The 72,089-nt window shown below is 41.7% G+C and overlaps 1 long non-coding RNA gene across 1 annotated transcript; it reads left to right on the top strand.

Moving 5' to 3' along the window:
• Positions 1–23,046: 23,046 nt before the first annotated feature.
• Positions 23,047–58,815, top strand: LOC140190920 (uncharacterized). Its single transcript, XR_011883717.1, has 3 exons — positions 23,047–23,180; positions 58,425–58,469; positions 58,744–58,815. It is a non-coding gene; the product is annotated as an uncharacterized lncRNA (long non-coding RNA).
• The last annotated feature ends 13,274 nt before the right edge of the window (positions 58,816–72,089 follow it).

The following is a 72,089-nucleotide window of genomic DNA, read 5'->3' as shown; positions in this document are numbered from 1 at the left end:
AGATGGAGGGGTGGTGTTCTTGATGACAAATGCTGCTTTCCTACGACAGCATTCCTTGTAGATGTGCTCAATGGTGGGGAGGGTTTTACTCATGATGGACTGGGCTGATTCCACTATGTTTTGTAGGAATTTCCATTCAAGGGCATTGGCGTTTCCATACCAGGTCGTGATGCAACTAGGCAGTATACTTTCCATCACACATCTAAAGAAGCTTGTCGAAATGTCATGCCGAGTCTTCACAAACTTCTAAGTAGTGGCAGTGCTGTGCATTTTCCGTAATGACACTTACGTGCTGGGCCCAGGTCAAGTCCTCTGAAGTGATATCACTGAGGAATTTGACATTGCTGACCCTCTCCATGTCTGATCACCCATTGAAGACTTACGCATAGATGCACAAAATGCTGGAGGACCTTACAGGCCAGGCAGCATCTATGGAAAAAAGTACAGTCGACGTTTCAGGCTGAGACTCATGGACACTTGGTTTCCTCCTCGTGAAGTCAATAATCAGCTCCTTGGTTTTGCTGACGTTGAGAGAAAAAGTGGTTGCTGTGGCACAACTCAGCCAAATTTTCAGTCTCCCTCCTATATGCTGATTCATCACCACCTTTGATTCGGCCAGTGACAATGGTGTCATCAGCAAACTTAAGTATGGCGTTGCAGCTGTGCTTTGCCTCACGGTCATTAAGTGCAAAGCGAGTACAATAGGGGACCAAGCACACAGCTATGTGTTGCACCTGTGCTGATGGAGATTGTGGAGATGTTGTTGCCAATCTGAACTGACCGAGCTCTGCAAGCGACGAAATCAAATACCCTGTTACACAAGGAGGTATTGAGGCCAACGTCATGAAGCTTATTGATTAGTTTTGAGGGGATGATGGCATTGAATGACAATCCGTAGTCAATGAAGAGCATCCTGATGTATGCAGATTCACTGTCCAGATGTTCCAGGGTCCAGTGAAGAGCCAATGAAATGGCAATAGACAATAGACAATAGGAGCAGGAGTTGGCCATTCGGCCCTTCGAGCCAGCACTACCATTCACTGTGATCATGGCTGATCATCCACAATTAGTACCCCGTTCCTGCCTTCTCCCCATGTCCCTTGACTCCGCTATCATTAAGAGCTCTATCTAACTCTTTCTTGAAAGCATCCAGAGAATTGGCCTCCACTGCCTTCTGAGGCAGAGCATTCCACAGCTCCACAACTCTCTGGGTGAAAAAGTTTTTCCTCATCTCCGTTCTAAATGGCCTACCCCTTATTCTCAAATTGTGGCCTCTGCTTCTGGACTCCCCCAACGTCAGGAACATGTTTCCTGCCTCAAGCATGTCTAATCCCTTAATAATCTTATATGTTTCAATCAGATCCCCTCTCATCCTTCTAAATTCCAGTGTATACAAGCCCAGTCGCTTCAATCTTTCGACATATGACAGTCCCGCCATCCCAGGAATTAACCTCATGAACCTCCACAGCACTCCCTCAATAGCAAGAATGTCCTTCCTCAAATTTGGAGACCAAAACTGTACACAATACTCCAGGCGTGGTCTCACGAGGGCCCTGTACAACTGCAGAAGGACCTCTTTGCTCTTATACTCAACTCCCCTTGTTATGATGGCATCTGGTGTTGACCTGTTGTGACGGTAAGCAAATTGGACCTAAGTACTTTTCCAGGCAGGGGTTGATATGTTCCAACACCAGCCTCTCAAAACACTTAATTAAAGTGGATGTAAGCGCTACTGGATGATAGTCATTGAAGCAGGTTACTGCGGTTTTCTTAGGCACCAGTATAATTGAAACCTGCTTGAAGCAGGTAGGTACCTCAGACTGTCAAAATGAGATGTTAAAGATGAGCAAGTTGATCAGTGCTGGTTTTCAGTACTCAGCCAAATAATCTGTTTTAGCACCTCGCTTAGCAACTGAGTTACCACGTCCCCTTGGGTAGGGACTGAAGAAATTGGTTCCCATTTCAACTATGACTCTACTTTGAAAATTGATTCCACGGTTCTTGACACCCTTAGTCAGGCAAAGTTTCCTGCCTGCTTCTACCCTGTGAAGCCCTGTTAAAAGCTTGCACATTTTTATGAGTCACCTCTGATTCTTCTGAACCCAAGAGTCCCAGTATGCCAAATCTCTCTTCATAAGACCATTGGTCTGGGTCAACAAGGGATGCTGCATCTCAGCTGCCTACGTGATAAGCAAGTCAGGGCAGTACGATACAGAGAGCAAGGTTTCCTGCTGCATGGCAACGAGGCTATGTGTGCGGGAACGTTTCAGTTACTAAAGGCTGATTTTTGTGCATACGGGCTATGCCATAGCCTATGTTGTAGGCCTGATTTATACTTGTGCGTACGGGCTACACCGTAGCCAGTATGCGCAGTTGTATCTGCATGGCTCTGCAATTCACCTCCAAAATGTGAGTTGGTGGTGGGGTTTCTTTGCCATTGTGTTGAGTTTCTTCGTGAGAGACATGGACGAGGAAACGCATTTCAAATATTTTTGGATGTTGGCTGGTAGATTTGACGATCTGGTTCATCGTCTCCAACCATTTATTTCACATCAGTGTACAGGCATGACGGAGAAAAACAACCGGAAATGCATAGGAGGAAATGCGATGCTACCAAGCGGACCAATCACAGTTGTTGTGGTCTGCATCGCTGCGACGCGTGAGTTACATTTTTGGGGAGGTGCACGTCACCCTATGGCATAGGGTATGCAGTACCTACGGTGAACATTTGATGCACAAGTACAAATCAGCCTTAAACAGTTGCACACCGTTGCAGCTTAGAGGGAACAGTGCCTCCGACTCAAAGAGATTAGGTGTCTCTCAAGGATTAAGGTGCACAATCAAGGTAATCTCTTCACTAGTAATGCTGAGGGAATTACTGAGTTACACCTTCTGGATGAGACATTGAACTGATGTTCCTTCTTCGATGAAGTGAGGTTTCTCTCCCCACCATTTATCTCATTGCTGTCTGAGACCTTTATGGATATTCGCTGCTGTATCAGTCCACCAAAAAATGATGGGATGTCACAATAATGCTTCAAGCTGAAAAAATGCATCAGGTTTGCAATGCTGAGTTCTTCCAGCATATTATTTGTTGCTCTAGATTCCAGCATCTATAGTCTCTTGTGTCTCCTTGATATCAGTAAAATGTGTGGATAAAATGGCCATTCTGAAGCCATGGCCTTCAGAACAGGGAGAAAAAACACGGTGAGAGAATTGAAGTGGGATTGCTTCAGTGAAGCATTGCAATGTCCTGTTGATGTGGACACTATCACTGGTTCTTTTTTTTTAATAATCCTATATCAGTAGAGCTGGAGGCATGTTTCAAAGACCAAAAATGCTGAATTGAGAATAAGAAGTTTCCAAATACAATATGATGCATTAAGTGGCAATGGAAACATTTGCAATTTGGTATTTAATATTGGACGGATAAAGAAGGCAGGTCAATAGTACCAGGTTCTTTCAGAATTTTATCCAGGTGTTACAGTATACGACTATAACAACTGGTAGAGAGTTCGATGGTTTGTATCGTGGGTATAACTATTTCACTCTACCTCTATTGGATGTATTTAAAGCTGAGGCTGATAGGCTTTTGATTAATATGGGCATCAAAGGTTATGGGGAGTATGCAAGAAAATGGGGTAGAGAAGGAAAATAAATCACCTATGATCAAATGCCAGAGCAGAGCAATCTCGATGGAATGGCCTAATTCTGCTCCTACATCTTATTGCCTTATGGTGATTGGCACTGTATTAGCATAACGAATAGAACTGTTTCACTGTGGACTGGAACCATTCATGTGGCTCAGAACTTCATGCATAACCTACTCCCACAAGGGCAATGCGCACACTCCACTCAGTGTCCAGAACCATATTGGGAAAAAGAGACACTTAAGCTCTCAAACGACGGCTCTGTTGTCTGGACAACACTGAGAGGAAATCTGCAGAGCTCAAAAGACTGCGATTCACAGCAGCCTGCTGCATTTTACACAAGCTTCTAATTCTGAGGGACCAAGCAGCTTCAGGCCAGGACCAGAGAGAAAGCAATTCTGGATTTAGTGTTGTGCAATGAACCAGATTTGACCAGGGACCTCGAGGTAAAGGAGCCATTAGGAGGTAGTGACCATAATATGATAAGTTTTAATCTACAATTTGAGAGGAAGAAGGGAAACTCGGGAGTGTCAGTATTACAGTTGAACAAAGGGAACTATGGTGCTATGAGGGAGGAGCTGGCCAAAGTTCAATGGAACAATACCCTAGCAGGGATGACAGTGGAACAGCAATGGCAAGTGATTCTGGAAATAACGTGTAAGGTGCAGGATCAGTTTGTTCCAAAGAGGAAGAAAGATCCTAAGGGGAGTAAGGGGAGGCCGTGGCTGACAAGGGAAGTAATGGACAGCATAAAAATAAAAGAGAAGTATAACATAGCAAAGATGAGTGGGAAGCCGGAGGATTGGGAATCTTTTAAAGAGCAACAGAAGGTAACTAAAAAGGCAATATGTGGAGAAAAAATGAGGTACGAAGGTAAACTAGCCAAGAATATAAAGGAGGATAGTAAAAGCTTCTTTAGGTATGTGAAAAGGAAAAAAATAGTTAAGACAAAAATTGGGCCCTTGAAGACAGAAGCGGGTGATTTATTATGGGGAACAAGGAAATGGCAGACGAGTTGAACAGGTACTTTGGATCTGTCTTCACTAGGGAAGACACAAACAATCTCCCAGATGTAATAGTGGCCAAAAGACCTAGGATAATGGATGAATTGAAAGAAATTTATATTAGGCAGGAAATGGTGTTGGATAGGCTGTTGGGTCTGAAGGCTGATAAGTCCCCGGGACCTGATGGTCTGCATCCCAGGGTACTTAAGGAGGTGGCTTTAGAAATCATGGATGCATTGGTAATCATATTCCAATGCTCTATCGATTCAGGATCAGTTCCTGTGGATTGGAGGGTGGCTAATGTTGTCCCTTTCTTCAAGAAGGGAGGAAGAGAGAAAACAAGGAATTATAGACCGGTTAGCCTGACATCGGTGGTGGGAAAGATGCTGGAGTCAATTATAAAAGATGAAATTACGACACATCTGGATAGTAGTAACAGGATTGGTCCAAGTCAGCATGGATTTACGAAGGGGAAATCGTGCTTGACTAATCTTCTGGAATTTTTTGAGGATGTAACTATGAAAATGGACAAGGGAGAGCCAGTGGATGTAGTGTACCTGGACTTTCAGAAAGCCTTTGATAAAGTCCCACATAGGAGATTAGTGGGCAAAATTAGAGCACATGGTATTGGGGGCAGAGTACTGACATGGATTGAAAATTGGCTGGCTGACAGAAAACAAAGAGTAGCGATTAACGGGTCTCTTTCGGAATGGCAGGCGGTGACCAGTGGGGTACCGCAGGGTTTAGTGCTGGGACCGCAGCTGTTTACAATATATATTAATGATTTAGATGAGGGAATTAATAGTAACATTAGCAAATTTGCCGATGACACAAAGCTGGGAGGCAGTGTGAAATGTGAGGAGGGTGTTATGAGAATGCAGGGTGACTTGGACAGGCTGGGTGAGTGGGCAGATGCATGGCAGATGCAGTTTAATGTGGATAAATGTGAGGTTATCCACTTTGGTGGTAAGAACGGGAAGGCAGATTATTGTCTAAATGGAGTCAAGTTAGGGCAAGGGGAAGCACAACGAGATCTAGGTATTCTTGTGCATCAGTCACTGAAAGCAAGCATGCCAGTACAGCAGGCAGTGAAAAAAGCTAATGGCATGCTGGCCTTCATAACAAGGGGAATTGAGTATAAGAGCAAAGAGGTCCTTCTGCAGCTGTACAGGGCCCTGGTGAGACCACACCTGGAGTACTGTGTGCAGTTTTGTTCTCCAAATTTGAGGAAGGACATTCTTGCTATTGAGGGAGTGCAGCATAGGTTCACAAGGTTAATTCCCAGAATGGCGGGACTGTCATATGTCGAAAGATTGGAGCGACTGGGCTTGTATACTCTGGAATTTAGAAGGCTGAGAGGGGATCTTATTGAAACATATAAGATTATTAAAGGATTGGACACGCTGCAGGCAGGAAGCATGTTCCCGCTGATGGGTGAGTCCAGAACCAGAGGCCACAGTTTAAGAATTAGGGGTAGGCCATTTAGAACGGAGTTGAGGAAAAACTTTTTCACCCAGGGAGTGGTGGATATATGGAATGCTCTGCCTCAGAAGGCTGTGGAGGCCAAGTCTCTGGATGCTTTCAAGAAAGAGATGGATAGAGCTCTTAGAGATAGCGGAATCAAAGGTTATGGGGATAAGGCAGGAACTGGATACTGATAGTGGATGATCAGCCATGATCACAGTGAATGGTGGTGCTGGCTCGAAGGGTCGAATGGCCTACTCCTGCACCTATTATCTATTGTCTATTGTCTAAAATGGATGAAGGGGAATGGAAGAAGGAAAGTAGAAATTGTTTTCCAAAATAAAAGCAGAAAATGCTGAAAAATAAACTCAGCTGGCTAGGCATCATCTGTGGAAGGAGTCAACTTTTCAGGTCTGAGAACCTTCATTGGACCCTTCATCGTTTTCAGATAGATTATGCTTGAACCAACTCATCAGATTAGATATAACCTGAATTTCCTGTTCACCTCTTTACCTTCTCTTAATTGATGGCCTCAGTGAAAGCCCACCAAGTAAGATGACAGTGACCAACCTAGAACAAGTGCCAAATAATTCTCCTTGTGCGTTGTCTATCGTGGTGCTTCTACCTACTGGCTCTTGGTTGGTTGGTCTCTGTCAACCTTCTCTTAATTGATGGCTTCAGCTATTGTGGTCTTAATGTTTACTGTGTTTTTTTTATGCTGCATCAGATACAAAGTAGTAATCATTTCATTCTCCTTTACACCTGTGTTCAGGAGAAAGACAATAAACAAGCTTAGATTAGGTTATGAGAACACTCAGTCCTCTTCTATTGTCATTAAGAAATGCATACATGCATTAAGAAATGATACAATGTTTCTCCTGGGTGATATCACAGAAAACAGGACAAACCAAAGACTAACACTGACAGAACCACATAACTATAACATATAGTTACAACAGTGCAAAGCAATACCATAATTTGATGAAGAACAAACCATGGGCACAGTAAATAAAGTCTCAAAAGTCCTCAAGTCGATCGACTCCCGAGTCCCCGATAGCAGGCGGCAAAAGGGAGAAACTCCCTGCCATAAACCTCAGGTACCGTCAACTTGCCGATGCCTTGGAAGCAGCCGACCACAGCCGACACTGAGTCCATCCGTCCGAAAACTTCGAGCTTCGGACCAGCCTCTCCAATACAGCCTCCCGAGCGCCATCCTCTGCCGAGCACCTTTGACTTCGCCCCGGCCGCTGAAACATGCAAAGCCGAGGATTTCGGGGCCTTCTGCTCCAGAGATTCCGGTTACCACACAGTAGCAGTGGCAGTGAAGCGGGCAGTTCAGAAGTTTTCCAGATGTTCCGCCATACTCTCACGTCCGTCTCCATCAAATCAGAATTGTGCACGGTCCCCTACTTGACAGATAACAGACACCGAAGTGGCCGTGCTTGAATCTTGAATTTGTCACATGTACGTTGAAATGTTCAGTGAAGCCTTCATTTTGCATTAAAAACCAACAAAGTCCAAAGATGGCTGGATAGCCTGAAAATGTCCACATTCTTCCAGCACCGACATAGCAAGCTGACAACTCACTGACCCCAACTCTAACCGTGTGGCTTTGGAATGTGGGAGCACCTGGAAGCAACACACACTTTGATAGGGAGAACATAGAAAATCCTTACATTCAGTAGTGGGATCGGAGATTGCTGGAACTGTAAAGTGATCACGATAACTGCTACTGGACCGCCCTGGTGGTGCAGGCTACTTTTAAGACATGCACGTCTTACAGTTTGCAATGGTGTTATCTGGTGGCAAATTAGGTGGGTGGAAGATTTGAAAGTGGATTCTGAGTTATGACTGACAAAGATTGTTGACAGTTACAGTACATTGTGAGTGTTCTACTTGGAACAGTACCAGAGACTAATGATCCAATGGATATGTCATCCACTGAATGTTGTGTGAGGTCATTGAACCCTGTAATGCTTTATCCTGATGCTTACCCTCTTTATCTCTAACTAATCATCTCCATGATTGTCATTTATCATTGTTTTTTGGAAGACATCGGATAGCCTCCCAGTCCTGGGTGGACTTTGAACCTCCCACTATCCGGCCATTTCACAACAGACTTCATCATATAACTTGAAGGTTGCTGTTGCTGCAGTGAACCTTTTGGAAAGCGTAATTCCTCTACAATAACATCTACCTGCTGCAGTTGCCTAAAAAGTATGAAACCCCGTTTTCCTTAGGCTGCGTACATTTAGGGAATACGCACTCAGGTCCCGCCAAACCGGTGAGATTGGGGCGGTTGTCCCACTCCAAACCCCAGTTTGTGTGTATGCTGTTACAACTCAGTGCCAAGAAATACAAGACAACACACTGTATACGACTAAGGGAATTATATTTATGAATATTAAACTTAACTAAAGGGTTAGTAAAGAGAAGAAAGAAAAAAAAGCAAAAAGGGACCATTATAATTAAACATTCAAATGTGCACAAGTTGGAACTCAGCTCTTCCAAAAGTCATATTCACCAATCCTCAGTAGACCCCTGCTTGCTCCATCGAATCACGGTGCCCGCACTGGGTCGAATCCTGTGACCAGTTCTCTCCAGCGTCTTCTCTCTTCTTCTCCTGCCGAACAAAGACTCCAGCTCACACCGGTGTCAGGCACACACAAAATCCACTCCCTGATTGGATGGCTCACATTCCAAAGCACCCATTATCTCTAACTATAACACAAACCCTGCTTCTACAGAAGGACCATCACGTTAGCAGTGAAACCTTTACCAGTACCTCCGTTACAAGTACCTCCCTTAAAGAACTTCAGACAGCAGACTAATCTGAACTTGTGCCAGTGAAAATTGGCAACATGAAAAGCAATGAAAATTGCCTTGGCTAATGAAATCATTACAATGAGCAGACAGCATAAACTTTGTGCAGGGTCCAATCAGGCTGAATAGGGGAGAGATGGTTGTGCAATGCAAGCCATATTTCAATTTGCAGTTCTCGGTCAGTAGTCTATAGTTGAGTTTTGTCATGTGCACAAATACGTTTATGCACTTTGGAATGAAAAGTTTACTTGCAGCCACATCATGGGCACATAGCATCATAAGTAGCATTCACACAAAAAAAAACACAAAAATTATAAACAATTTTTACAAGAACCAAGTTAGATTTTAAAAAAGTCTATGTTAGTGCCAAATGATCCATTAGTCTTGCCAGACCATGGATCTTCTCCTGGAAAGTCTTCACTCTCCAGGGCGCAGGCCTGGGCAAGGCTGTATGGAAGACCAGCAGTTGCCCATGCTGCAAGTCTCCCCTCTCCACGACACCGATTTTGTCCAAGGGAAGGGCATTAGGACCCATGCAGCTTGGCACCAGTGTTGTCGCAGAGCAATGTGTGATCAAGTGCCTTGCTCAAGGACACAACACGTTCCCTCGGCTGGGGCTCAAACTCTCGACCTTCAGGTCGCTAGTTCAATGCCTTAACCACTTGGCCACATGCCAAGTGATCACAGTGTTGCTAAAGTATAGTTTTTAGGGTTTTGCTGATTGGTTCAAGAATTGAATATTTGAAGAGAAGTAGCTGCTCTTGAACCTGGTGGGGCAAGATTTCAGGTTTCTCTACCTCCTGGCCGATGGTAGCTGTGACAAGGTATCAAGGTAAGGATGTGATCTTCTTTGATGATGGATGTTGTCAACTTGAAGCAGCCCCTCCTATAGATACTACCAATGGAGGAGAAGGAGGTGTGCATAATGTATTGGGGAAGAATCCACTGGTCCCTGCAGCTTCTTGTGTTCTTGTGCATTTGAACTGCCATACTTACGACATAGTCCCAGTTATCCATAAACCGCTGATGTTATTTTGATTATTTTATTATACTTGCCAAGAAGACGTGAAAGACCCTCAGCAGGTCAAGAAATTGATGAAGAAAAATTCTGAAAAAGAAAAAAAATTGTGCTGGTATTGGTCAGGAGAGTGATACTGTGTTGTGTTGATTTACTAAGAAAAATGATTCACAAGTTCATACTTTCGTCATTATTGTTAACAATCTATTTTAAGTTCCTGGATTTAGGAAAATACCATATTTGGCTAGATTTACACCTGGTTTTAAACTAATGAGGTTAGATGTTGTAGCAACTGAAATTTATAAATATAAATCCAAGGACATCAGAGTAAATTGCTAGAAAAAACTGAATGGGCCAAATGATCTCCTCCTCCCATATTCTTATGATCATTATTAGATCCTCAATTGGGTAATAAAAGCAATTGGCAAAAAAGTTGAGCCAAAGTTTCTTTAGTGTTATGAGATTTTAAGTCATGCAAAATTCAGTGCCTTTAATGAAGACTCACCAAGCATTATTACAAGAAACATGCCTTAATGTCACAAACATGAGCATTCTTATTCAGTTTAGTTATGCCATATTCAGAGGCTACCATCAGCATGAAATCAAAAAAGCAAATTAAATTAAATTGTGTCTCGAGTGTGAAACAGAAGACATAAAGCCACAATACACCAGCGGACAAATCAGCAAATATGACCTTGATAGTCTTTAACATAACTTACAAAGCTTAACTTGTTATGATTGGTAAAATTGGTTGACTCTTTATTCCCACATTATTGTCTTGTCTCCCTTTCTCTTCACCATTTACACCTCGGACTTCAACTACTGCACAGAGTCTTGTCATCTTTGGAAGTTTTTGGATGACTCTGCCATAGTTGGATGTATCAGCAAGGGAGATGAGGCCGAGTACAGGGCAACGGTAGGAAACTTTGTCACATGGTGTGAGCAGAATTATCTGCAGCTTAATGTGAAAAAGACTAAGGAGCTGGTAGTAGACCTGAGGAGAGCTAAGGTACCGGTGACCCCTGTTTTCATCCAGGAGGTCAGTGTGGACATGGTGGAGGATTACAAATACCTGGGGATACGTATTGACAATAAACTGGACTGGTCAAAGAACAGTGAGGCTGTCTACAAGAAGGGTCAGAACCATCTCTATTTCCTGAGGAGACTGAGGTCCTTTAACATCCGCCGGATGATGCTGAGAATGTTCTACGAGTCTGTGGTGGCCAGTGCAATCATGTTTGCCGTTGTGTGCTGGGGCAGTAGGCTGAGGGTGGCAGACACCAACAGAATCAACAAACTCATTCGTAAGGCCAGTGATGTTGTGGGGATGGAACTGGACTCTCTCACGGCGGTGTCCGAAAAGAGGATGCTGTCTAAGTTGCATGCCATCTTGGTCAATGTCTCCCATCCACTACATAATGTACTGGGTGGGCACAGGAGTACATTCAGCCAGAGACTCATTCCTTCAAGATGCAGCGCAGAATGTCATAGGAAGTCATTCCTGCCTGTGGCCATCAAACTTTACAACTCCTCCCTTGGAGGGTCAGACGCCCTGTGCCGATAGGCTGGTCCTGGACTTAATTCATAATTTACTAGCATAATTTACATATTACTATTTAACTATTTATGGTTCTATTACTATTTATTATTTATGGTGCAACTGTGACGAAAACCAATTTCCCCCGGGATCAATAAAGTATGACTATGACTATGACTATTGAGAAATTAGCTTTTCATTGAACTTAACGGAGTCCATTCAGAATCAAATGGATTCTAGAAACTGAATGTGCTCGACACAAATATTAAACTTGAATGGTAAGTTCAACGATTGCTCCTGCCATTAAATCATGCTCAAAGGTGTGCAGTTTAGAGAAATGGGCAATTTACCTCATGGTTTTAATGGCGTCACTCTTTCATTGTGGAGAATTTAGCCTATGTATGGTAATTATATCTGGTGCATCTACAGTCAGAAAATCTCTGCATGGTGTGAGCCTAGAGCAGTGGTGTATCACTACACCAGGTAGCAGCACCATCTGAAGGTTATGGCTCTCATCAAGAATTTAGTAATGATAATATTGTAATATGAAACATGAATTTGAAAAATAGGAATGTAATTTTTATTTTTTCATGACTTCTGGGATTGCAGGTACAGAAGAACTCAGACAAGAACATGAGAAATAGAAGCCTGAATAGGCCATTCAGCCCCTTGAACCAGAGATGCTGACTGACCTTGTTTTATTCGAAGTATTAGCTCTTTCTTCCCCTCTGTCCTGACCTAAACTGACTGTTCTATCGGCACTATGGTTGGATGTTATGCCATTCATATTGGAGCAGTAACTTCACTAAAAATAAGTCAAAAGCCACGTTGGGGCATGATAGGTCAACATAGATCTATTTCCTCCACACAGGGAGATAATTTCCTGTTTAATTTTAGTCGTGCACTCAGTTGAGAGAAAAGCAAGTGAACAAGGGAAAGAAGCAGCTAGGGATGAGAGTGCTTCCAAAAGCAAAGAGAGCATTCTGATCTGAATTGACAGCTTGATGTTTCTGCCATTCATCACAAGAGTGGCCAACTGGCTTTGCTGATTTTAGAGTCATGGAGAGAGAACCATAAGAAGTCAGGTACTTGAAATGATCAACAGTCTTCAATGCAGAAAGGAAATGCCACAGAGCCTGCAGCAGGTTGGTGCAGGATTTCAGTCTTGTTGAGACTGGTATTAAGACCAAAGATTTGGCCAACTTGTCTACAATGACTTCAAGGTCAAACCCTGTGAAAATGCCATAAGGCTACATTCATCGGCAAACAGTGCCTCTAAGATTAGGCTCTCAGTGATATTGGTCTTTGTATATACTATCAACTGAGCCTACCACATCAATCTGGCAGGCCTTATATCCAAGAAATGTTCTGGATGTGTCTGTTTAGGCTGTTCATCTGAGCTGAAACAAAAACAAAACCCACAAATGTCTGAAAGCCATGGCAAGGAAAAACACTGGAGAGCAATGAAACACTGCTAGAAACACATGGCATATGCTTTCAATAAGCATCTGCACAGAACGAGACCCAATCACAAAGTGCTGCAGTTCTGTAAGGGAAGAAAAGACTGCCTACTCCCACACTAGATAAGTCAGTGCAGTGTTCTTAACCTCGTTTTCAAAAATCAGTTCACTTTTAACTTAAGTGATGATGAAAGAAACACCAAAACAAGATATGCAAACCCATACGCAAAGTACAACAAAAATAAAATTGCTGAAAGGTTTAGAAATGAAGTATTAATGTTGGAGCTGTCGGAAAGTAAAAGGTCGGTTAATGCTTCAGATCGAGTTGCTTCTTCAATATGTAACAGAGCTGTCGTAGAAAAGCAGCACTTGTCATCAGAGATTGTCACCATCCAGGTCATGCTCTCTTCTCACTGCTGCCATCAGGTAGAAAAAAGAAGAGTTTCAGGATTCGCACCACAAGGTTCAAGAACAGTAACTACCCCTCAACCATCAGGTCTTGAATAGAAGGGGATAGATAACTACACTCACCTGCCCCATCATTGAAATGTTCGCACAACCAAACGTCTCACTTTAAGGACTCTTTATCTCATATCACAATGCTCGGGTCTCTGGCACTGAGTCTGCCTCTGTGGCTCAGAACGGGAGGGGGAATAATGAGGCATACTGTGGTGATAGGGGATTCATTAGCTAAGGGAAGGGGCAAGAGGTTCTGTGGGTGAGAGCGAGATTTCTGGATGGTATGTTGCCTCCCAGGCGCCAGGGTCCAGAATATCTCAAATTGAATCCTTAGCACTCTTAAGTGCGAAGGTGAACAGCCAGAAGTCATGGTCCATGTAGGTACCAATGGCATGGGTAAGACGAGTGAAGAGGTTCTACATAGGGAGTTCAGGGAGTAGGTGCTAAGTTAAAAAGTAGAACCTCCAGGATTGCTACCTGCACCACATGCTAGTGATGCTAGAACTAGGAAGATTATACGGAATAACACATAGCAAAGGGGTTGGTGTATGAGGGAGGGTATGGGATTTTTGGATCATTGGGCTCTCTTCCAGGGAAGGTGGGACCTGTACAGAAGGGCTGGTTTGCAACTAAACTGGAAGAGGACTAATATCCTAATGGAAAGATGATGACATCTGCTCCTGGCTGAAGGCTACGGTTACCTTATAAGGTAACTGGAGAATGCACCCTAACAGGTGTATGTAACAAGTTAATGCTGCACGGTGGAGTTTAAAAGAGAGTTGGAGGGAGGTGGGTACCAGAGTGCCAGAGCAATTAGTGGAGAGGTTGCGGAGGCAGATGTTGGTAAGACCTCAGGCAAAGTCAGGAATCAAATGTTGAGTGTAGTGAGACAAAATCGAAAAGGGAAAATACCGGACTGAAGGTGTTGCATCTGCAATATTTGGAATAAGGTCGTTGGAACTTGCAGCACCATTGCAGATTGGCGGAAATAACAAGTAGGACAGACAAAGGAGACTCGCTTGATGTTGTGCACTTGGATTTTCAGAAGGCCTCTGACAAGGTGCCACACATGAGGCTGTTTAACAAACTACGAGCCCATGGTATTACAGAAATGATAGGAGGCAAAGAGTGGGAATAAAGGGAGTTATTTCTGGCTGGCTGCCAGTGACTAGTGATGTTCCACAAGCGGGGTCTGTGTTGGGACCGATTCTTTTTACGGTATATGTCAACGATTTGGATAATGGAATTGATGGCTTTGTTGCAACGTTTGTGAGTTGGAGGTTGGATGGAACACCAGTCTAGTAATCAGGGAGAGGAAGTTGCAGTAAAAAATGAAAAGTGATCAGAATGTCAGGATGGGGAAGATTGGGTCAAAAAAGGGAAGATCAGGTTGGAGTTTGGAAGAGGAGGGGCAAAGCTTTCAATGAGTAATGCGGATGGGGAGATGGGTATCAGAGAAGTGAATGAGAAGTATTTGAAATGAGATTCAGGAGGGACTTCAAAGATCCCAAAGAAGGGGTTGCATTGGGTAAGTATACTATTTGAAAGAGGACCTATTTATGGTTGGTTCCTAATTCCAGGCATCAAGGTGTGGAACCTCTGAATGCACAAATTTGCCTTAGTACTGTACCAAGGAATGACCTGGATTTCAGAACACTAGATGTGATTGATGGGTGGTCAGGGGACTCAAAAGGATGCTGTCCAAGTTGCATGCCATCTTGGTCAATGTCTCCCATCCACTACATAATGTACTGGGTGGGCACAGGAATACATTCAGCCAGAGACTCATTCCACCAAGATGCAACACTGAGCATCATAGGAAGTCATTCCTGCCTGTGGCCATCAAACTTTACAACTCCTCCCTTGGAGGGTCAGACACCCTGAGCCAATAGGCTGGTCCTGGACTTATTTCATAATTTACTGGCATAATTTACATATTACTATTTAACTATTTATGGTTTTATTACTATTTAATTATTTATGGTGCAACTGTAACGAAAACCAATTTCCCCCGGGATCAATAAAGTATAACTATGCTATGCTATGCTATGCTTAGAAAAGCATCACCCTGTTGGAAGTAATAGCATCAAACCTCAAAGTGAAAGCATTGATTATATTGTAAAAGGTGGCGCAGATAAAATGATTCGATGCACAGAACTGTTCAGGAATATTGTTTCATCCAGAACCACAAGGGATGAATCCTCACTCTCAACAGTAAAAAAATAAAGTTTAGTGGACACATTTGTTCCAAACTGTTCTTGATTGAATTTAGGAGGTGGAAAATGATTGTTCAATCAGGTCTTCTCTATCTCTTATCTCCAACTCCTACTGTGGAAAGAAAATTCTTTACACTCACCTTAATGTGGTTCTCTTTGAAACTCTTGTCTGGCCATTCTGTGCTCCTGGGTCAGAACTGTACAAGTTAACAGGGCTTCTCTCAAACTTGGTGGTGGTGCCTAGAAAAATTAGGGGAGGTAAAAGAAATGTGAAACATCAGAATAGAGAAAAATGTAAATGATCAAAGCATAAGGTGTAATGCTGGAATGATTTGTTATCTGAAATTCCATGTTAAGTTGTAAAGATAGTAATGTGGTAACTCAGAATAGCAGATTCTATTCCCCAGGATCATCACTGGAGGCTTAAGACAGAGAGGTTCACGTGGGAGTGGACTGATCCAAAATTCAGTCGCAGTCTGGGTTATGAGCAGGTCATGCACTTCACTGTAAAAGATAGAAAAGCAATATTTTTAATGGTGTGATGTTGAAAATAGTTGACGTTCAAAGCGATCTAGGGATCTTGTACATGATCATTGAAAGTTAAGATAATATGCTGTGCACACATATTGATTCTAGAACTAAGGAAAGACATATTTACAATGGAGCGAATGTAATGAACATTGATTTGTGAGATGAGGGAACTGTCCTTTAAAAAGAGATTAAGTTTTCTGGGTCCATGTACTGTATCTAGAAGAACAAGAGGGGATTCTATTCAAGCATAAAAACATTCTTATGGTTCTTGCAGAATAGATGGTGCGATGATATTTCCCTTACTTGAACTTCTCACAGATCAGGAGCACAGTTTCAGAATAAGAAATTGTCCATTTGGGACACATGGAGTACAAATTGCTCCCCACAGGGCAGAGTAAATCTTTGGAATTCTCTACTGAAAAAGGATCTGCACTCAATCACTGAGTAGATTCCAGAGAGAGAGAGAGAGAGAGAGAGAGAGTTATTTTTTTTAATTTTGAAGGAATGAAGGGAAATGAGATTTGAGCAGGGAAGTAATACCGAGTTAAGAGATCAGCCATGATCTTATTGAATGGTTGAGGAGAGACATAGAACCAAATGGGCCACTCCTGCTCCTGTTTTTTGTTCATAATTGAAATAGAGAATTAAAGTGAAAAGCAACTAGAAATACAGAGTCAGCCTTGTACAGAAAATTAATACATTGGAGTGCCCACAAGAAGGTTCATTGCAGGTGAAGTTTGCTCAAGTGGTTTAGGCTGGTATAATAAATATTTTCCAATAAAATGGTACCTGACTTGGTCTGAATATCTATCAACCAATTTCTGCAATTTCACTAAACAATGAAAATTTAGCAAAGCCTCGATTACAGTGCAACGAAGTTGTGAACACAACTTTGATGCATTTCTCATTTGCTTGTCAATTAAATCAGGAGTAAAGAGGGAAGAAATGGTCCTGCAGTGATTAAAAAGAAAAAAACAAATGAGGATTTGCCTTTCCAAATAATTTTCACCAGTTTGCAATCAAATTTGTGAAAAGTGTGTTGTATCCGTTACAGTACAAGATTAAATGACAGGTCTTCGCCAAGTGTAGGGACAATGGAATGCCATAGCCTTTCGATTGTCAGTCACAAAACCATCGCAGATGGCAACACTTCCTGCATTTTACAGACACAGTCACATGTGTATGTGGTCTTTGTAATGTCAAACCTGATCCTGGAAGAAAAAAATTGAGCACTACTGGAACAATTCTTGCAAAATTGATGGTCTTGTCAGAATATCTTCTATTTGGGATTTATTTCTAAATTTAGTGAACCAATTATCAGTGATGTCTTCATTAATTTAATATCTCATTCATCCCTTATTTATTTCTGAACTCTCCTCAACTAAATCTCATTCCCGAGCCCTCTAAAGTTAAGAAATGGAAGCTGGGTTTGTATGTCCTGATTATAATTTAATCCTTTAAAGCCTGATATAAATCTGGTGAATTTGTGCTTCCCTCTAAGAATAACATGAATGGTAATACCCAAAAATGAAGATAGTGCCGTATACTTGAGACCAGATGTGAGGAAGGCAGTGGGGGTGCTTTGTTATGTACAACTCAAGCATCACCTCCTCAGCCCTCTTTGATATAATCTTCAACATTTTATTAGCTGTATTTTATTACCTGTATATTAACTTTTTGGTGATTTGTGTACCTGGATGTCTAAATCTTTGCTCCTTTACAAAGGGACGTGGTTGTCCTTTAACCACAAATCAAATGACTCAAAATCAACATTTGCACAGTATCCAGCAAGATTCATGGATGGCAATCAGGAATTGGATTGAACTTTGCCCTGAAGATAGCGAGCAGCAGCTGCTGGCAGTCAGCCACAGTCTTAGAGAGATTGAGCAGCCAGCTGCTGGAGAGTTGGGGGGGGGAGTGCAGGGGATTGAGAAGGAAAAGAAGAGGTAAGGTCTAAGACTGAAGAAAGTGAATGAAGAGGGAGGAAGCTGATAAGGTTGGGGACTGAAGCAGCTCGTGGAAGGGAGGCTGAGAGAGGGAGGTTTGAACGACGGATGGAATCAGTATGAGTGTGTGGTGCAAGAAAGTGAGGCTGAGGAAAAGAATGAGGGCAAGATTGTGGGCTTGCACCCACATATGTGTAACGGCCAGAGTTGTCTATGTTTAGATTCTTTGTAGCCGCATCTGTGTGCGTCCTAAGTCTGTGCTGAAAAGTCTGTAATGTATTGTCTTAGGTTGTATTAATCTCGCTGTCAAGGCTGTGCAGTAGCTGGCATGAATGGAGGCTCCCTTTTGGTAATATTCATACAAAGTCATCTGGTACTCCTCACACACAGAGCAGAAGCACGTCCTCCTTGATCCTACTAAAGAAGAAACAGGAACTGTCTGTCTGTCTGTGTGCTTGTGTGTGTCCATGTGCATGCTTATGTGTTCGTTTGTGATTGTGCCTGTGTGTGTGTGTCTGTGTCTGTTTTATTTTGTGTTTATTTTGGCAGTCTATTTATGTGCATGCTTGTGTAAGAGTAGGACACTCTCACACAGTCCAAATGAAAGCCTAGATGAGTGTGAGATCAGACAAGGATTTGGAAAACTCTCAAATTTAAATATACAGAAAAATCAAAGGAAGTGATCTTGGCAAGATTAGAAAGAAGTATAGTAGCAGTGTCTTATGACAAAGGCTATTATATTTCTCAATTTAAACAATTCAGGGACACACTTTAAAAATAATTATATCAAAAGCATTTAGTTCCAAACAGATACCAAACTAGGCTGCGTGCAAAGTAACAGTAAATATTGAAATAGCCTTCCATCATCTAATGTTCCAGATATTTCAAAGCACAATCAAACCGCAATTCAACATACAGTAAATCCTTTGAAATAGAATTTTGCACTGGTACTGAGAGATTGCCTTCCTGTTAACTAAATTTTAGTTATTAGTTAAAACTCGAATACATTATACTAAGCCACAATGAAAATGTTAAAATAATTAATGGCCCTGTTACGTGTTGAACCCAGACTTCTGGCAATGACACTTAGTCCCTTCTGATTACCTTTGTGATGAGGACTGATGGCTGACCCTCTGAACCTGAGAGGAATTGTGGGACGAGAGCTGTGGTTACACCGCAAGTCTGGGTCCTTGAAGTGCTGCCTCTGAACTGTACTGATAACCTTTGACAGCTTGCAAATGTCAAGAGCTATTGACATAACTAGTAAAGTTATATTCTTGTAGAATTTAGAAAGAGACTCTTCAACCCATCCCATTCCTACTCACCAATGCTAATTTATTTACTGGTACTTGTCCTATGGCCTTCTGTGGCTTTGCGATTCAAGTACTGGTGTACTGTAAATGCTTCTTCAATGTTGGGGTTGGGGGGTGTCGCTGTCTCCATTATCCTCTCACAGAATGCATTCTGAAATCCAATCAGCATCTGGGTGAAAAAAATATCATTCTCTTATCTGTATGCAAACTCATGTTCCTTACTTATGCCCTCAAGTTACACACACCTCTGCCAAAGAAAGAATCTGCCCTGTCTGTGATCATCATTACTTTGTACACTCCTAAATATCTCTGGTTCTAAATGCCTCTGACGGAGATATTTAAAAACAGCATAAATGGTGTAATGAAATATAAATTGAATTGAAATCAAATTAAAACACCAAAAAATAATTAAACCAGTAAAAACAGTAGAACATAAAATAGATTATACCCACAAAGATTGGAGATGCTATTCCAATGAATTGACTTGCTTTACTTAAGCCAGACCTAAAGATGGGGGTTGTGGGGTGTAGGTGTTTATGAAGGGGTCCCGACCCATTTCTTTGCTCCCTGCTGGACCTAATGTGGAGTACAGAGGCAAGTAAGATGCCCATTGCACCAGCATCTGACATTTAAGAGATTTTAGATTTCCGTGTTTGGTCAAGCATGCATGGAGCTTTGCGACAATCATTATCCCACTGGCTGTCAGTCACCTCAATTCAAGATTTTTTCCACATGTGTAGATCAGAGTGCATGATTTATAGCAGAGGCTCTGCTTATCTAAGTTATGTGAACAAATAATGCTCGTTCCTCTATCAAATGTACGCAGATACCAGCTATCATCTTACTTTCTAACGGTAGTGGAGAAATATTTAATCAGTCATCAGCCCGATACATTTTCTATGAAGAGGAGCCATTGATTTAGTTAAAAAGAAATCCAACTTATGCGAGTTACTGTTAAGTTCTGCGTGCATTTGTGGTGTTTCATGGGGTAAGTAATCGTTATTACCCTCTGGTTTATTAATACAAGTGATTGGTTAATCCTGCTCTTCCAGAGAAATGTCTCAATTTGAAGACGAAGTATAAACTGGAAGGAATAGAGCTCCAATTTTTACATTTCTATGTTCCCTTACTTAAGGAGAGAAGGTGACTATTCCAGCCCATTGTTTTAGTCAGCTCAAAAGCAATTGCATTATCCCACCAATCTTCCCTGGAACCTTTTCACCCCCACATTCTCATCGACTTGCTCCAGATTCCACCGCTCAACTGCATGCTGAGGACAATTTACAGTCGCCCTGTCATTGGCAGCCAGCGTGTAACAGGGCTGTGGGATCACCCAAAACAAACCAATGCTTTCACAGGGATAACATGTAAACCACAGAATCAAAGACAATATCAGAATCCGATGCAGATTTGTTGTCCCCAACATCGATGAGATAAAATTTGTGGTTTTTTTTGCAGTAGTGGTATATCGCAAAGACATAAAATTACTATAAATTACAAAAATAATTAAATTCTGCAAAAAAGGAATATCAAGGTAGTGTTCATGGGTTCATGCACCATTCAGAAATTTGATGGTGGAGATGAAAAGGCTGTTCCTGCATCATTCAGTGTTGGTTGTCAGGTTCCTTTACCTCCTCTCTGATGAGAGTAATGAGAAGAGTTCAGTACGCTTCTTAGTGATGGATGACACTGTCTTGTGGCACCGGCTCTTGAAGACATCCTGACTGGTGGAGATGGCTGTGCCTGTGAGGGAGATGGCTGATTCTACAGCCCATTGCAGTCTCCTGCAAACCTTTGCAGCGGAGCCGCCATACCGGGTGGTGATGTAATCGGTCAGAATGCTCTCCACCGGAAATCTGCAGAAATTTATAAAAGCATCTCGTAACATGCGAAATTGGCAGCACAGTAGCATCAGGGTTAGGGCCACACTTTGCAATGCAAGCGAGCCCGGTTCAATTCCTGCTGCTGCCTGTAAGGAGTTTGTATGTTCTCCCCGTGAATGCTCTGATTTCCTCCCACATTTCAAAACGTATATACGGGTTAGTAGGTTAATTGATCACCGCTTGTAATTGGGCAGTGCAGGCTTACTGGTCCCTAAGGGCCTGTGACCATGTTGTATCTCTAAATATAAGCAAATATATAGAAATCTCCTCAAACTCCAAGTGAAGTAGAGCCACTGGTGTGCACAGAGACAGCAAAAGAGTTCAGGACTGATTCTGTCCACTGAAGCTCTGAGAGACTAGTCGCCATTTTGCCCTCCCAGAATTTTTCCTTTATTACTTCCTCCATAGATGGCTGGGATTGTACATGACCCATGTCTCCTTCTCTTTCCTGGCCATGGTCCAAATATCTCTTTTCATTCAGGGTTCCCTACTCCTACCAGCTTTATCCTTCACTCTAACAGGAACATGGAGACCTTGGGCTCTTACTATCTCAACTTTAAAAGCCCCCACTTGCACGTGGTCCCTTGGCCTGCAAACAATCTACTCCAATCAACATGTACAAGCTCCTGTCTCATACAATCAAAATTTGCCTTGACCCAGTTTAGAACTTGAACCTGTGGACCAGTTCTTTCTGTCCCTTTTCATAACCATACTATAATTGTAGATCGTAAACTGCTCCCTATGGTATTGCACAAAAGACTTGTAACCAGCAGTTGTTTTACAGACAAATTAATGTCTTCCAGCAATCTCACTTCTATGTTGAATTGTGTAGCAAGTTTTTTTTTTCAGAAACAATAGAGACCATCAGGCCATAAGACACAGAAGGAGAATTAGGCCATTTGACCCATTGAGTCCGCTCTATCATTGATATATTATCCTTCTCAACCCCATTCTCCTGCCTTCTCTCTGTAACCTTTGATGCTCTTACAAATCAAGAATCCATCATCTTCCTCTTTAAATATACCCAATTACTGCAAGGAGGTGGTACAATGGACAAGGAAGAAAATTATGAAAAATTACAGGGAAATCTCGATCAGTTGAATAAGTGGGAAGAGAAGTGACAAATGGAGCTTAATCTGGATAAGTATGAGGTGTTGTACTTTGGAAAGTCAATTCTAGATAAGAATTTCGTAGTGAATGGCAGTTTCATTGCCTCGACTGTCTTCAAAGACAGTACAGGATACAAGGGGGCTATCTAATGTTCCTGAAACATTTTCAGTTTGTTGAAAGAGTATTTTTAGTTTTCCTACAGCTTCTTAAATTCTGAAGTAAAAAAAGCATTCTTTATAATTGTTAAAAAAATTCTTTTGCTGTAGAGGAACATGGACCTTGTCCTTTGTGCACAAAAGTAATCATTTCCAGTAGCCATTAACTTTTCTGGTTCCTGAGCCTTTCAAAATCCACACTGTCACAGATCTAAGAGCCTTTGGAACGCAGCCATCTCTGCAAACCTCAGAGTGGTTCCCAGCTCTCTGACTTATTATGCTGTTCACTGTCAGACCACTATGCTTAGAATGTACGTATGTTTTTATTCAAGGAAACTGTCCAATTACAGCAGTTTCACTTCCGCTCCAGCTCCGCAAAGCTGAGACTTCTTGAAGCTTTCATTTTCATTAATGTGAATGTATTTCACATCGCAAGAAGCCACGCCTGCTCCGGTTGGCTTTTGGTTTTGATGGGACCTCTTCCGAGCCTGCTCTGCCTTATTGCACAAGTTAGCCTAGCCTGCACATCGTGGCTGTGAAAACAAGTAGCTCCATGTGCTGTACACTGGCCCTGCCCTAGCACAGTTCCCTGGAGCATTCAAACTTGGAAGGTGAGACAATTATTTGCTAATTCTATTAACGGAATACAAATCAGTTCCAGGGAAATATTTTAGCCCTTGTAATTCAGTCCACTCCCCTTCCCAAATTTCCCAAGTTCAAGTCAAGTTTATAGGTCAAAAAGGCAAAGGGTCTCTCAGAAGTTGTGCAGCCAGACTTGCAAAGAATCCAGTAGGGATTTAGTATAACTTATCTACGACTCCCTCTTTCATCTGCGATATGAAATGTACTAGTCGTCAGTGCAGACACACTTGTTGCCTGCTTGTGTTTATTCTCTGTGTTTTCCCCTGGCCTTTATGATTCAAGTAGAATTACATCTGCATTTCCTATAGTGATTTGGCATCTCAAGGTTGCTACCAGACCTTGGGAATTCAAGCATCCCTTCCTCTGAAACAAACTTTAAAGTACTTTCTGTACATATCATATATGAAAAAAGTCTGGGTTATGGCAACAGTACAATGAGCTGCAAATAACTGATTAATCCTTCTTTTCGAGTAATACATCCAAAACTTTAAGTAAAAATGCCACCATCTGCCAGGAAGTCTCAAACGGAAAGAAACATAGCCTGGGTCAGAGTTGAAGCTGAGAAACTTTTTTTTGATTCTTGACTGATTGAAAAAATCCATGCCCACAGGCGTTCTGCTGGATGAAATTGTGTATGATACCCAGGCAGCAGATGCTGACTATGTAATTCTAGCCCACACCAGCAATCCAATTTGTTTGCAGAAACAGGAAGGTCATGACCTGCCAATTGCTGCACTAACCCTCACGGTTTGAGTTGATTATTCTTAGCTTTGAGAAGGCTTCTTTTTCTGGTGGAATCTCTAAAAAAAATTCAAACTCTGCGCAGAAGGCTAAGTATCTCTCCCTCTGTTTCCTCAGTATAACCATAAGCACAACAAGATGACAGTGCAGAATGCATCAGTCAGCAGACGTATAAATCTGCTTTGAGAATACATCCAGAGGAGACCTAGACACATGAAAAGAGAAAGACTTATGGATTTTGACCAGCAATCAGTGGCAGACATGGCCACCATATCCAACATCTTCAGAATAAGATTCAGGTTTAATATTGCTGACATATGTCGTGAAATTTGTTGTTTTGCAGCAACAATACAGTGAAATACATAAAAGATACTATAAATTAAAATAGGAAACATATATTTTAAAAAATTATTAAGCAACGGAAAAAGTGAGGAAAAATAGTGTTCATGGGTTGGTTCATCGTTCATTCAGAAATCCTGTGGTGGAGGGGAAGAAGCTGTTCCTAAAGCATTCAATGTGCTTCTTCAGGTTCCCCTACCTCTTCCTGGTTTTAGTAGTGAGAAGAGAGCATGTCATGTTTGACGAGGGGCGCTGCTGTTTTGCGGCCTGTCACAGAGCAGCATTCCAATTTATAGACATTCATATGGTACACCACAAAAAGCAGAATTTAAGCAAATGTTAGCAAACTTCTAAACATACTTCAGTATTTTAAAAGACTCACACCCACAGCATTTTGGAATTATTGTAGCCTGGCTTGTTTCCAACCTTTAAATATTTGAGCATAAGTTTCCAGATGCAATTTTTATTTGCGAAAGAACAATAGGCACCATCGAAATCAACAAAAAGTAGAAAAAGCAATCAGGAGGTGCTAAAATAGGCTGGTGGCTCACTACTATTTAGTTAAGATGTATCTCTTCATCTTTGGAAATTTGAACTATGTTTTTGGGATGTGTCATTGATATATTATTCAACATGAGGAAGTATAACCACATTGAGTCATGATATGTCATCAGGATTTCAAAACATATGCATATGCAAACATTTTAACACTGAATTGCATTGTCACATTCCACCAGAGGTTTTGGTAGATCTAGTAGCTTCCCATCTACTGATGTATTTGCCTTTCACATGTAATGAAGTGATGTCAAAATGATAGTCGAGACACGTCAAGTGCGGTACTGTTGTGGGTAGTGCTTGTCGCTCTCACATTCAGCTTCTTCCGCTGGCTAACAGTCTTGCGAAAAGGAGAGCTGAACATGTAAATCTCTCCCTGCCAGTACATGGCCTCTTCTGCAGCAAGTCTCGCGTAGTGTCTCCTTGCTGGCAACACACAGAAACTGAACTCCTCTCAGACTCAGGCTGAACTACAGAGGGCGGGGAAGAGGTCGGGCCCCTGCACTCGTAGCACGCAGGCCCACACTGGTGCTCGTGAACCAGATCCCCAGCTATGGGTAAATATCCCCACTGCCTTGTGGGCAGCCACAGGAGAGACGAAGCCTTCAGGAGTAAACCCAGACAGCATATCTGGAGTGGAGCCTCAAAGGTGGCTGGATGTCATTGAACATCTTTCCAGCAGTTCCTGCAGCCAAGCTGGTGCCAAATGTATTGCTTCCCTTTCCTTTGGACTACACTGGTGAGGCAGAGAGGGGGATCTTGATGACTGGGTATCTCAGGATCTCCATACCTTTCGTCCAGGCTTGTGATGATGATCATCATCACTCATTGTCCTTTGAGACAGACAGATGCCAACCAATAATAAAGACCATGCATCTAATAAATATTCAATAATAAGATTACAGAATCCTTGATGAGGATGGAGAGATTCAGTCAGATTCATTTATTTAGAGAATCCCACAGCAATAACTTGCTTTATATAGACTCACCATTGTGAAATGGCTGAAGCTGCCTTCAAGTGTATATCAAAGTAAATTTGACACCAAATATTGTATCAATGGGAAGATCTTTAGTCTTGACTCATCTGGGGGAAGGGAGATGGAGAGATGGAAAAGTACATGGTGGACTAAATTCTGGCATTAAAGCAAAGGATTAGATTATTGTCATTTAGAAATGCACGCATTAAAAAATGATACAACATTCCTCCAGAATGATATCACAAGAAAACACAGGACAAACCAAGACTAAAACTGACAAAACCACATAATTATAACATATAGTTACAACAGTGCAAAGCAATACCATAATTTGATAAAGAGCAGACCATGGGCATGGTAAAAAAAAGTCTCAAAGTCCCAATAGACTCATCATCTCACGCAGGCGGCAGAAGGGAGAAACTCTCCCTGCCATGAACCTCCAAGCGCTGCAAACTTGCCAAAGCAGCACCATTGGAAGCACACGACCGCAGAGGACTCTGAGTCCATCCGAAGACTTCGAGCCTCCGACCAGCCCCTCCGACACAGCATCTCAGAGCACCATCCTCTGCCGAGCAACAAGCAAAGCCGAGGACCTGGGGCCTTCTCCTCTAGAGATTCTGGACCACACAGTAGCAGCAGCAGCAAAGCAAGCATTTCAGAAGTTTCACCAGATCTTCCTCCGTGCTCGCACATCCGTCTCCATCAAATCAGAATTGTGCACGGCACCCAACTTGGCAAATAACAGACATCATCACCGGAGTGGCCGCTGCGAGCTACATCGCGCCGCCATCTTCTCCTCCCGCCTTCGTGCCAAGAGTGTGCCGAGATTTGACAGATACTGGAAACCTTTGAGCAACACACACAAAATGCCAGAAGAACTCAGTAAGTCAGGCAGCATCTATGGAGGGGAATAAACAATTGATGTTTCAGAACAACACCCTTCATTAGGACTGGAAACAAAGGAAGAAGAAGCTAAAATAAGAAGGTGAGGAGAGAGGAAGGAGTATAGGTTGACTGGGGATAGGTGAGATCAAGAGAAGGGGGAGGTAGGTGTTGGGGGGAGGGGAGGTGAAGTAAGAAGCTGGAAAGTGATAGATGAAAGAGGTAAGGGGCTGAAAAAGAACAACTTAATATGAAAGAATAGCAAACCATGGAAGAAAGGGAAGGAGAATAGAGGAGGAAGATTGAAAGAACAGATGAGAGGGTACCAAGAATTGGGAATAGTAAAAGAAAGAAGGGGGAGGGAAAACATTTATTGAAAGTTAGAGAAACCAATGTTCATGCCATCAAGTTAGAGGCTATGAGGTGTTGATCCTCCAAGCTGAGTTTGGTTTCATCATGGCAGTAGAGGAGGCAATGAACGAATTTGTCACAAGGGGAATGGAAAGATGAATTCTGAAATTATCCCTATAATGGGTGGACCAACAGTAAACGAGATTGCGGAAGAGACAGGGATTGGTAGGGTACGGAGGAATCAGTGGAATGAGGAATAGCATTGGTGCATGTGTCATCAATGTCCATAAATGCTGCATTTCTATATATGGGAAGCTGGAAAATTAGCAACAAGCCACAATTACAAAGAAAAAAATCATTTTACTGCTGCAATCTCCTTCTGCCACTTCATTAGAACTGTTTACATTGTGCTTTATTTAGCTCCAATAGAATTACTACATGGTTCAACAACATGCCAAGTAAGGGATCATTTTACTTCAGATCTGGATGACACTACCTGGGAAACTCTGCCAGAACTGACTGATTCCAAAGCAGGAGTGTTATAGTACCATATCACAATATCAGCTTCATGGCTTACACTTACAAATTAAACACAGAACATAGAACATATATCATTACAGCATAGTACTGCACAGAAGTTATGTCAACATTTAACCCACTTTAAGATTAATCTATCCCTTCCCTCCCACTTAGCATTCAGTTTTTGTGTTGTCCACTTGCCTATCTAAGTGTCCGGCTCTTAAATGCCTCTCATGTATCTTTCTCTACCAACACCCCTGGCAGTGTGTTCGATGCACCTACAACTCTCTGCATAAAAAACTTAACTCAGATATCTTTCATACTTTCCTCCAATCACCTTAAAATTATGCTCCTTCATCCTGGGAAAAGTCTCTGGCTGTCCACAATATACAATCCTGAGATTTTTTTGGGGTGTATTGTAACAGAATCAATGAAAACCAGTCCAACTAGGGCATTCAACCACAGTACAGAAAACTGCGCAAAGAGAAGAAACAATATTAATTTTTTAAAAAGCAATAAATATCGAGAACATGAGATGAAGAGTCCTTGGAGGAGGGTGCATTGGTTGTGGGAACATTTCAATGCTGGGGCAAGTTGAGTGTAGTTATCTCCTTTGGTTCAAGAGCCTGATGGTTAAGGGGGAGTAACTGTTCCTGAACCCAGTGGTGAGTCACCTCTCATCTCCCTTTGCTTCAAAGAGAATAGCCCTAAATTATTATGATCTTTTTACATCAGTTTATCTTTTTATGGTATAACTCACTTTTATTATTATGACGCAATTGCATTTCAGATTTCCTTAGCAGTAAGTGGCAAAAGGCAAATCTAAGCAGTTCCTGCTTGTGAACTTTCAAGGTGAATTCAGGTTTCTTTCTTAATATGTAGAACTTTGAGTTAAATTACTATCTTCATATTTTAGCAATGATTTACATCTCTAACAAACCATGATCTTGAAGTGTTGCATCCATTCGTGTTCAATATAATAAACTTTTATTGCAGTTCATGTTGAGTCAGATTGTACATGGCTTTAAATAGGTTTTATCTATCTATTTTTTGTAATCCGACCACAAGATCTAATTGTCAATATGTAAAGCAGATACAGGTCAAGAAAACTTCAAGTCACGACATGCTAGAGATATGAACCCTGCCTTTTTTCAAAAAAAGGGTCAATTAGGAACCTGCAGACTTTGTGACTCTGATATTTTCTCTTCCTGGAGAGTATTCCTGTGCATTCAAAATAATTGCCTTTGTTTGTTTCTGCGTATGATGCATATCTGAAGTGATATCAGGATATCAGGAAGTGCATGCACATGTACTGAATTTCTAGTATTATAAATAGAAATTTATAAACACATTCAAGGAAATTAAAGCATGAATATATAGAGCTGGAATGGTAAAGCATGGATCTCATTTTGTGAAGCAGCCAAATCATAATTTTTACATGTTGCCTTCAGAACGACCCATTGTATGATAAATGATGCCTGTTCCATATGCTGGTGAGACATTGGATACAATATTCTCATGTGCAGCTAATTTTTCATGTTCCCAAAACATAATACATTCTCATTACAATGACCATTAAAAGAGATAATGGAAAGAAAATAAAACTTAAAGAAGTCTCACCAATGTCACTTTTTGACGCATTGGGGACAAATTATTTTGCTCCCTTGCATGGTGGCATCTTTATTAATGGCCGACACTTCTATTTGAGTCAGAAGTACAGTAGGCAAGGCAAGTAAGATCATTTTAATGGAAATAAAAGTCGAGTGAGATATTAAGCAGTTTGCCAATGTATTTCACTCTTTTAGCAGCATTGCCCAAATTTGAGTCTACCCCGTGAGCTTTCTGAATAGGTTTCCAATTTCATAACATGTAAAAAGTCAAAGAAAGCCTCCCTAACCCCCTATCTGATTAAAGATAACATGAACGATAAGCACTCCATTCATTGAGAGGAAGGCATGATTCCCAGCAGAGTTCGGCACTAATCACTGAAGTAAACAGGGTGCTGTCAGTCATTGTCACCACAGATTTATCCTAGCAACATAGTTGATGACCATCTGCTTGTAATGATTAGACTCTCCAATGTAGCAGGATAAACGCTAAGTGTTCTTCATTTGGTTTCCCAATTCCTTCATGCTGATATTTTAATACACGTGGGTACAAATCATGTATACAAGAACATTTTCACTTAGTTAATATTCCTACCATTTTCCTATTTTTAGTTTTTTCTTTACAATGATGATTTATATATTACACTTCGTCTCACTGGGACCTCCGATAATAAGTGCCAGCGAAGATCAAACATGCGAAGATCCATACCCTTAGTTCTGATAAGAATTGGCTTAAATTAAAAGCAACATAAAGCCATTATAAATGTAGTATTACAGTGTAACAACTTGCCTTAAAAGTAAAGCTTGGAGCATGAATCAAGCTCTTGTTACGCTGAGATCAGAATAACACATTCTTGAAGGAGGTTTCAATTTGCTGACAAGTGATTTAAAATGAAAACAAACTGTGAGCACATGGAAGTAAGGCACAGGTTTAGTTTCCTTCCTCTGTCTTCCATAAACTGCGATGATCTCCTGATATGAAAGACCCATCGGGGAGAAAAGCAGTCACGAATCCTCCCACCCTTCATGCGATGCTTTTTGATGTTGAAATCAACAGCAGCCTTGACAGATGCTTGGATTCCTCTTGCTGAGACAGCAACTTGTCCAGGCTTACAGGCAACTAAAAAGTCATGAAGAGGGAAACGATGCAATGCGACGGCAAACCAGCCAATAATATGAAAGAGGATAACAAGAGTTTCTTCAGATATATCAAAAGTAAAAGAGAGGCAAGAATAGATATCGGACCACTGGAAAATGGTGCTGGAGAGGTAATCTCCCTCTGGCTATCCATTCCATAGGATGATGATGGTTCCTTTCAGTTAGAAAGGAACAGAGTGTGTGTGTGAGTGGATTTTAGGTGAGTAGGGGGTTGCACAGGTCCAGACCCACCCTCTCGACAGCCCCTCCCGGATCCAGTGGCATGGTGGGCTCCAAGACGGCTGGGGGAAGTTCTGCTGCAGTGAATGGCCACACCAAGCTTCAATGCAAGGGATGTCCTTTCCGCGCTTCACGGCACGTGTTTGCTAGATGGCCGTTGACCCTGCGAGAGGGTTCATTAGCCCTTTGACAGGTCCTGTTTTTCATCCTGCAGGGTGTCTAGCCACCCTCCTCACCAGGCAAGCCTGGTGGGGGAGCCGGTTTAGTCACCGACCACCTGACCATGCGGCAGGTAGTACTGGGTTACATGGTACCAGCAGCACTCAGATGAGTGACATGACCTGAAGAGGTAGTAATGGGGGCAAGGAATTAAAGGAGCAAAAGAGAAATTAAAGAGCTGCAAGTGTTAGATCCAAGGTACCGTTCAGAGAAGGTGGACTACTTATATCGATTTTAGAAGACTTAAAGTAGAATTAAAAATATTTAAGTTTGATAAAATTTGTCCAATTTCAAACTACATCCATACCCTTATTTACCCGTGTTGTGTACCTCGACTGTATAGTCATTGCAATTAGGTCTCTTATGCATTCTTCCATTTTTACCACTATCAACAATTTGTCTTCAGTTGTGTATCCATAAGCTTTGGAGGGACCTCATTAAATACACTCAGTGACCACACTATTAGGTACCTCCTATACCAAATTAAGCAGTCACTGAGTACATGTTCGTGGTCTTCTGCTGCTGTAGCCCATCCACTTCAAGGTTCAACATGTGCATTCAGAGATGCTCTTCTGCACGCCACTGTTGCGTTGGGTGGTGTTTGTCCGTCATGTCCGACGATGACAGGAAACCTGTGCGGGAGAGTTTTAAAAGTGGACTCTCTCGACCTCAGAAGGCCGGGTCCAGTGGTATGAACGAGAGGCACAAACTTTGGTCTTCCTCAGTGACAGTGAATGACCATGAAGCCTTTTGAACCTTGTCGTGGCCTTTGCTCTCCACAGAGCGTCGCAGTGCCACCTTCCCAGCCATTGGATCTCACAGTAGATCCCATCCGTCCAGTTTGCCGGAGGCGACTTTGCATGCTAGGACAGGTTCTGCTTTTTTAGTGCGTGGTTATCTGAGTCACTGTCACCTTCCTGTCAGTGTGAACCAGTCTGGTCATTCTCCTTGGACCTCTCTCATTAACAAGGTGCTTTCGCCCACAGAACAAATTTCTGAGTTGTATATGGATTCATGCTCTGATAATAAATGAATATTTGAACCTTTGAACTGCCATTCACTGATATACAGGTTTACCTAATAAAGTGGCTACTGGGGATAGATAAAGGTATGAACAATAACTGTATATTCTAAAAGATTATTTAGTTATTAGCCACTGGAGGAAACAAACCTATCTTAAAAGTTTTCTCTGAAGTCAAGTTTTGTTGTCATCTGTCATTTTTTTTGGTTTGGCACCAGTTTTTTTTTCTGATAATGTTCTTGGGAATTTCTTTGTAATGTATTATGAACCCCATATAAGTGCAAATTGGTTTTGTTTCAAGTATATTGCCTAAATGATGAGAAGGCACTCTTCTTTTCAAATAGTATCAAGCATATCTGTTTCTGATTCCATTCATGAAACAAAGCATTGACTGCCGATTTGCTGATTATGGGATTTCACTGTTCTATCCACGGTTCACAAAACCATGACAGCATGTCAAAAGCAGTTCACTGCTTCTAAATCACATTGGGATATCCTGCCAATATGGAAAGTATAAACATGTTTCATCTTTCTTCTGTTTTCTATATTTAAGTCACTGTAGTAAGATTTATTATGAGTTACAAGGTAAAAAATAGAGCAATATATTCAATTTAATATATTTATTAATATACTATATATATAATAAGCTGCTTAAATTATTTAAAATATAACAACCAACTATAAAAAAATTTTTAAATATGCATATTTGCTAATAAAAGTGTAATATTTTTCCAAACTAATGGTTGGTAATGAAATTGATATTTTTGCTTTTGAAACTATTAGTGTGTGAGTGGATCTATGGTACAAGCTTGATGGCCTTGTAGCATTGAACATAATATTTCATCATTTTCTATTTTAAAATACAAAAGCTCCAAGCATGTAGTTTATGTGCGTGCTGTTTAGCTGTTAATGTAACATTATAGGGAGCGGTATGAAATGAAGTCAACTTAAATTCCCAGGGCAAAATATAATCTCCAAAAGTAAACCACTTTTAGGTGGGTGGTCAGAGCAGCCATTGCATGCTGCACTTTAAAGTAAAGGAAATGTTTTTAAAGTTAATTACAGAGATGTTTTCTACTGATTAAATAAGCTGCAGATCCATGCTTTATCACTTTTCTCTAAGCTTACTTTTAAAACATTTCCTTCATTCCTCAGCGACATGACAAGAGCCTGTGTAGATTATTGGACTGCTTTCTATTCCTTTGACACATGCAGGCAAGGATTCCGGGTCCTGGGGCAGGCCAGTAATGTCTCCTTTCATTCCAAGGAGAATAAACAACAAATTTATGGGACTTCATGCAGTAGCACTGCAAGACAGTATTAAGAATCAAAGCGGTTTTGAGCCACTTATTTCAAGATAAAGTATGGAAATGACAGGAATGTGCTACTTTAGCCATCCATCTTTTCCTCAAATTGCAAGACAGAAATTCCTCAGTGTTGTGGTTTAGGACAATGTTGGCATTGCAGTCACCAGTGGGAGTTTCAACCAGGCCACTGGTGCGAACCAAAAACATCCTCCTCTTCATTTCTCTCATGTGTTTTTTATGTTACTCCTTATTACCCATCAATCATCAGACTCTTACTCATCAACCATCAGGCTCTTCAGCTGCGTAGCCATAAGCTTTGGAAGAACCTCATTAAATACACTCAGTGGCCACATTACTAGGTACCTCCTGTACCCAATAAAGTGGTCACTGAGTGCATGTTTGTGGCCTTCTGCTGCTTTAGCCCATCCACTTTAAGGTTCAACCTGTGCATTCAGAGATGCTATTCCGCATGCCACAAATGTCAGTCGTATCCGACGACAACAGGAAACCTGTGCGGGACAGTTTTTAAAGTGGAAAAGCTGTGGCACTGGGGCAGTTCCACTCTTTCAACCTCAGAAGTCCAAGTCCAGCCGTACAAAGAAGCGTCAGAAACGTCAGCCTTCCTCAGTGGCAGTGAATGACCATCAACAATCTGGCTCTTAAGCTAGAGGGGTGAGCTTCAGTCGACTTCTCTTGCCCCATTGCTAAACTGTTCTCATAACCGAAGGACTCATTTTCAAGAACTCTTCATCTCATGTTCTCAATATTTTTTGCTTGTTTGCTTATTCATTCATCTATTTATCTATCTATGTATCTATGTATCTATCTATCTATTTATTCTTTTGTATTTGCACAGCTTGTTTTCTTTTGCACATTGGTTACTTGTCCGTCCTGTTGTCTTTCATTGATTCTATTGTGTTGCTTGGATTTACTGTGTATGCCCACGAGAAAAAAATCTCAGGTTTGTGTATGGTGACAGGTATGCATTTCGATAATAAATTTACTTTGAATTTTGAACTTTAAAGCTTACCTTTTTGATCAAATGTTGACAATCGCTATCACGGTGTCAAATATTTGCCGTTTGCCACTCTTGCGAAGTGCAGTGAGGTGTTTGCCTAGTCATATGAGCCCATAGTGATGGAAGTAAAATACGGGCATGGAAACAAGACCACTAACAGGAACGCAGTAATTAACAGGGATATGAGTGTTGGCAACCTGTGACCAGAAGAATTACAGAGATCAGTGTTGGGATTGCAACTTTTTACCACTAATGACTTGGGGGAGGTAAAGAAATGTACAATATACAAAAGTAGGAGACAGGATGAGTTGTAAGGAAAATATATTAGTTTATAGAGATCTAGAAAGAGTAATTAATAGCCAAAAGCTTGGCAAATGTAATCTAATGGGAGAATGTATAAGTTTATTGATTTTGGAAGGTAGAACAAAGAACTGAGTGTTATTTAAATGAAGAGAAGATGCAGGGAACTGCAGTACTATAGTATGGCGGTGGGGGGCTTCATGAATGAAACGCAGGAAGCTAGCACACAAGTTCTGCAGATAGTAAGGAAGGGTGATAGCAAGGTGGACCTTATTTCAAGGGGTTGGAGTATAAAAGTAGGAAAAGCACACCTTAACTGTACATGGCACAAATGAAATATTACTTGAGTACTGCAAACAATTCTGGTCCCTCTATTTAAAGAAAGATGTTCTTTCGTTGGCTGTGTTCGAGAGAAGGCTGATCTTTGAAATGGACTGGTTGTCCTACAAGGAAAGAAACAGCTTGCAACTCTACTCACTGCCGTCCAGAAAAATGAACGTTAATCTCACTGAAACACCCAAGATTAGAGAAACATAGAAACATAGAAAATAGGTGCAGGAGTAGGCCATTCGGCCCTTCGAGCCTGCACCGCCATTCATTATGATCATGGCTGATCATCCAACTCAGAACCCCACCCCAGCCTTCCCTCCATACCCCCTGACCCCCGTAGCCACAAGGGCCATATTATTAGGGGCTACCCAGGGTAAATACTGAGAGGATGTTTCCTCACAGGGGAGAGTTCAGCACCAGAGGGCCTGGTCTAAGAATAAAGAGACCCCCCCCCCCCCATTTACAATTGAAATGTGTAAGGATTTCTACCACCAGAAGTGCGTGAGTCTTTGGGACTCTTTGCCTCCGAGAGCTTTTGGGGAAGAATCTTTTGGTCTGTTTAAGGCTGAGGTGGATGGATTTGTAATTAGTAAATGAATATGAGAAAATGACAGGATTATTGACTTGAGAAATTTCAGATCAGCGATGAATCAAATGGATGGTGGAGCAGGCTATATGGACAACTTCTATTCCCATTTCTTCTGGAGTTATTTTAGTCTAGTTTAAAGGCACCATATAAATGCAAACCATTGTTATTGCTGATGAACAGACAGATAAAGAGAAACTCCCCTATGCTTGTTTCAAAATGGGCATCCAATGGTCACTTAAGGGACATAAACATGCGCCCCTGAAAAAAATGTGCGAAGTAACAGCAATGTACTTGCTCACAGCAACTTCAACAAGACGAATTTCAGAGGCAAATTACAATGTGTTGTTAATACTGTGTGGCGTGTTTAGTCCAAGACAAGTGCACCTGAAATCCACAATGCCTGTGGAGTGGGAACAATGCCCATTTTCTCCTCCACTAACCCCTTAGGTGGGCCAGAGCAACTTCATGCACTAATCCAACTTGTGACTGACCCATTCACCAGCAGAACTGGGCTTGAGAATCATAGAAACATATCAAACCTACAGCACAGACAGGCCCCTTGGCCCACAATACTGTGCCAAACATGTACTTATTTTAGAAATTACCTAGGCTTACTCATAGACCTCTATTTTTCGAAGCTCCATGTATCTATCCAGGAGACGCTTAAAAGACACTATCGTACCTGCCTCCACCACCATTGTTGGCAGCCCAGTCCACGCACTCACCACTCTCTGCGTAAAGAAATTACCCCTGACATCTCCTCTGTACCTCCTTCCAAGCACCTTATAACTGTGCCCTCTCGTGTTAGCCATTTCAGCCCTGGGAAAAAGCCTCTGACTATCTACACGATCAATGCTTCTCATCATTTTATACACCTCCATCAGGTCACCTCTCATCCTCCACCACTCCAAGGAGAAAAGGCTTAGTTCACTCAACCTATTCTCATAAGGCATGCTCCCCAATCCAGGCGACATCCTTGTAAATCTCCTCTACAGCCTTTCTATAGTTTCCACATCCTTTCTGTGGTGAGGTGACCAGAACTGAGCGCAGTACTCCAAGTGGGGTCTGACCAGGGTCCTATATAGCTGTAACATTACCTCTCAGCTCTTGAACTCAATCCAGTGGTGATGAAGGCTAATGCACCGTATGCCTTCTTAACCACAAAGTCAACCTGCGCAGCAGCTTTGAGATTGGGATTTTCTGGCACCTGTCCTCAGGAGCCAATAGCAATAGGCAATAAAACTTCTTCAGTTACAACCTCACCCCTGCCAGTGCCATCCCCACCACCCAAAGCTCCCCTCAAGGCAATACAGCTTAATGTTGTCCATACAGCACTTGTTCAAGAAACTGAGGCAGGAGGTAGACACTCCTTACTAAATAAGCATATTTCTGTTAACCTCTTTTTTTATAAAATGAAAACAAACGTTGGGTTACTCAGCAGGCCAGGTAGCATCTGTGGAGAGAGAAAAAGCAGAGTTTTGGTCAATATTCCTACATCAGAACTGTTGGATTGGGTTGTGTGATTGCTGTTTTCCTTGTATTTTAACTTCCTTTATGCTTGTTTGTTTTTTAACATAATCACCAATTTACATGTGATTGTTCAGTGAGCTTTTCTGTGGATTTGCCTCTGGATTTTTCTGAAAACTCCTTGGTTTCAGTGGCAGGAGTCACTTTACTTGAATCTGGCTATTTAAATGGATAATTGTCATCAGTTGGAATTTCAACGGAATTGGTGGTCTGGTAGAAGAAGATCACACCACCTTTGTTTGTTCTCTTTTCTTTTTTTTCCCCCTTAGGCTCTCTTCCTTTGTTCTTTGTCTGCTATTCTCTTTTTCCTTCCATTTCTCACCATGCTTCTCCCCTCATTTCCTTCGGTCTTATAACAATTAATGAAACAATTGTAAGCAACACCTCCTATGCCTCATTCTTAACTTCCAAAGAGCCTCGGGATCGCAAAATCATCAAGATCCAGTAGAAATCTAATTCTCTCTCCACAGATGCTGCCTAACCTGCTGATTGTCCCAACATTCTTAATTTTTTTTTAGAATCCTAGTATCTGCAGTTGCTATGCTTTTTTCCTCTCTGGAGAATTCCATGAATCCGGAGCAGAGGGAATCCAGTTTTAGCTCCCACAATCCCTTCAGCATTGCACATTGCATCAGCCTGAGCTACATGCACAGGCTCTGGAGCCAGTGAGGTTAAATCTACAAGCTTCTGATGTAGGTTGAAGTTCCACAAAAGATAAGGTTGCAAAAAAAATGGGCCACAGAGAGTGAAGAAGAAAATCGCAGGAGCTTAGGTGCCATAGATATCCATTGAAAATTAGTTGAACAAGAAGAATGACTCACGATTTGATCCCTGAACTTGCACAAGCAAGGCAAACAGTCATTTGGTGGATTTTAATGGGAAAACTGACACAGGGTTTGACAGTGGTTTTGGGCTGTTACTGTCTGGAAAAGTTGTAATAATAGATCAAGAGAAAAGCAAAGAGAAAACGTGACTTGACGTTGTGATGGAATGGGCAGGTGTGACTTCAGGAACTGACATAATACATCTGTACACTAATCACTCGCTCCTGACAGGAAAAGGAACGAAGAAGGAGAGTGAGACATGAAAAACGGCTTATTTGGCTATATTTCTTTGTGGAAAATACTGCCAATATCAAAAATAAAGCTGGAATTTCTTCTAACCTTGATAGGAATATGCAAACCATAAACAGAAAAGATGCTGCAGTTGCAGGAAATCTTGAGCAAAACACACAAAATGCTGGAGGAACTCAAATCAGGCAGTGTCTATGGAGGAGAGTAAACAGTCAATGTTTCAGGCAAAGACTCTTCATCATTATTCAACCCAAAACGTCGACTGTTTATGCCCCGCCCCCATATATGCTGCTTGATCTGCTGAATTCCTCCAGCACTTGTATGTATTGTTCATGAATATGCAAGCAACTGGCCTCCAATGATTCATTAACAGAGGCAGGACACTGACCAAGAGAAATTGTACGAGGGTTATTTCATTTCTTAAATGTTGAAGTCTTCATAGTAAATCTGGCAGGTACACTGCAGTCTGCTGCCTGTAACAGACTCCAGATCGATCTGCTCTACTGATGCAGGAGACTGGGCAACAGGTTGCCAGAGGAACTTACTGTATGATATGAGGAGAGTGTAAATCATATCTCAGGTCAACATGACACACTAGTATCAGAAGAAAAGAACTAATCTTTGTAAACAGTTGTCAGAAGTTTTAGAACCTCCAGTTATTCCATAAGGCTCAAGGACAGCTTCTGTCCTGCTGTTATAAGACAATCAAATGATTCCTGGACTTCTGAGTTTTCAGTTTACCTTGTTAAGATCTTGCGTCTAATTGTTTACACTTTTTCTGTACCTGTTATACTTTATTTTGCATTTCTGAATTTGTTTAAACTTGTATTGTTGGAGCGTTTCTGGGGGGTTAGGACATATAGCAAATAACATCAACAACTAACTTTAGCCACCGTTCTTCAAACCTGAATATAAACTGTAGCTTAAATTGAAAATGCAGCTCTGAACAATGGGTTCCCAAGAGATATGAACCACAGTTAATGGGAAGACCAGACAATGCTGATTAAAATGTATTCAGGTGTCTTCTGTGGTGTGGCTGCAGGGCAGGAGGTATGAAGTTTGAGTTTCGTTCAGGAAAAGCATCGTGAATGAGTTGTAAATATGGAATTATCCTTTGATCTTTAGCACATAAAATATTGTGTACTGTTGGGTCAAGCAGACCTCTTCCTCCAAAGGGTCTCTGTATGATGCCTGATGCGTCTCATTTTGTCGAATAAAGCCACTACTTCATGTCTAGCACTACTTTTCTCCATGACTTTGTTCGTGAGACAACAATACTAACAATGCACTATATAATGATTTGATGTGTAGGAACAATATATAAGATAAACTTTTCATTGTATCTCAGTACCTGTGACAACAAACTAACTACAATTGTCCAAGTCTGTGCAAGTCCAGCATCATGGTGCAATATGCATCTGGGACATTTATTAAAATGTGAAAGGTTCACCTTAGCAATTATTTCATCTACCCACACAACTTGGAGTATGCCTGGGATGTTTTACTTAGGCTACGTCCACACTACGCCGGATAATTTTGAAAAAAAATTTTTTCTCTTCGTTTTGACCCTCTGTCCACACTAAAACGGCATTTTCATCCCCCAAAAATGGAGATTTTCAGAAACGGTCTCAAGAGTGAATAAATCTGAAAACGTCTAATATCAGTTGCAGTGTGTACGGGGTAACCGGAGCTTTTTAAAACCGCTGTCATGACGTGCCAGAACAGATGGCAGCAGCCCGACATTTCATTGTTTTCTTCTTCTTCTTCTTCTTCTTATTATTATTATTATTACTACTTTATTGTCGCCAAACAATTGATACTAGAGCGTACAATCATCACAGCAATATTTGATTCTGCGCTTCGCAGAACCTAACAATTTCAGAACAGACGGCAACGAGACTGAAGCCAGAAGAGTTAGAAATGTACTCACCAAATACTTTGACCCATAGCTTACTGAATAAATGAGTATACTCACTTTGCCCTGTTTTCTGTCTTTGCTTGTATGAAGGTGGTTTACCTATTTATGCAAGTACTTCTCTGACAATAGGTGTGTAACAGCCTAATGTAACATTGTATGGAAATACAAGATAACATTGATGCAGACATGTTTTATACTTTTAACAAGGTGCTTTATTAATGCAACAGAGTTAGTCAGTTTTTCAATGTTTGTCGTCAGCCGGGTCATACTGTCCGTGAACTCCCTGTCGGTTGCCTCCATACGCTCCAGTATTTGTTTTTTTTTGAGTTTTAATTCCTCCTGCGTGAGAGCCAAGAGCAATTTCTTTTAAGCTTTTCTACTCTGTAACTGGACAAATGCGCACTAACTATACCGTTTCCTCTTCGCTTGTTTTCTGTGTGTCCTGCACGTGCCCAGTAGAGGAGATTCGCCCAAACACCTGTGTTAGTGTGGACAGAGATAGTTTGAAAAATGCTTAGTGTGTACGCCTGTCGTTTTTACTCGAAACCGGCGTTTTCAAAATTATCTGGCGTAGTGTGGACGTAGCCTCAGAGACTTGGTTGGAGTATCTGGTTGAAACAGCTGGGTGTTTCAGCAGCATTAGGGGTGATGGGATGAAAGAGGTTATCAGCATGGCCTCTGGTAGATTTTTCTGTGATCGCCTGTTACACGAGGTACCGATGATGAGGGTATAAGATACCAAAAGAAGTTTGACTGCATGGACAAGGAAATGGCTGAGGACAGAAAAGAGATGAAGGAGGTGGGTGGAATGGCAGGATTTATTGGATTGGTATCAATAATTTGTTTCCTCCAGTAGGTAATAATCTTTTAAAGCACATAGTGATTATTCACACCTTTATTTATACTCAGCTTATTAGGTACACCTGTACGCCAGTGAGTGGCAGTTTTGTGGGTGAAGTTGCTTTGTTAATGAGACAGTTTGGAGGAGAATGGCCAGACTGGTTCAAGCTGACAAGAAGTAACTGCATGCTGAAACGGTAGAGTGCAGATGAGCTTCTCTGAACCCACAACACGTTAAACCTTGAGGTGAATGAACTACAGCGGGAGAAGACCATGAACATGCACCCAGTGACCGCTTCATTACTGTATGTCCAGGAGGTATATGTGAAGGACGAAGGTGCAGAGGATCCCTCCATTTTCACATGAAAACATTGAGCTACCGCTGGCCACCACCTTCACAGTCCCTGCCCTGACTTCTCCTTTATCTAGACTCCCTGGAGGCCAGTCAGTATCTTAGTCCGCCCAGACATCGTGATGTGATGACTCAAAGGGACTCAGTCAGCTGACCCTCTTGCTAACGAGACCTGTTATTGTGGATTATGTTTGCTTCTGGCAAGTCAGCTCAAGCCAATTTCATGTGTAATTGCAGTTCTTGTTTTTTTGCTACGGTATTCCCCAACTTACTCAATACAATGAGTTATTCTCCAAAATAAATCAGCCACAGGCCATCACTTAAAAAGCCATTAACTCTAGCAACGAGCTTAAATAAAGTTTGTTAATGCTTCATTCTCTGCCACTCGACATCTACATTCTTGATTAGCAGTGGAGCTTTTCAAGGCCTTGGAGACTTGAAACTGGTAAATTCAGTTGTCTGAATTTCTTAAAGATAAATTGGAATTCAGAGCAGATAGAGGAGTTCAAGGGTAATCTAGAAACTGCACAACAATTCTCATAATCCGTGAGGAAAAAAGTGACTTCTCTCTATTATGGTGGCCCATTGGGAGGTCAAAGTAATTCAATATGAATCTTTTGCTACCTGTAAGCTATTTAAAGTTGACTGCTATTTTGCAATATCATCAGAGCTACTGTTCTAAATTAATAGTAGATTATTGTCAGCCATTTATCATCTTCCACATATTTAAGGCTCTTCCATGAAAAGAACCAGAGAAGATACAATAATGCAGCTTGTATCAGTGACAGCTTTGTAGAAAGAACACCATATTGCTGAATTCTTGTTGTTATTTAAATTCCGGATGAACTTGTGGACAGGAGGGCTGGCAGGGCTGGGGCGTGCAAAGCGACAGAGATAGTTGAACGTGACCTTCCCTGCTTTATTTACTCCAGATGTATTCGTTGGAGGATTTTGTTTAATAGTTGACTTCCCATCTGGGTTGAAAAGTTTAGGAAATGTTTATCTGAAAATTTCATTTATAACTTTGTGTCTGTTCCAATTTCCATTTTAGCATTTCATTTAAAAGGCCATCACTGGATTTCACTGGAATTGGATTATGGGACTAATCTGGTCACATGCAGGCAAACAGGAATTTAGTGCCATGCACCTGCCAGTGCCTTTTTTTTTAACCCAACTTCTTCATTGCTGTAATATTCCCAGACTTCATAACCAATTGCAATATTAAAAGGACAATGCAAAGATAAAACTTTATTGGATTCCTGGATTGGAAACCCCCATAATAAATTACCTAAATGAAAAATCCACAGTAAATATGCTTTCCTGGTTGGGTTATTGAGACTTGTGTGTATCCATAGGGAGATTGTGTTCCCTTTTGATTGTACAAGGTGCCTACCGTGAATCTGAGATGCAGAGGCACAGGAAGTCAATAGCCAAGGATAAATGTCGGAAGTGCTTTAATGATTTGAGCAGGATAGGTAAGTTGAGCTCAGTAACGCTTTAATGTATCATGTTAATCTCCTCACTATGAGTTCTTCAGACCTTTTCTCGCCATGTATATTTCCTCAATTCCTATCTATCCTGCACTATAGATTCTTAATTTCAAACTTTATATGCAATGTCTGTCATCTTTCATAAGTGCCTTCAACACAGATGATTACTCCACTACATAAAAGTTGCTGCCTGGCCTGCTGCGTTCACCAACAACTTTTATTTGTGTTGCTTGAAATTCCAGCATCTGCAGATTTCCTCGTGTTTGCCTGATTACTCCACTAACTTCTTAGCCTCCTTGCATGCAAGGGAATTACTAAGTCTGTGGGCAAAATCAAGAATAGAAGGTGACCTTTCAGACACCTGTATTAGGAGGACGGTGTGCTTGCCCATTATTGGTAGGCCTCACATCTACACGTAGACAGAATTAAACATCATTTTCCCAGCAGAGTTTGTGGCATCCACACAAATTGACTGAATGCCAAAAGAGACTGATCTTTTTCTTAATAATATGGTTAAACATTCTTTTCTTAATATTTCAAATTTATGTCTTCAATACCATTCAGGATTTTGTGTATTCTGTATGAGGTCTCAAAAGGAGACCGCAGTAACTCTGGATAGAAGCTCGTCATTTCAGGTTATTCACCTCCTGATGATCACATCGCAAGTGAATAAAGGAGCATTTCTCTTCTCTTGCATGTGCGGTTCCTCGTTAACAAAGAGTTGTCCATGTAAGAAGAGATGAATGCTGTACTTCAGGAGATGGAGAAGCTGAAAATATGTGTGGCTAGACAACAAGGTTACAGAAAGGTTGCTTTCGTTTTGATTGGTGGAATTCCAGAAAGGTTGACATTATTCCACGTGCGGGCAAATAGTGCAAATTTGGGCAGACGAATGGAAGCATCCAAGAAGTACCAACTCGGCCTTCAAAAAAAGTTGAGTAGAGAGGGAATTGTTTGTTATATGTGGGGTACTTGGTCCAGATGAGAAAAGGTATTCACCCGACAGGCTGCTACTGTCTCTCAACACCTGCGAAAATTGTCTGAGGCTCCTCAGACTCTGGTGTCCTGTCACGTTGTAAAAACTTTTCTTCTGTCTCTGCACTGACGGGACAAGAATGGCTTCCTTTGAGATGTTTTTTCTCTCTGTCAGTCTGCTTTTGGAAAAAGCAGCAGACTTCAGGTGTCCCTGTGGCTCTTGTTGGTTCTGCTTGTCCTTCTGTTCCTGCTGCTTCTGTTCTTCTTCATCTCCATCCATGATTCAGCAGCCAAAACATGGTTTTACAAACAACGTGTCATCGCATCAACACCATCTCTGTCTCCCTGAAGTGAAAGACATTCTTTACTTTGGTGCTTTACAGCCAATGAGTGGTTTTTGAAGTGTGGTTGCTAAATAGGAAACAGAAGTAGCATTTATAACTACATAATAAGGAAAAGAGGGGCATTTCTCTGTTTAACACAGAACTTCTTTTTGATGTAAACATATATCACTTGATCATCCTCTCTGCTCAGAATGTGATGATTTCAAACAGAAAAAATGGTTTAAAAGTAATTGTTACCCAAAAGTTCACCTCTGCTCAGTAGCAATAAATGAGCTGTGTTGTGTCGCCGTTGCTTTGAATTCTGCCTCTGAAGTTCATTTCATTTACTGATTCCATTAAATTCATTGGTGGGGATAGATTTTAGATGTGTGTTTTGTAAATACTTTTGTCCATTATCTTGTACTTTTAATTTATTAAACAAATCATGCACAATTCTATCCATGAGTCAGAAAGTTTACCCAGTAAGTAACAGAGCTCAGCAGATCAGAAAGCTCCCATGATTCACTGCAAGTTTGATTTCCTGTCTGCTTGCTGTATGATTATGACTTTTGTCAGAGGCTTAGGTCACTTGTAATGTCCACTGTTGCTTGTTTTCTATTGAACTCTGCTTGGATTATTGCATGGAATAATAGCTGGATTGCCTTATCAGTGCTACCCTTCACTGGCATCACTGCAAATAAATAACGAACACTTGGACAAGATGGCGGCGCGTGCGAACACTGCAGCCTCTCGGGGGCCAACCAAAGGTGTTTTTTTCTTTGTAAAATTAGTTTTTTTACAATCCAAAGACAATTGTACTCCAAGAGCTTTGAGTATTGCAGGCATGTCGATCAGAGTAGCTGGGCTGGTGTCGGCTGAGAATGTTGGGCAAGGGGTCGGCCGGGATATCAGTGGAGCCTGTCAGGATGTCGGAGGAACCGGTTTGGGTAGAGGAGCTGAGCTGACCTGGCTGCAGACGGTGATGCTGCCCGCTACTCGGAAGCACCGAAATTGGTGCAGTATAACTGTGGAAGATTGTCTCAGACATTTCACTTGCGATTGAAAGACTCTGTTGGACAATGATAACGTAAGTTGCTGCAGGCCTATTATCCCTGTCTGACGACATGGGAGCTGTGTAGCCTCAGTTGCAGCAAGGTCTAGGCCTCAAGCCTTGGGCTTGCCTGTTGCTACAAACCAGCTGAGAAGACGCAGAAGCATTACAGTATGGCCTCCGCAATCAATGGGGCCTGGCCTCTTCCATCAGTGCTGCCCTCCTGTGTTCAAGTGGTGGAATGACAGGCTGGATTGCGTGTGTCTGCACGCTGCTGGGAGATTGTACCATCGATTGCTGGATATTGTCACTCAGGGTCTTGGACTATATGTGTGTTTTTTTTTCCGAGTGAATATGCTTCTTTGCTCGCTATTTTGAATTGGTCACTCGCTATCTTGAATGTTTGCTTGCTATTTTGAAGGTTTTGCACCTTGGCCCCAGAGAAATACTGTACTGTTCAGCAGTAATTATGTATGGTTTGAATGATAATTAAACTTGAGTTGATTTGATTAAATTTGAAAGATTCTGGATGATGTCCACAATCCATCTCCTGCACCACTGGCATGTTACTGTCTCCACTTAGCTTGACTTGCCATTGATTCTGTTTGTCGAGATTGTACAAAGTGTGAAAGAAGATATTTGTGCCCTTTAACAACCGCCATTTTCCCAGCTGCAGACAGAAACAAAGCCAGAAGATGTTTACTGCCATATGGGTTGCACAGGTGATGGTTTCTTGTGGGACTGATGAACTTATTCCCATTTCAGGTTACAAAGTCATGTTGGGAATTACACACAGATTTATCTGTCAATTGGAGTTTACTTCTCAGATTGCATCTGGAGAATCATACTGTGCCCTGATTTGCAATGACTCGGAGGGAAATTGTGTCATTATACTGGTAAAAGCACCCATACAATGAGCCTTAAAATCACAGCTGGTGGAGAGATATTGTAAATATGTCTAGAACTAAGGATAAATGAATAACTCATGATTGACAAGCTCATTAATAAATCATGGTGAGTCTCACAAGTGGTGCTATTTGTCATGTTTGAACTGCTGATCATGAAGTGTTCTATTCATAACAACACATTTTAAATCTAATTTTAATTCATTTATATTATGATAACATTGAAAGATTCACGATATGAAAAAAATGATCTCTGCTGTTCCAAGCCAGATGTTGTAAAATGTTCACATATTTTAGAACAGTTAATAAATCCATCACAGAGTATTTTCCTTTTATCTAATGCATTTTCAAGCAGTTGAAGCTTTTTCATTAGCTTCGACTGGAACTCAAGGTGCTCACAAGGCAAAAGCATTCATTTCTTCCTGAGACGCCGTGCCTCATCTACTGCACAGATTCCTTCACTGTTCTTCACACATAGGATGAGCCATGAGATTGATAGCCACTGTACAACTGGTTTAATCTGAAAGGTGAGCTAGATCATATTCAAAGTTTCAAAAGTCCAATTTAATGTCAGAGAAATGTATACAATATATATCCTGAAATGCTTTTTCTTCGCAAACATCCACGAAAACACAGAAGTGCCCCAGAGAATGAACAACAGATAAACATAAGAACCCCATAGTTCCCCCCACCCCAGGTCCCCTCCCTCCTGTGCGTAAGCAGCAGTGAGCAACAATCTCCTCTCCCCCCACCGGCAAAAAAAAAAGCAAAAAGCAAGCATTGGTGCCACCACCAAGCACTCAGCGTGAACAAAGCAATAGCAAGACACAGACTTGCAGTTGTCCCAAAGACTTCGCATTACACCTGGCATTCGACATACTGAAGATGCTGTACCGCAGATGTCAGTCATATGTGTGTTTATGTGTGAGTGCAAGGGAGGAGAGGGAGGAGAGAGGGAGAGAGAGAGAATGTGTGTGTGTGTGACAGATAGCATGTTTGTTAGAGATATTCATTTTGTGTGTGGGTGTGTCCCAGTGTGAGAGAGAGAGAGGGAGAGAACGAGAGAACATGAACTTGTCTGTGGATGCATGTGTCTGAGAGTGAATCAGAGAGATAGAGATATTCATTCTGTGTGCGGGTGTGTGTGTGTGTGTGAGAGAGAGAATGAGTTTCTATGCATAAAAACAGTGTGTGTGTGTGTGTGTGTGTGTGTGTGTGTGTGTGTGTGTCTGCCTGTGTGCTTGCGAAAGAGGCTGTGTGTATATTCACATGCATGTGTTGAGGATGTGTACTGTCTTTATGGCTGAGTGAAGACTCCAGACGTATTGGATCACTTTGCCCTTTGAACTAAGGTCCAGCTTGTCAAGATAACCGGTGTGCAAGAGCTACCCTGCACTAAGAAAATTCGTGCACAGGCATTTCCCATTCCCCAGAACTCGAATGGAAGCAAGCCATCTTCAATACCAAGAAACTCACCTTCACGCTTCACCCGAATCCACCTGTCACCCACCAGCTCATACACCCTCCCCCACCCTTTTGTTTTGGCTTCCTCTTTATTTCTAGTTCTGATGAAGGGTCTAAGTCCAAAATGACAACAGTTCTTTTCCCTCCATGGAGGCTTCCTGACCTGCTGAGTTCCTCCAGTGTTTTTTTTATGTGTTGGTGTATTTAAAACACTAAATCGCCAGGAGTACCAATTCACTTTTCTACTCACTTTTCATTAAGAGCAAACAACTCATTTACTCAAAAGCTTTAATTTCCACTTACTGTTATTAACACAAATGATGTCATTTGATTGCCATAATTTATTACCTTGGTTCAGTAAAGGTCCTGGCCTAACTTCTGTGGGATGTATTCAATAATCCAGAGGGCAAGTTTATAGTTTTGTCTTGAAGCTTAATCTCACTGGGTGTTAAAGGCAGTGTTTAAGGTTCTTAGTGTTTTTAAGTTGATCGAATTTATAAAGAATTTATAAAGAAGCTGCATTTTAAAAGAAAATCTGTAGCTACTAAATGATGCAAATGTGGGCAGTATAAGTAGAAATGGTAAAAACAAACTTAGTTTACAGAGCCAATTGTATGTAGAATTTTTTTCCAGTCATTGTCTTCATTTTCCTGCAGTTTTTTTTCCCCAATCTCTTGATCTTGGTTCTGCATAATTCTATTCCATGGAGCTGTTCGTTATAACAGTGTGCTTGGACAGCTTTGAAAATGGAAATCTGTTTGGATCAATGGCTGCATAAAGAAACGTTAACACAACAAAATTATAAATCCCCGACCTGATGGTTTGGCTGTAGTGAGATGGAATGCTTAGTTGTGATCTTTCGCAGTTTGAAATCGGAAGGATCGTAACAAATTGGTAAACTACATGGTTATCCTTACAACGAGGTAGAGATAAAGTAGGGAAATCTCTATAACATCTTTATCTCTTAACTACTATAACATCTTATGGATGTTAGCCATAACATCCTCGTTATGGATGATTTGGCTGACATCCATCAGTGGAAAATGGCTGCAATTCATCTTTTAGAAAATAGCTGAGAAAATCATAAGATGTTTAGGCAGAGTCAACATGGTTTTATGAAAGAGAGATAATGGTTGCAGTCTTTTTTACCAGCAAGATAACTAGTACTGATAGTGTATTTGGATTTCCACAATTTTTTGATAAGGACCTGCATAGGATCATCAGATAAGGATTCATCACAATGTTGGCCTGACTCATGAAAAAAGTAACTAGGTTTAAATGGGTACTTTCTGGTTGGCCATCTGTGATAACAGAGTGCCAAGGATTTTGCTACTGCAGTTCAGCTGTTTCCAATTATCTAGAATCTGATTTGCTACTCTTCAGTGCTGTTGAAACAGTGAATTACCTTAACACTGCTTCTGACGTCCCTGTATAAAGATTAGTTGTAAGTTCCGCTAGACAATATTGTGAAGTTTCCCTGTTTAGTGCCGTGCTTGTTGCACTGTGACTCAATTGTTCTGTTGCAAGTTCTTGCAGATGCTGGCATTGGGACTTGCAGCTGCAATCTCAGCTGCCAGCATTTACAGGAACGTAACAGAGCGATACAAATAGAATTCTTCCAGTTACCTGTGTGGTATTGCTATTAATGAATAGATATGGCACAGATTGGTGGGGGGGGGGGTAGTGGTAGACGGTGGGGAAAATTCTCCTTAGCTGTCATGGCATTTAGTAGGAGAGGTGGTTAGAAATTGGAAAACAACGTCTGCAGGGGCTGAGTTCTTTATGTAAGCAGGTTACAAAGATTCCCTGGGTATTTCTGGCAGCAGGTTCCCAAGGAGATAACAGTAAGAAATAAAGCTATATGAGTACAGATTTGAGGACAGGGACTTTTGACAAGTAGACAATGCAGGGAAATTGCTGTGCATGTGTGCTGTGCCTCTCCCTGCTCCTATGTGCTGGAAGAAAAGCTGTTGAAGTCACCTCAGCTTGGACCATGGGCAGGAAAGGTCTGGAGGGATAAGGGGCCAGATATGAGCAAATAGGACTAGATGGGCATTTTGTTTAGCATGGATGAATGTGCCAAATGGTCTAATTCCATGATGCGCTGTAAGTCTCTGAAATTGGTGTGATCAACAGCAAAAGTCTTCAATGATCTGGAGGCTGATGGTAACTATGATTGTAAACTCCATGGCCAGATACCCAGAGATGTTTGCAGTCCTTTTTTTTCTGCTTACATTGACGTTCAGCTGCACATGACTGTTATGGAAATGCGAATGTGAATGAAAGGTACAGACAGTAGGTGAGTGTAGAAAATGAATGCAAATGGTTGTGAGGTGTAGAAAAGAGATTACCCACTCTGGCAGGAGCAACAGAAACACTGAATGTTATTTAAATGCCATGGGACTAATAAACATTGGTCTTTGTAGATATCTGGATTTTTTTGTACAAGAACATGAAAGCTAGCTTTTAGATTGAGATTTATTTATCACTTGTACATTGAAACATACAGTGGAATGCATAGTTTGTGCTAACAGGCAACAAGACTGGGGATGCGCTGGGGGCAGCCACACATTCTGGAGGTATCGGGTATTCCTGTCGTGCTTGGCAGAACAACACAGAATACGACATAGAACACAACAAGGAACAAAAAAAAAAGCTCTTTCCACACGCACACGAACTTGAAATTGAACTCAAACGCAAACTCGCACACGCACACACAGTCCTTCAACTTCAGGACAGGCCTCCAGTCTTCAGTCTCCAAGCTTTGACCTCTCGGCTTTGACTTCCAGACATCCAAACGAAACCCACACCCCCTCCCCACCCTGACTAGCCAGTGATGAAACCCCAAACCCTGGGCACACCAACTAACCAGCCCTCGTGACGGACCAGCCCCCAAACTTGCTTGTGCCTCCGGCTCGCGTGGACTCATCCAATCCCATAACGGCCTAGGATCTACGGATGTCTTTCGTCACCCATCCATGTCGCTGACCTTTGAGCGCGGAGTGGAGGCAATGACTCCGGATGTCTTTCAAACCATGTCCACATTGCTGGCCTACAAGTGCAGAATGTGGAGTCAAGGCCTGACCTCTAACTTCCCACATCCCTGTCCCCAAACCCTAACCTGGTCCCTATCTCCCCTCCCTGTGACCAAAAACCATCCTGCCAGACTTATGGAAACAGCAAAGTCTGAGCCACTCTCTTGGCATAGACCACAGCTTGGGACCGTATTAAGGAGAACTTTTAATGCAAGGGGCCAAGAGTACAAGGCATTATTGCCATAAAGAGGCAGAGCTTTGGTGAGACCACATATGGAGTACTGTTTGCAGATCAGAGGAGGTTCACCTGATAAGAATGCAAGGGTTGAATTATGTAGAAAGACCAAATATATTGACCTATACAGACCAGAATTCAAAAGAGAGGTGGTCTTATTGAGATATATGGTTATAAGGATGCTCGATGCTGTGAGGACTTTCACCTACAATGAAATTTAGAAGTGGGGAATAGAAATGAATAAAAGGATGGAGACACATGAGACTACAGTTGACAGAATGGACCTGATCTGTTGAGTTCCTCCAACACTTTGTGTGCTGCTTAGGATAAAAGGTTGCCTATTTAAGATAAGGAGGAGCTGGGTTTGTATAGCTTTTCGTAGAGGGTTATGAAACTTTGGAATTCTCAGATATGTGAATGCAGTCATTACATATAGGCATCTTCAACGAGAAATGCCTCAAAAAGTCTACATCCATCTATCCATCTTTTAGGACCCCCATCACCCAGGACATGCCCTCTTCTCATTGCTACCATCAGGGAGGAGGTAGAAGAGCCTGAAGGCCCACTATGTATGTGTGTGTTACCATAGTGATTAGCACAATGCTTTGCAGTACAGGCAACCCAGGTTCAAATCCCACCTCTGCCTGTAAGGAATTTTGTATGTTCTCCCTGTGACTGAATGGGTTTCCTCCAGGTGCTCTGGTTTCCTCCCACAGACCGAACACATACCAGTTGGTAGGTTAACTGGTCATTGTAAATTGACCCATGATTAGGATAGGATTAGACCAGGGGATTGCCGGGCAACGTGGCTCGAAGGGCCGGAAGGGCCTATTCCAGACTATGGAAAAATATACTACTTACTGTAAATCACAGATTATATTATTACTATATATTGCAATGTACTGCTGCTGCATAACAACAAATTTCACCACATATGCCGGTGATATTAAACCTGATTCTGATATGTACTGGATATTTGAGGCTGAAATGAATGGATTTATGTATTACCAGGGTTATAGATTTGAACTAGTAGCCTGATGAATGATGATCTAGTTGACTAGCAGAGCAGACTTCAGGGGCTGGGGCTGTATCACTGACTCCCGCCGCTTATGTTCTTGCATTACAGTATAGCAAAAAATTCCATACACTGTACATCGTATTTGCTTTGATCCTGGTAACTTACTACTGGCCTCATTAGTCGGAATCCTTTCAACTCCAGGAATCCAGTGTATGTTGTGGCTGGAATGGTGTGGCTGTTTGAAAAGAAAGCAAGCTTACAGGAACTATTTTATGACCAGGGGAATTTTGAAATTCTTTGGGACCACAACACAAGGAAATAATCGAGAAAGCAACATGCACTTTATAATTCAGTAAAGTAGTGCATAGATCTAGTGCGCAAATCCCAGTGCAGCCTTAATGTTCAGAGAGCACGAGATCCGGATGAGTAATGCACAAACTGTTCTAATTTTCTTGACTGCTTATAATTTTTGGATTGATTTTATGTATTCTATGGGCAATTGATGGACATGTTTATCCTCATTTGCTTGCGTACCCCGTAACTGGGTTGCCAAACCAGCAGAAATGGATCACTCAGTTGGAGTCTGGATTACTAGAACTAAGAAAGTTGTATTAAAGAAACAAGCAACACAGTATTCTAATCAAAAGGATATTAAATGCAACAGTTCAGCAATGATAAACACACATGTAGACAGAATTAAGATAACAGGATTAATCAAGCTCTATCGTTGTCTAGGGGTAAATGACCAGTTTCAAAGTGATGCAAAGTTCAGTTCAATTTAGTTCAGTTCAGTTCGCAGTAATCGCTGCCATGGCGATGGACAGTGGGGGGAAGGAGAGAGAGAGCAAAACGAATGAATATTCAAAACGACTTCCACACAGACCTTCGCAGTCAGCTTTCGGGCGAGTCCTTTGTGATGTCATCTGAGGTCACCGACCGTGACCCCTTCGTTTCCAGATACGATCGTTTCCCTGCAGTGAACCTGGCACCCAGGCAAGGGTGGACACACACCAGGTTTTCGCCGATCGTGCCTTTCCACCCTGTGCGTCTATGGCCCGGTACTTCCCACCGACTTGTGAGAGATGCACCGCTTCCAGGGTCCTGTTACCTCGGGTGTCGTGTGTGTCTTGCCTTAGCAAACCTATCCCTTTTTATCCCCCTGCTGGGGTATTGCCTGTCCATCACTTCAAACAGTTCAGGGTTCAAAGGGGGAGCCGAGCTTGACAGCTCTCCTTCCTTCATTAACATCTCCAACTGCTGCTCCATTGTTTTCCTTATCTCTCTCTCTCCTGAAGACAGGTGGCAGACCAACTGCTGATTCCACTGGTTCCAGCCCAGGCCAGCTACATCTTAATCTATGTGTATTCTTGTCACACTTCCCCCCTTTAAGGATTTTTACCGGGGGTAAAAATTACAAACATGAATACATTATTTGATACACACAAATATACATCTTTATCAGCTATTTGGCTAATACAGCGAATTTGAAGTTGTCAACACCTTGACAGACAGTCAGCAATCACATTTTCCGTCCCTTTTATATGTGTTATTAATAATCCCTTAGACCAAGCTCCAAATTAGCAAACTTCATAGTGGCCAAAAACACTGATGAATTGCGATCAATGTAACCTCTCATTGGGTTTCGTCCCGGACCACAATAACAAGGGTCGTCCCATTCCGACTTAGTTTTCTCTCGCAAGGGCTTAGTAGGAGGGGGAGGGGTGGTAACCGCAGAGTTATTGCAAAACTTCCTACAGTACCCCACCAACTCCAAGAGCCTTCTGAGGGCCCTCTTGTCTGTTGGGGTTGGGAGGTCAGCGATAGCCTGCACTGTAGCTTGCATCGCTGCCAGCTGCCCCTGTGTCACCACAATTCCCAGGTAAGTGACCTTCGTGTGGCCGAACTCATTTTTTTCAAGGTTCACTATCAAGCTGGCTTCAGACAGCTGTATTACATCGCCAATACACACCTCTGTGTTCGTCAGTCCTTTAGTCACTGAATTACTCATTCTATAGGGCTGTTGCTTGCTAGGCTGCCCTATTGTAACAAGCACCACCCAACGTCCCAGTTCTTTGCATTGCCTCGGGACAATCAAACACACATGTGCGAGTTGTTTAATTACTTCTCCTAAAGAGTCGCTTTGTTCGGGGATTAAGGGAGAGACCTTATCAGCAGGGCTGGCCAGAACAATAGCCTTCTCCCATCTGGTCGATACCATAATCATCTTTTCAAAATGTTTTTTTTCTCTTGTCAGGGGGACCCTAGCTTCATTGATTTCCGCGCTAACACCGACTAGGTTTGTTAGCATATCAAAAGCCTGTGACTGTCTCAGTTCGCGTCGGCCATGATCAATAACATCCTCCCTCCTGGGCAGCTGGTAAACCTCTTTCATGATTCCACCAACTGTTTCCTCCAGCACCGCAAAATGTCCACCGGGGGGTACCTTGTGGGCCAGGTTAAAAATCTCATCCCCAGAACTCTTTTGCACCACCCTACATTCCTCATCTGTGGGTACGGTACTTGGTTTCCCTTTCTTCCTTAGCACTTCCTCCTCCACACAATAGCCTACTAGTTCCCTTGTTAAGTCTGTGTCAGAGAGAGCTGTCTCTGCCAAAACCATCAGCCCCTCATCTCGCTCCTGCGCCTGCACAAATTCTTTCCTGGCTAATGCTACGTCTGTCCCAGCTCCCTCACTACCTCTTGTCTCACTACACTCCTTCTTTTCACTTTCTACCCCCTTCTCATACAAGGCTGGCAGAAACGTCTCAGCTAAATTTACTACCGCGGTCCCGTGATGAACCTGTGAGTCCATGGGCGGGGCCTCAATGCTGGCAGGCTGACCTGTCAATCTCACTGCTTCGAACACGATTCCCCCGGCGAGGTCATTACCAGCAAGACTTCCACGCCTTTCATCGGTAATTCGGACCTCACCCCGATCGTGACTAATCCAGAGACCAGGTTGCTTTGTAAGTGTATCTGGTGCAAAGGGACTGTCTCTGTCCCTCCCCCAATACCTTTGACCTTGACCTCCCCAGTCTGGGTCTCTGAGCTAAACTCTAATACACTCTTCAGTATCAGTGACTGACACGCTCCCGTGTCTCTCCAGATCCGCACTGGAACTGGTTTTAACCCCTCCTTCACTGACGCCAATCTGGCCGAGATAAACCTCTCGCGCCCTTCCTGAACTTTGGCAGACCTGTCCTTCCCTAGCGGTTTGTTTACCAGCTCGATACAGCCAGTCAAAATCGCCGTTTTTCCTTTTCCCATCTCCTTCTTTGGGGCAAAGCACCTGGATGCAAAGTGTCCAACTTTCCCGCAATTATAACAGACGACCCCAGGAGACTTCCTACCAGACTGCTCCCGGTCTACCTTATCCTTCTCACTAGTCCCCGGCTTACTTTCTGACTTTTCTGGCTGACTCTCCCTGCCGCCCTGACTACCCTTCTGGTAGCCTTTACTCAGGGCAAACTTCATTTTATGCGTCAACGCATACTCATCCGCTAACTTAGCAGTTGCGGCTAACGTGGCTGCCTCTTTCTCATCTAGGTAGGGTCTCATACCCTCAGGGACACAACCTTTAAACTGCTCAATCAGGATCAGCTGTAGCAGTCTGTCATAATCCCCCTCTACCCCCTTCGAGGCGCACCAACGCTCACAATATGTCTGCATCTCACGGGCAAACTCTAAATATGTGCGGTCCCACTGCTTCCTCGCATTCCGGAACCTCTGCCGGTATGCCTCTGGGACCAACTCATAAATCCTGAGGATGGCCTCTTTCACCACCTCATACCTCTGGGCATCTTCCGCGGACAAAGCTGAGTAAGCTTCTTGGGCTTTCCCTTTCAGTACACTCTGAAGCAAAACAACCCACTTATCCCTCAGCCAGTCCTGACTTGTAGCAACTTTTTCAAAATGGAGAAAGTACCGATCCACGTCGGTATCGTCAAATGGGGGAACCAGCCTTACCTCCTGGGTTGCCTGGAACCCTCCACCTTAGTTCGGCACGGGCCCCTGCTCTGCCCTTGTCTTTAATTTCTCCAGCTCGAATTCCCTTTCCCTCTGTTTCTCCTCTCACTCCAGCTGTCTCTCTCTCTCTCTGTCCTGCCTTTCTAACTCTCTCTCCTGCCTTTCTAACTGTCTCTCTTTCTCCTGCCTTTCTAACTCTTTCTCTTTCTCCCGCCTTTCTAACTGCTTCTCTTCGTGTTCTAACTGCCGTACCCGGAACTCGTGCTTGAGTCTCAGTTTTTCAAGCTGCACCTGTACCGCGTCTCCAGCAGGTTTTTCAATAGACACCACCTCCAGCTTGCCTTGGGGAAACACACCTTTAGATATATAGTGCTCTATGATAGCTCTGTGTATCTCCTCTCTCCTCATTGTCGACTTCCCCTTAGCAAGATTCAACTGTTTGGCCACAGCTACCAATTCTGATTTCCTGGCATCCTCTAATGCCTCCAAGGTCGGCGCCTTTATAATTTCCTCAGCCTCCATTTCTGCTGTTTGGGAATTTTGACCCAATCAATTTACTCCGTACCAAATTTAGTGTTCAAAATCGCGGACGAGAACCCCACTTACGTTACGTACCCCGTAACTGGGTTGCCAAACCAGCAGAAATGGATCACTCAGTTGGAGTCTGGATTACTAGAACTAAGAAAGTTGTATTAAAGAAACAAGCAACACAGTACTCTAATCAAAAGGATAATAAATGCAACAGTTCAGCAATGATAAACGCACATGTACACAGAATTAAGATAACAGGATTAATCAAGCTCTATCGTTGTCTAGGGGTAAATGACCAGTTTCAAAGTGACACAAAGTTCAGTTCAATTTAGTTCAGTTCAGTTTGCAGTAATCGCTGCCGTGGCGATGGACAGTGGGGGGAAGGAGAGAGAGAGCAAAACGAATGACTATTCAAAACGACTTCCACACAGACCTTCGCAGTCAGCTTTCGGGCGAGTCCTTTGTGATGTCATCTGAGGTCACCGACCGTGACCCCTCCGTTTCCAGATACGATCGTTTCCCTGCAGTGAACCTGGCACCCAGGCAAAGGTGGACACACACCAGGTTCCCGCCAATCGTGCCTTTCCACCCTGTGCGTCTATGGCCCGGTACTTCCCACCGACTTGTGAGAGACGCACCGCTTCCAGGGTCTTGTTACCTCGGGTGTCGTGTGTGTCTTGCCTTAGCGAACCTATCCCTTTTTATCCCCCTGCTGGGGTATCGCCTGTCCATCACTTCAAACAGTTCAGGGTTCAAAGGGGGAGCCGATCTTGACAGCTCTCCTTCCTTCATTAACATCTCCAAATGCTGCCCCATTGTTTTCCTTATCTCTCTCTCTCCTGAAGGCAGGTGGCAGACCAACTGCTGATTCCACTGGTGCCAGCCCAGGCCAGCTACATCTTAATCTATGTGTATTCTTGTCACTCAGCATTAAAGCAAGCCATCTGACTCATCCAGTATGTGCTGACTTTGAGTGCACTCATATTAGCGTTGTATCACTGCCATCCATTCTTTGTCACAGGCCGTTCAACTCTCCCACAAACCCTAAGAGTAATTTACGGTGAACCTGTATATCATTAGAATGTGGGAGAAAACTGGAGCAGTAGAGGAAACTACAGAATTACAGGGAGAGCAGGCGAACTCAACGGAGACGACACCGGATTGAACCCAGGTTATTTAGTAGTCATAGTCATAGTCATAGTCATACTTCATTGATCCCGGGGGAAATTGGTCTTCGTTTCAATTGCACCATAAATAATAATTAGTAATAGAACCATAATAGTTAAATAGTAATATGTAAATTATACCAGTAAATTATGAAATAAGTCCAGGACCAGCCTATTGGCTCAGGGTGTCTGACCCTCCAAGGGAGGAGTTGGAAAGTTTGATGGCCACAGGCAGGAATGACTTCCTCTGACGCTCTGCGTTGCATCTCGGTGGAATGAGTCTCTGGCTAAATGTACTCCTGTGCCCAACCAGTACATTATGTAGTGGATGAGAGACATTGTCCAAGATGGCATGCAACTTAGACAGCATCCTCTTTTCAGACACCACCGTGAGAGAGTCCAGTTCCATCCCCACAACATCACTGGCCTTACGGATGAGTTTATTGATTCTGTTGGTGTCTGTTACCCTCAGCCTGCTGCCCCAGCACACAACAGCAAACATGATAGCACTGGCCACCACAGACTCTAAGGACGTCCTCAGCGTCGTCCAGCAGATTTTAAAGGACCTCAGTCTCCTCAGGAAATGGAGACGGCTCTGACCCTTCTTGTAGACAGCCTCAGTGTTCTTTGACCAGTCCAGTTTATTGTCAATTCGTATCCCCAGGTATTTGTAATCCCCCACCATGTCCACACTGACCCCCGGATGGAAACAGGGGTCACCGGTACCTTAGCTCTCCTCAGGACTACCACCAGCTCCCTAATCTTTTTCACATTTGAGATGTGTGACAGCACCGTTAACTGCGTGCCACTGTATTAGATCAGATCAATTCCATTATTCAAGATAATGATTCCCAACCAAACAATTCTCAAATTTTTATTTTTAAATTTAAAATGCTTGCCTTACTGATTTAATTTATTAAGTATTTTTGAAGTAGCCATTTTAATGAGCTTTGTTGCATTTTATGTAGCGAAATCAACAGCAAAATAGTTTTTCAAAGGAACGGGTATTCCGAAGCTAATGCTTTTTTTCCCTCTAGTTTGTTAAATTCAAAATGGTTTTCCTATGAACCTGATCTTATAGAGAAACACGGTTGATTATTCATGGAAATGTAAGCACAATTTTATTTATACCTCATGAATAAAGTCAGAAACTTGCTTACTGTTCTTCACCTGTGATTTCCTTCCTTCACTCTGACACTTGTCTCTTCATAGGTACCAGAGGATGTCGCTGAATACTTTGGGGAATTTGTTCCTCAGGTAAGACCTGGCATTGGAAATGCAATGGAAAAAAGTTTCTGTGAACTTCACAGAATAACAGAGATTATATTGACGATTTTATTCATTTCAAATGTTTTAGCTGTTAGGCATTTTAAATACTTCTTATGATTGATTAATTTAAGACCTTTTAGTGGCTTTGAATGTCCGATCTTCAGAAATAAAATAGTTTTAGATGCCGGGATAAATTGCAACATTGCTTAGTTGGCTATCAAAGAATTTTCAGCCTTTTCATAACTGGGATTTGTTCTGGCAGTTCCTTGGAGGATGACTTGTAACACACAAAGCCCAGTAGGATACGTGGCCTTACCACCATTAAAGACAGAGACAGTTTTAGAGCCTGGGTTACCACAAGCACAAAGGTAAAAGGCAAATTAAAATTTCTTGGTTCTGGCCTGTTACTTTCTTCACATGTTGAGTAGGTGAATGATGATGTCATCTCTGATGGTTAAATATTACGATTAAATTCAGTAAGTTTAAGTAAGATAGAATTGCCAGTGCTGATGTTCACATTTAAAAAGGCAGCTTTGATGGGCTTAAAAGCGTTTGCATTGTCATTTATTGCAACTTGGTCAGCAGAATGCCATTATTTTCCACTTTACAACAATATCTACTGTTTCGAAGTTTTTCATTGGCTGTGAAGTGCATCTGTTGCCATGGGAATTATGTTGTGCTACATAATTGTACATCTTTTTACACATAGATCCAAGTGTAAGACTTAACATTTACCAATACTGACTTAGTCTACATTTAATGTTACTGTAAATAAGCAATGGAAACAGAGTTTCTTCCATTGGTCTTGATCCACAAAGTACTTTTTTCTCTAAAATGTGTAGAACATATGTAAGGGAAATAAATGAAAATGGGTGACCAGCAATATTACAGTGGAATTATAGCTCTGGTTAGTGACTTACTCAAGGTGTCATTCTGATTGGGAGAGATGGGTTACTTTTATACTTTGGTTATTTAAAACAAAAGAAATGATTATCATTTATATAGAGCCTTTCACATCCCCATGATGCCCCAAAGGGAATAGTTCCTTATTTTTGAAATGCAACTTTTGAATTACAATTACAGACTTGCTCACGACAAAGTCTCTCAAATAGCAATTAATAATAACAGGGTAATTTTTTTGTTGCCAACATTGGTTGTGAGATAAATGTTTTCCAATACACCCTGACCTGTCTTCAGAGACTACAATGACATCGTTTAAATGCATATGAAGAAAATAAAAATCCATCCTAAAATCATGCAGTTGGATAGGTTAATTGGACACTATAAATTTCCCCTTGTGTATGGAAGTGTGTTGGACTCTGGGAGTGATGAGGGTGGGCAAGGAAGATGAGGATACAGGGCAAGTGGACTAGGTTGGAGTAAGATTAATGTTAAAATAGGTGATGGATGGTTGGCATAGCCTCAGTGGGCTGAATGGCCTGTTTCCCATGCTGAATCTCTTTATTAGATTATGAGGACACTCAGTCCTCTTTTATTGTCATTTAGTAATGCATGCATGAAGAAATGATACAATATTTCTCCAGAATGATATCACAGAAACACAAGACAAACCGACTGAAAAACTGACAAAAAAAACACATAATTATGACATATAGTTACAACAGTGCAAAGCAATATCGTAATTTGATGAAGAACAGACCATGGGCACAGTAAAAAAATTCTCAAAGTCTCTCGAAAGTCCCATCATCTCATACAGACAGTAGAAGGAAGAAAAAAAAACTCTTCCTGCCATGAACTTCCAGCGCTGCAAACTTGCCGATGCAGCATCCTGGAAGCACCCGACTTGAGTCCATTCGAAAGCTTTGAGCCTCCGACACTGAGCACCGAGAACCATCTCTGCCAAGCGCTTTGACTCCAGCCCCGGCAACAGGCAATAGGCAAAGCCGAGGATTTGGGGTCTTCTCCTCCGGAGATTCTCGGTCGCACAGTAGCAGCGGCAGCGAAGCAGGCATTTCAGAAGTTTCTCCAGGTGTTCCTCCGTGCTTCTCACGTCTGTCTCCATCAAATCAGGATTGTGCACGGCCCCTAGTTAACACATACAATATCATTTCGGAGCGGCTGCGTGCGCTGCGTCGCACTGCCATCTTCTCCTCCCCCTCCCCTTCCTGAACCCACAATTATTATGAACCCACAATTAAGTTTATGCTCCCCTGATAACTTAATTAATTAATAGTTGCAATTTTTCATGAACATTAAAAATATTCTATTAATTTTGAGGTATTAAGTATATGTGATGGAAGAGCGGAGTATTCCATGTTTTACAATATAATAAATAATTTTTTTTAAGTTTGTGTAATGAAGAAAATAATACATATTTTCTTCAGTTTTCTTGTGTGAACTAGATTACAGACTACATAACAGGAAGTCAAGTGCAAAAAATGACTTTTTTTCAATTTCCATTATTTCCAAGCTGAAGTAGATTAATTTATGAAACGGATTAATTGCATATTGCTCAAAGGGAAAAGGAGGTCTTCATGGAAGGAATTGAGGAAAATCAGAGCTGAGTAAAGAAATTCCCTATAGTGGAACAAAACGTCTCTTGAGGGAAGTGGGAGATGACAGTTTCTGAAAAACGAAGACAAGACAAGGCCACATTCAGACACTGACAGCTTGTGGGATGTAAGTTGACTTGTGTTACAAGGAATGGGGCTAGAAGTAGCTACCACTGTTCCCTGGGGCTTTCCCTGATCTCATCATTAAAAACCTGTTAAAACACTTCTGATGTTGCCACAAGCCAAGTGTGAAAATCCGGCAGTAATGGCCTCGTTACTTCAAAGTAGTGATGTGTGGGACACAACAGCCAATATCATGTGCATCAAGGTGTGATGTGAGCACAGATCTGATTTTGCTATGAAATTTTCATGAAGCCTGCAAGCAGACTTGAGGCATACTGTGATCTAATGTGTTCTCTTGCCTGGCTACTTCTGTGTAATGTGCATGTAGAGGGGAAAAAAATTACCGAAAAAGATTCTACTGCAAAAGGTGATGGACAGCTCACATTGATGAGGGTGAAATCAATTAAGGTGCATCAAATCAGAAACTCATGCAGTCTCAATGTGACAAATATTGGCTGGAACTAAGCAAGCCAGCTGCTGAATATAAAGCTTGACCTCTCCACTGCAGCTGTTTTTATTCAGCTCCAAGGTTACCAGCACTGAATAAAAGGCAGACATTTACTACAGTTGTTTCTTGGCAAATGTCTTCAAAACTAATGGGCAGAGCATGGATTTTTATTTAGTTCTTGTCGTTTTTTTAAAAACTAGTCAGAAGGAAATAAAGGATCTAAAATGGGTAAATATGAAACAGTCAATTCACTATGTGGTAAAGCACTTTGAACTTGGGATGAAGTCTCCTTTTAGTTTAAGGGAACCTCCTCATAAATGCCAATCCTTCAGTATTTAATTGCTGCGTATTTGAATATTTCTATCTACAGGAGTCAATTTTAAACTGCAATTTTAAAAGTCAGTTTTAAGTGGTTGAATGCTGCATTAGATTTACACACTGTACTTAGCACTTCTAAAAACTTAAACTGATAATAGAGCCAGAATCATGTTTAATATCAACGGCATATGTCATGAAATTTTTTGACTTTGCGGTAGCAGAATAATGATTAAGTAGTTCAGTTAAATAAGTAGTACAAAAATAAAAATTATAAAAAAGTTGTGAGGTAGTGTTCATGGGTTCAATGTCCATTCAGAAATTGAATGGCAAAAGGAAAAAATCTGTTCCTGAATCACTGAGTGTGTGTTTTCGTGCTTCTGTACCTCCTTCTTGATGGTAGCAAGGAGAACAAGGCATGACCTGGGTCATGTTAATGAAATGCTTACCACTTGACCTATTATAAAAGAACAGCTACACAGCACGTGGATTTATATTAAGCTAGCCTTTCAAAGACTATGGCGACTTTGTCAAATCATACCTATCTCATGAAGTGACTAAGTAGCCCTTCTAATTCGATCCAGAGGTGGGCAGTAAATGCCAATCTTGCAAGCAATACCCACATTTTAACAAGTCTCAATTGATTGAGATAACGACTTATTGTCATGTGTCATGCGAGAATGTGCGCCAAGCAGATTTCATGAATGTTAAAGGCATGAACCTTCTCACAAACAGGATATGTAGCATATTATACCACAGAGGGGGAAAAAAATGTGTTGCCTACCCCACAGTATAGCACTAAAGTACCAGCTCAGATTATGTGCTCAGACCTTGATGGAGAGCATGAAACATGACCTCGTCACTGGGAGAAAAATAAGCTATTAACTGAATAAAACATTTCTGTTACAGTTTGATTGGCACTCTTACTGCTGAATGAATGCGCTGTTTGCTCAAATTCCTCTCTGGAATCTAACAGCTTTTTCACTGGAATACCGAGCGTGTGTGTTGCTAGAGAAGTTATCTTTTGAAGGGTTGTTTTGTGGAAATAATTGGAAAAGTACAGGGGATTATTTTTTAAATTTTCATTTTTGCTGTACTTATTTAACATAACTACTTAATCATTATTCTCGAATAATAAAGATGCTAATTATTCTTCAACTATGCCTCCAACTCTTGAATCAAATATTCGATATAATTCCAGGTGAAGTAGTCATTTACTTGTTTCTCTTTCTATTTCATCTCAGATGACCTGTTCTAGACCCATCATATAAATATAATTTGTAAAGAAAGAATGAGTGTGCCTCTACTTCCTCAGGAGTCTGTGGGGGTTCAGCATGTCGTCAAGAACCTTGGCAAATTTCTCGAGATATTTGGTGGAAAGTGTACTGACTGGCTGCATTATGGCCTGGTTTGGGAACACCAATGGCATTGAGCAGAAAATCCTACAATAGTTAATGGCTTCAGCGCAGAACATCATGCGTAAAACCCTCCCAACCACTGAGCATATCTACATGAAATGCTGCCGTAGAAAAGCATCATCCATCAGAGATCCTCACCAACTTGGCCATGCTGTCTTCTTGCTGCTGCCATCAGGTAGAAGGTACAAGAGCCTCAGGACTTGCACCACCAGGTTCAAGAACAGTTACTACCCCTGAATCTTCGACCTTTGCGATATTTCCTAAGCGGAGAAATGCTGCTCTGGTCACTTAGTTTATGTGGGATTTAAGATTCAAATGCGACTCAAGGATAACATCCAGGCTTGTTACTTCTGATCTTATAAGGGGAGCCAAATTCCTAGAGGTTTATCACTTTTGGTTTGAAGGAATATTTGCCAATGCGGAAGCCTCCATCAAAGAGAAATATTGAAAAGATACTTTACACAGATATTGCCTGACCTGTTGGATATTTCCAGCATTCTTATTGTTTAGATCTCCAGCATATGCAGAGTTCTTCATCGCATGTGTCTTATTGTGCTTGTCTTCAGTCTTAACTGGAAACGGTAACTACTTATAGTGGAACATTTCAACAGTCTCAATTTTATTTTCCAGGAATTTGTGTATATCCTGGTCTCACAAGCATGGAGAGATTTCGGATTAACAGTAGGTTGCTCTAGGTGACATTTCATTTTCATCGTGATGTTATTGCTAGTTCAGATCTTCATCACCTTTGCCTGTTGTCTCAGACTAATGACTGATTGCCCAAAGACAATAGAAGACTAGATTTATTGGAAGAAAGCAGGTGGTACAGGGTCTGTAGAACTGGATTTTATTTGATTTTGTTTATACAGAACTGGGAATTTTTGTACTGGATACAAAGTTTGCGTAATAATTTTTCTGAAATATTTTCATGGTTGACCACTGATCTAATTCAAAATCTTAATTTGCACAAACAAATATCAATTACAACCAAAACAATGTTGCACTTTAGGAAATAGAATTAGACTTATGTATTGAATCTAGAATTTCCTAATATTTTGAAGTAATTTGTATTTTTATAGTTACATGTAAGCTTATTAATTTAGTCTATATTTGTAATGTATTTATATATGCAAAAACATAATGAATAACATAGTCTGATTATTTAATTTTTGCATATTTCTGGATGGGTAATACAAATGAGCACTTACCGATGAAAAATACGCGTCCAGTTTTCCTTAAGACTTTTTAGTTAATAATACCTCAAATACAACAACATTCTGATTCTGATCAAACTGTTTTAATAGGTGATAGTACTTCACAGAACTTGGGTAAGCATATTGTTAGTCTAAGTATTTTAACTTTAATCTCCAGTTCCAGAAGTTCCATAATAACCAGATTTTGGAGGGTAGTAGCATTGACCGTAAATATTTTGGTACTGCCCATCCATATCAAGTGTCCTTCGTTGCTTCTCAATTGCATTCTAGTACATTTATACAGCTTCCAACAAGTTTCTGACAAGAATATAAAGCAGAAATTGCTAGAAAAACTCATTTGGTTAGGCAGCATCAATAGAAAGATGAATAGTCAACATTTCAGGTCCGCCACTCTCTGTTAAAACTGGAGAGGAAAGAAATACAAACTAATTTTCAGTGGGAATGAGGGTTTAAGGAGGTGTGTGTAGAACAAAATGAATGCATGTGGTAGGATGAGTCAAAATGCCTTAAAAGTGGCAAATTCCAGCACTTTCAGATGCATGGTCTCTGTAATTTGTTGTTAAAGTAAGGTTGTGCAACTTGTAGGAGCAAGATAAGGCCAGACTTACAAGAGTAGATAAGGAATGTGACAGATAGGATCATCTGTGCTGTGAAATATGTGACGAGTGCGGTTCCAGCCTGCTGGAGATGCCTAGCAAGCCAATCTATACGGGGGGGGGGGGGGAAATAAAAGAATGGCAGGCAAAAAGAGGCAGGAAAAAAGAGTAGATTATATAAAGTGGGATCGAGGTCACAAGACAGCAATATGCCTAGACAAAAACAACAGGAATTCTGCAGATGCTGGAAATTCAAGCAACACACATCAAAGTTGCTGGTGAACGCAGCAGGCCAGGCAGCATCTCTAGGAAGAGGTGCAATCGACGTCAGGACGAAGGGTCTCGGCCTGAAACGTCGACTGCACCTCTTCCTAGAGATGCTGCCTGGCCAGATGCCTAGACAAAAGGTTGTTTGAGCGTGTGTTGGTTCTCATAATTGCGCAAGGAGCCACAAACAAAGAGATCAGAATGGGGACGGAGTGGTGAATTAAAGTGACAAGCAACTGAAAGTTCAGGATCGCTCCTGTGGCCTCTGCAATACAATTAACCAATATACATTTGGTTTCTCCAGCATAATGGTGGTCACATTAGTTGATTGCATTGTGGACTGCCTATGCTTCGTCTACTATGCTACATGAAAAACACTCCTTGCACTAAGAGTATAGGTTGATTTGCAAATCTTTCCCTTAAATTAACCTTTGCCCAATGTACCTATTTATGGATACTTATGATCACACGTTAATTGGGCAACAGGAAGGATTCAACTTTTGAACTTGTTTATGAGGGTAATTGAAAATAAAGCAAGGTCTTGAGTATTTTAGAGTCTTGCTATCATTCTTTCCTTCAAAAATGAATTTAAAATGTCTTGCACAGAAACATGCCACAACTTTCTTCATTTTCTTTACACTTCCAGCAGAATAAAAGAAAATTCTCCATGAAAATAAACATTCTAGATATTTTGGACAGTTTTCCAAATCTGCCAGTTTCTTTGATCAATGTAGCTGGCTATCTTCATTTTTAGTAGCTGCAAACATGTCAGCTGAAGACCTTCAAGCAAGACTAATTGGATTTTCTTGTGGAAATGATGGAGGGTGGCCCTTTTTAGTTGCCATTTGGATCATTTCTCAGAAAATATTCTAGACGCTATTTCTGAATTAAACAATGCATCTCATCACAGGGTGTTTTCATAGGGCAATCTTACATGCAATGTGCGATATTCTCAGTTTTATCAATATTATCAAGATCATTGGTGTAAGTTTTCTACAAGCTCCAAACATTGAAAGCAACAAGAACATTAAATTAAATTGTTACAATCCCAGCAAGCATGTCCTTTTTCTTGGAATATGTTGACATTGAACTCATTGCCTCCCTCAGTCCAAAGACGTGCAAGGTTGTACATTGCAAATGGTCCCATAGTTAGGTTAGAGTTCAATCAGGGTTGGCAGGGGTTGCTGGGATGGCATGGCGTGAAGGGCCAGAAGGGCCTACTCTGTGCTGGATCTTTAAATAAATAAATAAATTTGTAATTATAGAAAGAAAGGTGGCAAGTAAATTATGGTGGCTATCACCTTTAATTCAGTAACAATTCCAAATCATTTACAGTTGTGTAAAACTCCCAATGTTTGGCTGAGAATGTTTCAAAGGGCTTCTTAAAGGAACTGGAGAAGGAAAAGGGAAGACATTTGTATAACTGAAAGCATACCTGCCAATAATGGGTTGTGTTTCCCCTCACAAAAAGTTGAAAGTACTTATTTTGTCGCCATCTAACCTGACAAAATATCTTCTGTCAATACTCCTTTGGTTCCTTTCAGAACTGGAAATTCTGCATGCAAACTAGTGCTTGTATGAATCACAATCTGAATCAGTTTCAACAAGTGTTAGCATTTAGACAGCACTTAACCAGGCACTTCATGGTTACAAAATCATAAAACCAGACTGACCGAGATGATCTTATCAGAAATGAAATGGACACTCAGATGGCTTTTGACTGAAAGGCCAAATTCAAACATTCAGAACAAATAACAGCAATGAAAAGATTTAAATAGGAAAATTTAAGAACAGCAAATTTCTTTCTGATTCTGTTTCAGAATCAGAATCAGATTCATTATCACTGATATGACGTGAAATTGGTCCAGCATTTTGTGTGTGTTGCTCACTTTCAAGGACTCTCCATCCCCTGTTCTCAAAATCGATTGTTTATTTACTTATAATTATTATTTTAATTATTATTTTATATTTGCTGAGTTTGTTTTCTTTTGCATATTGCTTGTTTGTCTATCCTGTTGGGTGCATGTTTCATTGATTCTATTGTGTTTCTTGGGTTTACTGTGTGTGCCGGCAAGAAAATGAATCTCAGGGTTGTATATGATGACAAATATAGACCATAAGACATAGGAGCTGAATTAGGCCATTCAGCCCATCTATTATTCCATCATGGCTGATCCCGAATCTCATTCAACCCCATACTCGCTGTATCCTTTGATGCCCCGACCGATCAGCAAACCATCAACTTCCGCCTTAAATATACACACAGACTTGGCCTCCACCGCAGTTTGTGGCAGAGCATTCCACAGATTTATTATTGCCTAGCTAAAAAAATCCCTCCTTACACCAGTTCTAAACGGTCACCCCTCAATTTCGAGGCTGTGCCCTCTCGTTCTGGATATCTCAACCATAGGAACATTCAACATTCAGCAGGTTTCAGTGAGAACCACCCCTCCCCCTGCCCTGCATTCTTTTTAATTCCAGTGAGTACAGGCCCAAAGCTGCCAAAGGCTTATCATATGTTAACCCCTTCACTCCTGGAATCATCCTCATGAAACTCCTCTAGACTTTCTTCAGTGACAACACATCCTTCCTGAGATATGGGGCCCAAAACTGTTGACAATACTCTTAAGTGCGGCCCAACTATTGTCTTATAAAGGCTTAGCATTATCTCCTTGCTTTTATATTCTGTTCCCCTTGAAATAAATGTCAACATTACATTTGCCTTCTTTACCACAGACTCAACATGTAAATTAATCTTCTGGGCGTCTTGCATGAGGACTCCTAAATCCCTCGGCTTCTCTGATGTTTGAAGCTTCTCCCCATTTAGATAATAGTCCGCACTATTGTTCCTCTTACCAAAATGCACTGTTTTCAGCCTGCCACTTTTTTCCCATTCTTCCAATTTGTCTAAGTCCTGCTGCAATCACATTGCTTCCTCAACACTACTTACCCCTCCACCTATCTTTTTATCATCCACAAACTTTGCCACAAAACCATCAATTCCATTTTCTAAGTCATTGACAAACAATGTGAAAAGCAGCAGTCCTAATAGTGACCCCTGAGGAACATCACTAGTCACCAATAGCCAAACAGAAAATGCCCCTTTTATTCCCACTTGTTGCCTTCTGCCTCTCAGCCATTACACTGTCCATGCCAGTATCTTTCCAGGAACGACATAGGATTTTATCTTGTTAAGCAGCCTCACGTATGGCACCTTAATCAAATGCCTCCTGAAAATCCAAGTAAATAACATCCACTGCCTCTCCTTTGTCCACCCTGCTTGTTACTTCTTGAAGAACTCTAACAGATTTGTCAGGCAAGATTTCACTGTACAGAAACCACGCTGACATTGACTTATTTTATCATTAGTCTCCAAGTACCTCGAAACCTCATCCTGAATAATAGGCGCCGACCACTGAAGTTAGCCTAACTGGCCTATCATTTCCTTTCTTTGCCTTCCTCCCTTCTTAAAGAGTGGAGTGACACTTGCAATCTTCCAGTCCCCCGAGACCACGCCAGAATCAAGTGATTCTTGAAAAATCATGACCAATGCACCCATTATCTCTTCAGCAACCTCTCTCAGGACTCTGGGATGTAGTCCATTTGGCCCAGTTGACTTATCGACCTTCAGACCTTTGAGTTTGCCTCGCACTTTTTCCTTTGTAATAGCAATGGCACTCACTCCTGTCCCTGACACTCACGGACTTCTAGTACACTGCTAGTGTCTTCCACAGCAAAGGCAAATGCAAAGTACTCATTAAGTTCATCTGCCATTTCTTTGTCTCCCATTACTACCTCACCAGTGTCATTTTCCAGTGGTCTAATAAAAACTCTTACCTCCCTTTTAATATAACTGGAAAAAAAAAGTTTGGTATCCTGCTTTATATTATTGGCTAGTCTGCCCTCATATTTCACCTTTTCCCTTGTTATAGCTTTTTTAGTTGCCTTTTGTTGGATTTTAAAAAATTCCCAATCATCCAACTTCCCACTCATTTTTGCTACCTTATATGCCCTTTCCTTGGCTTTTGTGCGGTTCTTAACTTCCTTTGTCAACAACAGTTGCCTACCCCTGCCATTTGAGAACTTCTTCCTCTATGGGACATATCTATCCTGCACCTTGTGAATTATTCCCAGAAACTTCAGCCATCTCTGCTCTGCCATCATCCCTGCCAGTATCATTCTCCAATCCACCTGGGCAAGCTCCCCTCTATTGCCTCTGTAACTCCCTTTATTCTATTGAAATACAGATACATGTGAGTTCTGCTTCTCCCTCTCAAATTGCAGTGTAAATTCAATCATATTCTAATCACTGTCACCTTAGGGTTCTTTTACGTTAAGCTCCCTAATAAGAGCTGGGTTATTATACAACACCAAATCTACGATGGCCTTTCCCTGAGTAGGCTCAAGCACAAGCTGCTCTAAAAAGCAATCTCATAGGCACTCAACAAATTCCCTCTTTTGTGATCCAGCACCAACCTGTTGTTCTCAATCCCCTTGCATATTGAAGTCCCCCATTACAATTGTGTCATTACCCTTATTACATGCCTTTTCCAGCTCCCTTTGCAATCTCAACCCCACATATTGGTTACTATTTGGAGACCTAAATATGATTCCCATAATGGTTTTTTTACTCTTGCAATTTCTTAACTCCACCCACAAAGTTTCAACATTCTCTGACCCGATGTCACCTCTTTCTAAAGATGTAATTCCATCTCTTACTAACAGCACCACACCACTGCTTATGCCTTCAAGTACAAGCATACTTTTGAGACAAAGTATAACCTTTGACGTTAAGCTCCCAACTATGCCTTTCTTTCAGTCACAACTCAGTCCATGTCATATTGATGAATCTCTAACTGTGCCACGAGTTTGTTCACCTTATTCCAAATGCTACGCAAATTTAACTACAGCACCTTCAGTCCTGCATTCTTTGCGCTATTGAATTTTGCCTCTGCGGTACAATTTAACTCTTTGCTCCGTCTGCATTTGTACCTAATCATTGGCTTGACCGTCTTTACAATCATGCCACGGCCATCATCTACTTGTAAACCTGCTGGCTCATCCACAGCTCTATCATCCTGGATCCCATCCCCCTGCCATATTAGTTTAAGCCACTCCCAACAGCTCTAGTCAATCTGCCCGTGAGAATATTGGTCCCCCTCGGATTCAAGTGCAACCCATTCCTTTTGTGCAGGTCCCACCTGCCCCACAAGAAGTCCCAATTATCCAGAAATCTGAATCCCTGCCACCTGCTCCAATTCTTCAGCCATGCATTTATTTGCCACTTCATTCTTATCTTCATTGTCATGTGGCACAGGCAGTAATCCCGAGATTACTATCCTTGAGGTGCTGCTTCTCAGCTTCCTTCCTAACTCCCTATATTCTTTTTTCAGGACTTCCTCCCTTTTTCTTCCTATGTCATTGGTACAATATGTGCAATAACTTCTGGCTTCTCACCTTCCCTTTTGAGGATACTGTGGACGTGTTCAGAAACATCTCGGACCCTGGCACCTGGGAGGCAAACTACCAGGTGCCAGGTATCTGTTAATATGTAATCTGACCAGGTACTACATACCCTGATAATAAATTTACTTCGAACTCTCCTTATAGCTAATACCCTCCAATCCAAGAAACATCTGGGTAAACCTCTTCTAAACCTCTCCAAAGCTTCCACATCCACCCCATAGTGTGGCAACAATTATGTGCACATAATACTATAAATATGACTTAGGTAAAGTTTTATAGAACTTTGATTTGACTCCTTCACTTCCTTATCCAAAGTCCTGACCAATGAAGGTGAGCATGCTGTATGACTTCTTTGCCACTTGTACACCAGTTTTGCCACATTCAAGGAAATATGGACCTGCACCTGAAGATTTTCTGCACATTATTGCTCCCAAGGATCCTGCTAATTACTGTATAGCTTCCCCTTGCACCTGCCAAGATGAACGTTGCATTAGAAATGCACGAGAGAATTGAGACCATCCAGGCAAAGCAGCCAGCTTGACCACAGCTTTCTTCACTGTTATCCTTGTGTTCAATGCGCAGAGTGTACTTTGGTAACTTACTGAAGTACCTTGGTGGGATATGTAGAAAGACAATAGGTTCAAGTTCAACTCCAAGTTGCTTACCATCCTGATCTGGAAATATGTTGCCTTTTCTTTGTTTTCCCAACAGCGAGGGACTGCAGTGGTGCAAGAGCTCATCACCACCTTTTCAAGGGCAACCAGGGATGGGCAATAAATGCTGTCCTAGTTGGTGATGCCCACATTATGTAAGTGAATAAATAAAAAACAGAGGATGCTAAATGGCTGATGTGCTCAAAGCTAATCTTTTCACCAGTTCTATCATCATAGAAGGAGTGGAAGAAAATACATAGATAGGTTATGGGCACATATCAGCGGCTGCATTGGAGGAGGTGGAAAACAAGGAAGTGTATAGGTTAGAAACAGTGAGAGGGTGGGGGATGGAATTGCATGGATTGGGCGTTGGGCAATTGTGTGAGGGTAACAAGGGGACGGCTGGCTAAGGTTATCACCCAGGCTGAGGTGATGGTGGCCATAACCAAAGATTCAAAGGTCCGATCTGATGTCAGAGAAATGTATACAATATAAATCCTGAAATGTTTTTTCTTGGCAAACATCCACAAAAACAGAGAAGTACCCCAAAGGATGAACAACAGATAAATGCAAGAACCTCAAAGTTCCCCCCAAC

This window comes from Mobula birostris, chromosome 31 (genome assembly GCF_030028105.1).
Source record: "Mobula birostris isolate sMobBir1 chromosome 31, sMobBir1.hap1, whole genome shotgun sequence".
Taxonomy (NCBI): domain Eukaryota; kingdom Metazoa; phylum Chordata; class Chondrichthyes; order Myliobatiformes; family Myliobatidae; genus Mobula; species Mobula birostris.
The sequence above is the reverse complement of the archived record's forward strand: the minus strand, read 5'-3'. Positions and strand labels throughout refer to the sequence as shown.